This window comes from Saccopteryx leptura, chromosome 3, assembly GCF_036850995.1.
Source record: "Saccopteryx leptura isolate mSacLep1 chromosome 3, mSacLep1_pri_phased_curated, whole genome shotgun sequence".
In the NCBI taxonomy this organism is placed as follows: Eukaryota; Metazoa; Chordata; class Mammalia; order Chiroptera; family Emballonuridae; genus Saccopteryx; species Saccopteryx leptura.
Window position 1 is genome coordinate 174,762,183 of NC_089505.1, and position 68,443 is coordinate 174,830,625.

At 42.2% G+C, this 68,443-nt stretch overlaps 1 protein-coding gene across 4 annotated transcripts; it reads left to right on the plus strand.

Moving 5' to 3' along the window:
- Window positions 1–5,268: 5,268 nt before the first annotated feature.
- On the plus strand, window positions 5,269–26,096 carry IRF4 (interferon regulatory factor 4). Of its 4 annotated transcripts, none has more exons than XM_066376903.1 (9): window positions 5,269–5,334; window positions 6,688–6,967; window positions 8,361–8,547; window positions 9,558–9,646; window positions 10,286–10,430; window positions 12,208–12,315; window positions 15,089–15,442; window positions 19,038–19,150; window positions 21,018–26,096. In XM_066376903.1, the coding sequence occupies exons 2-9, from the start codon at window positions 6,749–6,751 to the stop codon at window positions 21,159–21,161; spliced, it is 1,359 nt and encodes a 452-aa protein (XP_066233000.1). In that variant the 5' UTR covers window positions 5,269–5,334; window positions 6,688–6,748; the 3' UTR covers window positions 21,162–26,096. The 4 variants fall into 4 exon arrangements, with proteins under 4 accessions (XP_066233000.1, XP_066233003.1, XP_066233004.1 ...); XM_066376906.1 differs by having other exon boundaries at window positions 10,289–10,430; XM_066376904.1 differs by having other exon boundaries at window positions 5,280–5,334; window positions 6,685–6,967.
- Window positions 26,097–68,443: the final 42,347 nt, after the last annotated feature.

A 68,443-nucleotide genomic window follows, 5' to 3' on the forward strand; every position in this document is an offset into this window, starting at 1 on the left:
TCCTCAGAGTGGTGACAAACAGCAGTGAATAACTCATGCGAACAAGAAGCTCTATGTCTACGTGGTTATAAACCACTGCAATTAGGGGACTTGTTACCACAGCATAATCTCACCTTTTCTGAAGCTATACTCCACCACCCAGAGCGCCCTGAGTTTCAGAAGTAATATCTCACAGTATCAAGTGATGCTGTGGTGTTTTACAATGTTCAACTAAAAGGACTGCTGATAAACTTCAAAATAACCCAATATTATGAACTAGTACCAATGGGAGGAAGTAGAAAAAGCTATCTGCTTTTTACCTATCGCTTCAATTTTCAGAAAATTGCCCAAAGTGATTGCAAACCGTTTCCATTTTTCTTGGCTTGCCAAAGGGAATTGAAAGTATTAAATGGTCCTTTGTTAAAAAAAAAAAAAAAAAAAAAAAGTCACTCCTATGTAGAGAGAAAGAAAATGTTACAAAGAGACTTCTTAGAATACTGGCAAGAAGAGGAGGCAAAAACAGGAACAGTTGTTTGTAAACAAGGGGAAAGGATAGGACTGTGCTGCCATGGCGTATTTAACTTTGTGACCTTTTATTATGCAATTGACTAAAATGACAAGTCCAATTTCCTATAAGCCTGGAAATGGGTTATACTCTGTGCCTAGGAAAAAGCCATGCATATTAGCTCTGTGCAGTAGAAGGAGTTCACAAACTAGTCCTGAACTGGGAAAGCTTAATGCTTAATGCTTAACTCCGCAAAGTTATTTCATTAAAAAAAACTCAGAGCACTGTGAAAATTAAATTAGGAAATGTAGGCAGCAACATAAGAAAAAAAAAATCCAGGTTTCTGTGCCTTATTACTAGTAGCAAATAATTTATCACTTTACAAAGAAATCTTAACTCCATTTCTTTAAACTGGGTTGTGGTGCAAGCATTTAACATATAATTTCATTTCCACAGTATTCCATATTAACTCCTCTCCTGTATAAGTAATTTACAAGGTTAGATATTTTTCCCCAGAAGGTTAAATATTTGAGCATTGTGGTTGAGAAATAGCATCCATTTCCTCCAATTTCCTTGAAGGGAATATAGCTTCATGACGAAGAATGAAGATAAGCCGTTAGTTCGGTGGCTTTGAAAAAACATGCAGCTTTTCTGATTCTGAATTTACCATAACCAAAAAGGGCCACTGAGCTGAAATTAACAGTTCTGTTAGAGCAGAAAAAATCCCCAATTATTTAGGGTTGAAAGAAGGTTCGGTGGCTACCCGCTGCCAACCTCCACTTCACAGATGAGAAGAATGAGGTCAGGAAGACAGCATCTTACACACACTGACCTAACCAATGAGAACCAGAGTGGAATGCCAGTGCACCTCCAGACTCACATGCCCACACTCAGAAGTTGATTCTGAAATATAAATTCAACAGGCAGTCAAGTGCCTGCCGTCTAAGAGAAAAAACTGTTGGTCAGAATATATCCGTGGGCAAGATATTTGGACCTCAGTGACCCTTTGATCTCTTTCCTTATCTGTAAAATCAGGCTAAATATCATCTGCCCTGCCCACCAAGCAGCATTGGTGAGGAAACCAGATAGATAAAGTTTATGAAACTTCCCTAAATGCTGAACCACAGTGTAATGATAATAATCCTGATTTGTTGAATACTGAAAATATGCCAGGCACTGGGCTAAGCATCCTCCCATCCTCACAGCCCACTAGGAGATAAGGTAGCCATTAACTTCATTATGCACGGGAAGCCAAGACTTCAGTTGAACAGTTCATCCACGATCTCACAGATATGAACTAGGTTCAGTGGACCCCCTCATACCTGAACATTTAGTTATCAATAATATAGCAATATCATAGTAATAATTCATTATAATATTATATAATAATTTAGCACCATATAGTATAAATTACTATAGTATACTAGTACTATATTACTATGTTAGTATATAGTACATAGTATAGGAATATATTGTATATTATATAATACATATTACTATTTATATAATAATAATATAATAATACAAGAGTCATATACTACTACTACCATATGAGATGCCACTGTCAATGGTAATAATTAACATTGCATACATATATACATATATAGCCAAAGAACATTAGAGGAGATATTTATCCTATATGAACTACATCATACCAACAAAATATTTTTTAGTATTTTCCTAATTTTTTTACAAGTAATTAAAAAAGAATTGCCCTTTAAAGTTTTTCAAGGACATTGTTGCATTGGTTTTAACAAATTGTAGGCCTCCTCCTAACTTTTTTTTTTTTTTTTGACAGAGAGAGTCAGAGAGAGAGACAGATAGGGATAGACAGACAGGAAGAGAGAGAGATGAGAAGCATCAAGTCTTTGTTGCAGCACCTTAGTTATTCATTGATTGCTTTCTCATATGTGATTTGACCATATGAGACCATATGAGGGGGCTCCAGCAGAGTAAGTGACCCTTTGCTCAAGCCAGTGACCTTTGGTTTCAAGCCAGTGACCATGGGGTCATGTCTGTGATCCCACGCTCAAGCCAGCAACCCTGCGCTCAAGCTGGTGAGCCCGCACTCAAGCCGGATGAGCCCACCCTCAAGCCAGTGACCTAGGGGTTTCAACCTTGGGATTTTGAACCTGGGTCCTCTGTGTCCCAGTCCAATGCTCTATCCACTGCACCACCACCTGGTCAGGCTAGACCTCCCCCTTTTATTTTTTTTTATTTTTATTTTTTGGCCTCCCCCTTTTAAAGAATAAATTAGTGAGAAAATAGTTTCATCTCAAACAAGGTTTTATAATTTATATTTTGTGTCTAGCATGGGGTTTTCTAAAATATTTTTCTTACATGCAAATGTATAATTTTAAAAATTACATTTTAAAATATTAAAATAAGTAAATTCAGCTTACAGTCTCTATAATAACTGTGATTTGAAAATTGAAATACTCTTCAGATTGCCCTCCACTTGCAATGGCACTTCAAAATCTTGACAGTTCACTAAAATACATCATCTCCTCACAATATGATCAGCCTTTGTTTTGGCTAGACATTCAGTTAGTCAACTCCCTATTTATGTTCACTTTGTATCAAGTTGTGACATTTGAAGATAAATATCTAGTTCTTTACTGAAGAAAACTTTGATTTTCTCATGTGTGTGGAGGCAGGGTCAACTTTAAAAACTTTAATCATTAAAAAAAATAATAAAATAAAAACTTTCATCATTTTTGTTTTCACTATGAATAGATATAAAGGTTTTTGGTGATAACACTGTGGCGATTACTTGGGGGGGGTAGGTAGAAGAGGGGGTAGCGGGGATAAATAGTGATAGGCAAAGACTTGACTGGGGGGGGGGGAATGCACAATGCAGGGTACAGAGATGTGTCAGGGAATTGTGCTCCTGAAACCTGTATAATTATGTTAGCCAGTGTCATCCTAATAGATTCAATTTAAAAGTTTTTGGTGAGCAACTAGCAGTGTGTACCTTATTCACTCATTCTTCTTCCCCAGGGATAATGAAGACATCAGGAGTTTTAGAGATTAGAATATATTATTATCTGTGCTCACCTCATCATAAAAAAAAAAATCACCTATAGTGACAAATGGGTAAACCAGAAGATGGCGTTGAAGATTAGCAATCATACACTGTAGCCTGGTAAAGCCTCAGAAAGTTTCACACAATGACTTTGAACTTCTAAAAGACAAGTGAGAAAAAATGTTGATGCAGAGGACACATGGATGAAAGTGTGAAAAGCTCTGGTTTGCTGTTTTTGTTCTTAGCAATCTCTTTCTGTCTGTCTGTGAATACTTTAGGAAAAAATAATTCACTGAATAAAATGGCAGTGTACTTAGCTATGTTTACTGAAATAGTCTAAGTTCCTAGAACAGTTCCTGATAAGTAGTAGATGCTCAAACCTATTTGTTGAATGGATGAACTCGTGAAAAGGCAAAAAAGAAGAGGTTATGACCAGAATTTTCGTTGAACAAAACCCTGTTGTTTATCACATAGACTCTGATAATGGAAAATTTACTTGGGTGAATAAAAATATGTCATCCTGTCAATTTCTGAGAAAGTCCATTCGTTTTAGGAAAAGTGTACTTAATCTATGTCTCACTGCCTATTTTGTTCTATACTAAACTTAAGTGTTCTCTTTGGGTAGATGACATTGACCCAAAATACAAGATTAAAAGAAAAACTGAGAAGTGAAATCAAAAGCTTTTCAAAAGTTGCCAGTTGACATGGGGTGATGATGATGGTCTAAAATCATATAGAAACTGGTGATCTGATGGTTTACCTGAAATTGCTGATAAATAAACATGCTTGGTGTATCTAAAATGCTGTGGTGAAATTTGGTAGGTAGGTGTTCTCGGAATTAATTTTTATATTAAGGACAAGTTGGAAAATTAAGTAAAATATCTGGTCCACTTAAATATTATTCTTATTCTGAACATTTATACTCCACTAGTAAGCTGCCTCCTACCAAGTTAAAGTGTAAGCTATGTCATTTTAAGGCGAACTGAAGTCTAGAAGCAAATGTGCACTTGGATACTTCAGTATCCCTCCCTCCACTCTTTCACGTAGCTGTAACAGAAAATTTGGGGGCTATGCATTGTCTGAGTCATCTGAACTCACCAGTTTAATAGATGCAAAAGTAGGAGCATTTCAAACAGGCAGACAGCATTTGAACCACAGTCTATAGCTCAAGGGATCTGGGCCATTTCCTTTTTTCTTTTTAATGAGTACACTGTTCTCTAAACACCGCAGAGGGGCAGCAGGGCCAAGGATGCCCCCCACCCACTGATCTTCTATATGGACAATTCCTCTGTCTTTTGTTTGATGCTCTACAAGAGAACTTCGCTTGCACCAGATTCCCGCCCCCCCCTCCCCCGCCCTCCACTTCCCGCCCTAACCGCATAGCTGTAGTTTAGTTGTTAATAGTTATCGCCCGGCCTCCCGCAGGTCCTGGAGCAGAGGCCAGATCCCCTGTTTCATGCCTTGCCCTCCGCAGGAAACCACCGCAAGCGAGGGTCGTCGAGGCCGCCTGCTCCGGACTGGAGGAGCGCTCACCGCGAGCTGAGCAAGGCGGGTGGTCAAGGGCGCCAGAGTCCCCGGCCCAGCCACCAGCGACCCTCGCACGTGGGCTTCTTAGACGCCTCGGCCCAGGACTGCCCGCCCCGCTCTCTTCTCTACTGGCACCCCCTCCCAGCTCCTCTTGGGCGCAATTGGCCCCGCCCCGGGCCCCGCCCCCCACCAGCGCGGCTTTTAAGCTCATAAAGTTCCTCTTTCGCACCTCGGAGTCTTAGTTTCACCACTCGAACTTGGGACCCACCGCTGCCTTCAGTTCCAAGTCCGGGACGAGGTAAGACCTGGGCAGGGCAGGAGCGTCGATGTGAGGTTGGCACCGCAGAGCACCCGGAGCGATAGGCTAGAGAGGTTCCAGGGACCACCTCGAGGGCAGCGCAGGGCACCCCAGCTTCGGAGCTGGGAGAAAGCACGCTCCGCTGGAGGGGGTCGCGACTCCCACCCCGTGTGCTCAGGGCCCAGGGCCTCTGTACGGGCTTTGTGGAAGGCCGCCGTGGCACTGCCGAGCATCTCTGCAGGCTCTCCTCTGGCCTGTGTCCCCAGCACTCTGCAGGGCTGCCCAGCGCGGGCCGGGGCGGGATGGTGGCACGCGTTGGACCAGGCTGGGAATGAGAAAGTCAGGGCCTCGGAAATGGCCAAGACAGGGCCGTCGAAGGCAGCCACACAGGGCGGCAGGCTTTCCCGGAGACAGCCTTTAATTCTGAGGCTCCTTCTTCTGCTCGTTAGTGAGGGTCCCAAACGCACCGCGGTCCCCGGCGCGTCTTTCCCGGTCTGGTGGTGAAGGAGAAAGAGGAGCTCCAAATTTGGTCCACTCGGGGCCTTCGCTCTGCTGCCTCAACCCCAGGCCCCGGGGTCCCTCGCTCTCCCCCGCGCCCTCTTCGCCTCGGCTCTACTTTGCGGGCCTCCAGGGCGGGGCTGACACTCACTCCACGCACACGTATCTCCCGCTATTTGACTGCGTCCCTCGCGAAGGGCCGACCTGTTGCCGTTTGTTGCCCCTAGGGCCCAATTGATCCTTGCTACCTGGTCAGGGCTCAGGGATGTTCTTGGGACAAGGAGTGCTGGTAGGGAGGAGGCCTGGAGACGAGTTGCTGGGTGCTGAGCACATGAAACGCCCCGACCGCAGGCGAGCCCGCGTGTAAGATTGGCGCGCAGGGGCCACCAAGGGAATGTGAAATGGGGAGTGAGCGAATTGTAAACTGACAGCGAGGAAAAAATGGACTTACAATAAACAGCTCCGGGATGGACAAAGAGGAGCGAAAACTACTAGTGTGCCAGTGGAGCGCCAAGAAAGGTGTAGAGTGTATTTGAGGGTGCGCGCGAAGTTGAGAGCTGTGTGTCCGGGCGGTGGGGTGAGGGAAGAGAACCGAGCCCAGAAAGCGGGGTAGGAAGACAGGCTCTGCTGAGGGCGCTCTCGGGAGGAGGCAGGACTGTGCGCCTCAAGGGGACAAGTTCTAGCCAGCTGAGAAGATGTCTTCGCTCGGGGACCTCTGATGACACCAACTCCGTAGCGTGCGCCTCGCTGCCTTGGAGACTCCGCGGCCTCGTGGGCATCGCCAGGGTAGTTTGGGACATGGTACCCTGAGCGCTCTGCCGCGGTACCTAAGGGCGGTTCTCCTCTCCCCAGCAGCGCAGAGCGAGTGCAGGAGGCGGAGACTAGGCGCGAGAGGGCGGCAGTCGGTGCGCTGGGCATGAACCTGGAGGGCGGTGGCGGCCGAGGTGGCGAGTTCGGCATGAGCTCTGTGAGCTGCGGCAACGGGAAGCTCCGCCAGTGGCTGATAGACCAGATCGACAGCGGCAAGTACCCGGGGTTGGTGTGGGAGAACGAAGAGAAGAGCATCTTCCGCATCCCTTGGAAGCACGCGGGCAAGCAGGACTACAACCGCGAGGAGGACGCCGCTCTCTTCAAGGTTACACGCACGTGGGGAGTCCGCGATCGGGAGAGGGGGATGGTCCCGGGCATGGACTCAGCGGGGAGCCCAATCCGTGTCCAGTGCACCCCGCGATTCTCAGAGGGGAGGTTATCCGCACGGGACCGGCAAGGTTGGGCAGTCCCCGCAGGGGAGGTGGCCCACCCAGGAGCACCAAGGCTCGATGAGCCGAAGCCCCGGGAGGAGAGAAGTTTCAACTTCTCTAGAGATTTCACAAATGGGAGTGATCCTGATTGGTCCCGTTCCCCAACGTGAGGCATGAGCAGTGCCCAGAGAACCAGAGGGCTCCAGAGGCAGGGAAGTCCCTGGAAGGAGGTTCTGTCAGGGTCGGTGGCGGTGCCAGGACATTAGCAAAGCGTCCTTGATTGCATTTTTGCCGGTTTCTTTGTTTCTATCAGAACCTCTTTCTGTGCCCTGGACCCTTCCTTGCCTCCTCTAACCAACTCGTGTCACTTTTTGTCCTTCTGAGTGCCGTGGATGGGCTGGATTCTGTCTGTTTTTCTGTCTCACTCACTGTCTCTATGTTTCACTATGTTATTGCTATTTGTCTCTCTTCGAATAGTTTTTTTCCCCTTTGGTTCAGTCTCCCTGTGGCTGTCATCCCAGCCCTCTTTGGGTTCCTCCGTCCATGTGTCCTACTGTCTGTCTCTCAGCCCTGTTTGTCTGTCTCCGTCTTTCCAAGGCTCTCTGTCTGGAAATTTTTCTCTAAGTTTCTGTCTCTCTTTCTCTCTCTTCACTTCCCCCTCCCCCCACTCACACACACACCCACCTTTTTGGGTTTTTATTTTTCTCTTTCTCCTCCTCCTCCTCTCTCTCTCCCTCCTTGAGCTCTGCTTTGGGCCTCTCTCTGTGTCTTTCTCTCTCACTCTGTGTATGGGTTCCTATCACGATTGTTTTCCCCTGAGCAGCTTGTCCAGTGAACTGTGCCTTAGGGTCCAGCCTCACCACCTGTAGGCAGGACAAGCAGGGGACTTCCTCAGGGAATTTGCTCTCAGATAACCTCAGATTTTCAGGCAGCCTAGATATGCATGGCAGCTCACCCCACAGCTCTGTCTCACAGTTTCAGTCAGACCTGCTTCAGAGACTGGGTGAGCAAGTCCTTTTCCAGGGTCCTCCACATTTGCCCACCATTCTACAAATATTTAAAGAATGTCCAAACTACTTGTCTTCAGCTCAGCAATGACAGAGACCAAGGTGACCGTATTGCACATAGAAGACACACCTGGTATGTTTCTATCCTACATTTTGAGCAACAGTGTAAATTTGAAGCACTGAAGCATCATTCTTTTCTTTGGAAATACAATTCCCAGATTTATTTTTTTTTAAAGACCTGTATTTTAATTTTTTTTTTTTTCTCTTTTCTTTCCCCCAGGCTTGGGCACTATTTAAAGGAAAATTCCGAGAAGGCATTGACAAGCCAGACCCTCCTACCTGGAAGACACGTTTACGATGTGCTTTGAACAAGAGCAATGACTTTGAGGAACTGGTTGAGAGGAGTCAGCTGGACATCTCAGACCCCTACAAAGTATACAGGATCGTCCCTGAGGGAGCCAAGAAAGGTGGGACTTCCTGGACTTGGGTCACAGAATATTGGCAATCTGACACTCTAAATTTCATTCCGAAATTCATTTTTCTATTTCTGTTTGTTTGTTTTATAGCTTGCCTGCCTTCTGCCTCATGTTCAAGCCCAGCAGACTCATTGTCAAAGTTCTCTGGATCACTAATTGAAATTTTTGTGGTGTTAGTGTAGGATACTTTCTCAAACTCCAAGTCTCTCTCTGCATGTGTGCACATGTGTGCACACGTGTGTTTTCTAGCTCATTCGATAGGCTAAATTTCCAAACAGAAAAATGAAAAACTTGTTCAGAGCTTTACTTTTCTCTTAGTCTTTCACAAATAACCTTTTGTAGAAGGAAAACATCCATCCATCCATATACTTCTACTATTTATAGTAATAATAATGTCAATTTTTGGAATGTACAGTGGTCAGCTGGACTTCTTGTTAAAATTCAAATTCCCTCTTTCTAAGATTCTGACCCGTATGTCGAAGTAGAGTTCAAGAATCTGCACATTTTAATTTTTCCATTGACTTGAGAGAGAGGGGGAGGGGAAAGAGAGAGAGATAGAGAAGCATCAACTCATTGTTTCACTTAGTTTTTCCATCTGGTGTGTACTTCTTGATTGCTTCTTCTATGTGCCCTGACTGGGTTTCGAATATATGACCTCTCGCACCTGCCAAGTTGATACTTTATCCACTGAGCCACCCAGCCAGGGTCAGAAATCTGCATTTTAAACAAACCATATGGGTGATCTCACTTGCAGAACATTTTTCTGGTAGAACCCTTTCTGTTACAAAGTGCATTCACATACAGCAGGACCTTATAGAAATCAGTTTAATGAAATGAATAAATAATTATCCAAGGGAATTTCTGGAAAATGTCTTATTTGTTAACACTGTTATGCATTCAAGGAATTAACTCCTCAAATATTTTTTCTGAGATTTGATGTTTAGATATGTCAGTTCATTTTTTCACACTGGGCCATTTCCCTTTTGCAAAACCATATATAGGAGCAAAGCAGCTCACCCTAGAGGACCCGCAGATGACCATGAGCCATCCCTACACAATGACGACTCCTTACACCTCACTCCCAGCTCAGGTATGGTGGAGGGTGCAAGGTTTCTAGAAGGAAATGCTAGGAAAAATACACAAACAAAAACAGCTTAACTTTGTTTTTGCTCTTAGTCCAATGGCCAAACCAAACCCCTGGTCATTGAATGAATGTCTTGCTTTCAACCTCATGTGGATATCTGTGTTGGCTTTAAGTAGGGGAGTGATGGGGATATCTGCCTGTTGATGTAGACTTTTACCACCCATTCTGAAATCTTCTGGGAAACAGACCTGTTGTGGAAGCTGAAGATTTTGGAAGTGGTACTTTATATCATGTGAAACCACAGGGCAGCTGATCTCTTTAGAGTTTTCTTATGTGAATTACAGCTCTGTTGCATTCACTTTGGTGGGGAAAAGAAGGCAAACTTCCTTCCAGAACTTTTGGTGCCAGATTTAACCATATGATGAAGCTTTACATAAATCACTACTTTACAACACTGTCTCCATTGTGCTTTTTTTAATTCTTTATGGCTAGTTAATGCCAAAATCTTTCAGATGATAAAATGATTTGGCTGCCAGCCAAATAAGAGAGTGCCCGAGGAGTTTGAGAGGATGTATAAGAATCCGCTTCCTTTTCCCAAAGCCAACACACTATTCTTTGCTCATCTGACTGCTTTCATCTCTTTAGCAGGTTCATAACTACATGATGCCACCCCACGACCGCAGCTGGAGGGAGTATGTCCCCGACCAGCCCCACCCTGAAATCCCATATCAGTGTCCTGTGACATTTGGACCCCGCAGCCACCACTGGCAAGGGCCGGCTTGTGAAAATGGTAAGGACTGTGCTGGGGCTGGTTCCTCTGGCTGCTACTGACCCAGTGGAGCAAACCTGGCTGGAAGGCCCTTGGTTTCCCCTTATCTGTCCTTCTGGGCAGGACCACAACTCTTTCCCCTTATCAGAACTGCTGGGAAAGCCTTTACATGCAGTGAATGAGAGTTTTCTCTCTCCTGTTGGATGGAAATGTCCTCAGAAGAAGGATGCCAAGGTCTACCCACCCCTGGCCGATGGTGTGCCGGGGCCTATGCTTAAAACTGTCAATAATCTTAAACCTTATTTTTAATCTTCAGCAAAAATAAAAAATGAAAAATGGGTATATTTTAGCATACATTACAATCCCTCCTGGGTTGTCCCTTAATGTTGACTGAAGGTCACAAAATTTTGCTGATCTATTTCTATCTACAATCTGTAAAATGGGACACAAAGAGATTACTGAGCTAGTATATTTTTCTTAAACAATGGTGTGCCCATTGTAGTTCTTTGGATTACAGGTGATAATAAGTAGGGAATGAATAAAAAAACAACAACTCTGAAAAAAAAAACATTAAAAGTTTCCATAGGGTGTGCAGTGTTGGTTTTGGATCCAAAATTCCTATACTCTGGATCATATGTGATTCCATGTAGGGGTTTCCCAGACACCAGGAGGAAAGCTCTCAGCAGCAGAAGCACTAATTAAAGTGAAAAGAAAATTTCACTTGTATATTCAACACAGCAAAACAAAAGTTTTTTAGTACTTTTGAGTAAGTTATTTAAATAAAAATCCTGAGAAGGGGCAACATAGATTTTTTTTTTTTTTTTGGATGTTCTAGGAATACTTGGTCAGTTTTCCTTTTTCTAACCATGTTCACGTCACTGTTAGGGTTATGGTACTGAAGTACATCCTTCTTTATGATTTGTATTGAGTAACATGTTTACTAAAAAACAAAACAAAACACCCAGAATAATTCAGTTTTATTAGCTTTTCAAGATGATTTGCAGTAGAGTTTTTTTTTATATCATAGTGAAGGAATTAGCTAACATTAAAGTGGTTTCTGAAATTCAGACCCATGTCCAAGCCAATCAGGCTCTGTTGAACTAATAATTTTAATAAAGAGACAATGCTTAGAATTGCAAAATGATAGAATAGGCAGACTTATTTTAAAGCATTGGATGACATTAAATAAAAGTGCAAGGTTTGAATTGTGCTCTTGGGCATGAGAACTCACGTACTCCTGAGCTCACAGTTCTGCTGGGAGCTTGCTGAGTGAACGGGGTAAATCGTTTCATCTCACTGAGTCTCAGTTTTCCTGTTTGTCAGTTATGGAGAGATGTTGGTCAAAGGGCACAAACTCCCAATTATAAGGTGAATAATTCTGGACATCTAATGTGCAGAGTGGTAATGAAGGTAGATTTTAAATGTTCTCAACACACATACACACACCCACACACACACAAAATGATAATCATGTGGTGATGAAGGAGTTAGCTAACAGGAAGGAAAGGAAGGAAGGAAAGGAGGGAAGGAAGGAGGAAGGGAGGGAGGGAGGGAGGAAATTACAGAGGGAGAGTTCCAAGTTTCCTTCCAAAGCTGTATGGAGACTACTAACTCCTCCCACTTTGGTTTTTCCCATGGGACTTCAGCTTGTCTCTGTTAGGAGAGCCAGGGGTCAGCTCTAGGGGGCTAGTCTGAGACCCCTCCCCCCACCCTGCAGGAGCTGAGTGGCCACCCTCAGGGAGAGGAGAGGAGGCCTCTCTGTGTGTGGGCAAACTTTGACTTTTATTTGCAAATGCAGGTTGCCAGGTGACCGGAACCTTTTATGCTTGTGCCCCGCCTGAGTCCCAGGCCCCTGGAATCCCCATAGAGCCAAGCATAAGGTCTGCCGAAGCCTTGGCCCTCTCAGGTGAGTGTGGCGTAGGGTTCCAGAGGCACCCACAGGAGGCCTGCATCTCTGGAGGCGCTCATCCTCTCTGTTGGGCAGATTTTATGGAGGGCAGTTGGTGAGCATAGCCTGTGGGCACTCGCTTTCTGCCAGCTGGTGCCTATATGTGTGTGGACACGTTTGACCCTCCACCTGTGTGAATGAGGAACACCCTTAGAAGAGTTAGCACTGAGAAACCAGCTTACAATTTTGATGCAATTTTATGTGCTGGGTGAGTCATGTTAACTTCTCCATTGACATCTTTCTGAATTTCCAAGAATAGGCAAACACTCTAGTTTCTTTCACCTAGGGCTCCTCCTCAACTAACATCCTCACAGTGTAGTATAAATTCTTAGAAAAAATATATTTTTTTTTTCACCAAGGTTTCTCATTTGAGAAGCTGATCATCCTTCCAGAGTTAGTCACAAACAGGTCTTCCTCATCAACTTCTTGGGGACATTGTTTTGGCTGCTTTGCCTTTATCACATTTGACTGAGTATTGTGGTCTTTCTCTGAACTTTGCTATGTGCTGCAAAAAAGAAAATATGGATTAGATCTGATTTTTAAAGTTTCATTTCTAAAAGGTCCCTGGCACCTCAAGAGATCTTACCTGTTTTAAGGAAGGCATCTCAGTGTGTATTAAGCATGTGTGGTATATGCATATTTATTTTTTTAGATGTTGGATTGTTTAAAAATGGGATTTGTATTTATATTAAAAATGAAACCCTTAAGCTTCAGATTCTCTTGTGCCTCATCCCACTTCTTAAAAATCAGTGACAGAAGCCTTGACAGGTGGTGTCATTGGACTGGGATGTGGAGGACCCAGGTTTGAAACCCTGAGGTCGCCAGCTTGAGCACGGGCTCTTCTGGTTGGAGCAAAAGCTCACCAGCTTGAACCCAAGGTCGCTGGCTTGAGCAAGGGGTTACTCGGTCTGCTGAAGCCCCCCTAGTCAAGGCACATATGAGAAAGCAATCAATGAACAACTAAGGTGCTGCAACGAAGAATTGATGCTTCTCATCTCTCTTCCTTCCTGTCTGTCTGTCCCTGTCTGTCCCGCTCTCTGTCTCTGCCATACACACACACACACACAAAAATCAGTGACAGAAAATATAAACTAAATTCTCAAGGTTTCAAGGAACCAAGAGTTGTGGGCACCTGTCTTGCTTTGAGAGGAGCTGGAGTCTTCATGGTTTCATTCCTTTTGGTTCCAGAGTTCTGAATAAGGGCTGCTTCCTTTTTTCTTAGATGCTCCTGAGTGATGGAGGGGAGGAGATTTTCCAAGCAGAAAGTCTTCTGTTTGTCTTTAGGAACTCTCAACCCTTTCTTAAGCACCCAAAACTTGTGTGGGAGCCTGAAGAGTAGGAAATCAACAGCTATTTTTATCACTGTGACCTTGTGATTTCTGATGAGGTGAAATGAAATGAAACCTGCCTGCAAATCATTTTTAATGGCCAGTGCCCACTCTCATTAGGGTATGCCATCCAAGGCACCCTCTCAGCCAGTGTTTACAACAGTTGAAAGTGCAGTAGAGAATTGAGACAGTATTGGGCTCAGTTTCAATACCTGCCATTGAAGAATAAGAGGCTATTGTGGGTTTCTGTTTTGGCATGCATAATACAGATTAACTAATTGAGTGCATTTATTGGAGAACTGCAATTTTTATTCCTTTTTAAAATCCCATGCAGTTACCAAAGGGTAGCTGTTTCCTACCTACAAAGCTCTTTTGCATTTCAGTTAAGGGGCCCTTTGTAAACCTAGTTAGGTCCTTTCAGTTTGTGGGTCATAATTTAAAGTAGGTTCTGAAATCAGCCAAATTTCATAAATGAATTTATTTCGTTAAATCTTTTGGACAGCTCTGTTTTTAGAGTTATTTTCAAACTTAAACACATAGCCTGATGGGATTTCAGCAGACTTTACTCTCAAAACATTTCTCTCATTGATTCCTCTCTTTCCATGAAAATTATATATTATATAATTATATTAAACAATTAGTACTTACACAGTATAAAAACTAATTTAAAAATCAAAATAGCAAAAATAATAAATATCACATTCGCCCAACCCAGAGATCATCACTATTAAGGCCTTAATGCTTAGCCTTCTTGAAACTTCAATACATATATATTTTAACCTAATGACATCATATTGATATTTTAGGGAAGTTCAGATGTGTAGACATACTTGCTTTTTTCCCCTGAAACATCCTTATACTCTTTTTGCTAGTAAAAATTAAACTTAGGGTTTAATTTCTCCAAAATCAAAACTTATTGTCATACTTAAAGATGATTTTTTTGTTCAGTGATACATGACTTAGTATTTTAGACATAACCACTACCATCATCACCAAAAAGAAAAGATATAGATAGTTCTTGACAGTTCTTATATTACTCTCTAATATAAGTCAAACCTGTTTTGCAGAAAACTAATGAAATATATGCTCCCTTCCCCTTAAGCCCCCCCCCCAAAAAAAAAACATGGTCACGTAAATTTGGAAAATGCTGAGTTAGACATCATCAAATTGATTTCTTGTGGGACTTCTCTAACACCTCTCATGGTTTGTGAATCTCCAGGAGGGAGATAAAAGCATGCAGTGTTTCCTAGACTTTTTGATCCTGGAAGAGTTTGCTTTCTACAGAGCATCTTGGCACCAGTGCCCCAACAAGTACTTTGTTCTGGCTGGTAATTTGGCATCCTGATGGGTCTGCAATACTTCTTGTTCCTTTAGCACTGACTCCAGATGTTCTGTGTTTGCAGACTGCCGGCTCCACATCTGCCTGTATTACCGGGAGATCCTGGTGAAAGAGTTGACCACAGTCAGCCCCGAAGGCTGTCGTATCTCCCATGGACACACTTTTGATGCCAGCAGCCTGGACCAGGTCCTCTTCCCCTACCCTGAGGACAATGGTCAGAGGAAAAACATTGAGAAACTGCTGAGCCACCTAGAAAGGGGTGTGGTCCTCTGGATGGCCCCTGATGGCCTTTATGCCAAAAGACTGTGCCAGAGCAGGATCTACTGGGATGGACCCTTGGCACTGTGCAGTGACCGGCCCAACAAACTGGAGAGAGACCAGACCTGCAAGCTCTTTGACACACAGCAGTTTTTATCAGGTAATGCACCTAATTATCAGTTAGAATGGAGAGTTTCATACCTGTGAGTCTTAGGGAATACAAAGGTGGTGATGGCCTGTTTGCCACAACTGTCAAAAACAGCTGGTCACTCTGGTCCTGACAGAGGTCTTTCTTCTGTTAACCCCTGAGCTTGCTGAGCCTGATTCCAACATAGGTTTCTTGTTTGGTTCACATTTCACCTCTCCTTTTACCACCTGCTGCTCTCCAGCAGCAGAAGGTGTGAAGAGGGGAGAGATTGCTCCTGGCTAATGGTGCAGGCTCATGACTTGAAATTATGGAATTCAACAAATAATCACCTAGTAATAAGGTTCACATTTTATTGGCAGTATGATCTCAGCAAGCGTACCTGTTGATGTTTCAGCTCTTTTAAGGTTCTTAGGGAAAGTGTAACCATTAGAATTATATTGTTAACACTCTTGGTTATGAGATGTGTCATCCTTAAGTGGATAGATGCCCTTCAGCAGGTGGGACCACAGATGGAGTGTGTTGAACTGATTTTGCAAAGGGGCAGTTATGAGAAGTCTTTGAGCTATCTCTATGACATGCGTGTTTCAAATCATATTTTCCAGAACCAGTAAGGTTTGTTTCCTAGCTTTGATTTTATGATAATTAAATTAGCCCTGGGCTGGCTCTTGTGAAACTCCTGCTACATTATTGATGAAGCTTCATCCAGAGAGCTCGTTTAGCAATCTGTATTAATGCTGCCTCTTGTGGAGGCAGAAAGCCGTTCCAATGTGCCAGCTAACTGCCAGTTCTGTCTTGACCTTATCCTTAACCCATTCGTTTAAAAGCATCCCCTTCAGAAACACCCTATGTCTTTGGGTTTCCCTGTGCTTCTACTTTCCCTAAATGTGCATCTTAAATTCAATTTATTTGAAATAAAAATGTGAAGCATCTCTGTCTTCTGGCACCATGACATTTGCTCAGCCTTTTGGGTTCAAGTGGCTCAAATTCGCTTAGGCTCATTAAAATTCTCTTTTGGTGCCCCCAAGCAAATATATCTGTAGATGATTAACCCTCCCACAGAGGTGTGACGAGAGGAAGAGGGAAAACTGAGTCACTGGTCCCCTGGGTCCGCGCGATGGGTGAGAAAGTCACATGTATCTGAAAGCCCCTCCTTAACGGAGCTGTAGAATTGCCTCCAAGCCAGTGTTATGACTGTTTTGTCAGTCCTGGGGCCCAGTGTGGTGGTCATAAGCCACTGAGGGGGGTTCTGTCTGTACCTTCTGTTCTGTGGTGGGTTCTGAAAGAGCCCACTGGGTTTGCATTTTCTCAAAGATTGTGTAACTTGGTATCTTTGGATCCAGAATCCACCACTGATGGGGGCTGTAGTTAAGGCACCCCAGACAAAAGGCACTTGTTTCTCTGAGTTTCTCTCACCATGCATGTTTTAAGGAAGGTAGATTCTTATTATTCTAATGAGGCTATAAGTTTCTCTTTGAGCCACAACGAACTGTGTGTGATACAGGCAAGAAGCAAGCCAGCATGATATGCCAGCTGTTAGTGCACTCAGACTGCAAAGTCACTTGCCTCGAATTTAGTGTTTATCTGTGAGCAGTCATTGTTTTATTTTTCTTTTCCATTTCTTCTGTTACCAAGAGCCATACTTTTTGTTCATAGCAAACTGTTTTCTTGAAGTGTTCACTGAGGTGCCAGAAGGCATCTGTAAACCTAAAAACAAGTTGTGTAGATGAGCTTCTGCATAATCACAGAGCATTCTCATGTTACCAAGCACTTGAAGCATGACTTTTTCAGAGAATTGTACCAACTCACCATTCTGATTAGCTTCTGTAAGTGTAGCCTCCAACCTCCATAGTGTAAATGCTTCTTACACATTCTGACTAAATTGGTTAGGTTTGATTTGAATTCTGGGGAAAAAAAAGGAAGTCAAATAGTCCAGTGAGTTAGCTAGAAACTTCTCTTTAGTTGAAGAGAACAGTAGAAATATTTGATATCTACCCATTCAAGATTTGCAGACTACTAGGGACAGCCCCCAAAGACAAAGCCCAAGGATCTGACAAAGATGCAACCAGATGCTGTTCTACAGAAGTTGTAACAGAGACTGTGTAAGCATGTTTCTTTTGCGGACATGACATTTACGTCTAGTGGAAAGAATAGGAGCAGCTAGAGGCATAAGATTATCTTTAGGTCCTGGCTGGGTAGTGGATAGAGCATCATCCCGGAGCACCAAGGTTGTGGGTTTGATCCCTGGTCAGAGTGCATATGAGAAGGAACCAATGAGAGTACAACTAAAAAGTGGAACAAGTTGATGCTTCTCTCTCTCTCTCTCTCTCCCTTACTCTCTCTCTCTCTCTCTTCCTTCCTTCTCTCTTTCTTCTCCCCACCTTTCTCTTTCTTTCTCAAGTCAATGGAGAAAATTTTTTAAGAAAAAGTTATCCTGAATATGGGTGAGGATATGCATCAACGTCAGGGGTTGAACACATCTTTCCAACAGTGTTCCATTCTCTGTTTTTCATGCTTAGCGTAAGGGTTGTGGCTTCAGGATCTACAAATCCACAAAAGTGAGATTCATCACTACACTTCTCATCTCAAATCATCATCTGTCCCAGAAGACAGACGAAAAGTTCATTCAAAGTCACCCAGTTTAGGCCTAGTGCCACATGGGATGCAGCTGCTCAGAACTGGCACTCAGTCTCCAAGATAACGTCAAGCATTTTCTGTGGTGCCTAAGTTCCAGAGAGGGCCTGGGTAACAAATATTAGGTTAAAAGGGCTGAGATGTGGTTTTTAAGTAAATCCAGGGACAAGTCAGAAAATTCTGATTTTTTAAAAAGAAAATTTCTTTTTTGTGTATAGTATTCTTTTGCTTCAACACGAGTACATTTCTTTTCCTTTTTCTTTCTCCTTCACTCCTTTCTGCTATCTTTTGCATCCTCGTGGTTCAAATACTGCAAAGTATGGTTCTTAATCTGCAAAGCATATTCCCCTTGAAAAATCAAGTGAGGCCCTGGCCTGTGGCTCAGTGGATAGAGCGTTGGCCCAGTGTACGAATGTCCTGGGTTCAATTCCCAGTCAGGGCACACAGGAGAAACAACCATCTGCTTCTCCACCCTTCCTTCCTGTCCCTCTTCCCACAGTCAGTGGCTCAATTGGTTTGAGAGTGACTCTAGGCAGTGAAGATAGCTCCAGTTGGAGCATATCAGCCTCAGGTGCTAAAAATAACTCAGTACTCAAGCACTGGTCTCAGATCGGGTTGCCAGGTAGGTCCCAGTTGCGGTGCATGCAGGAGTCTGCCTCACTATCTCCCCTCCTCTCACCTGAAAAAAAAAAAGATCAGGTGAAACCTGGAGCCCTTTCAAGAAAAGCACACATAACAGCATGTACATGCAATTTTACATTTGGGGTCTAAAGGGTAAGGACCCCACTTAGAGAAATAAAGAGTACTCATTCCTACTGCAGTCTTCAGAATCAACATAGAGCTTTTGTTTCCTGCTTTAACCTGTTGTGCTCAGTGATGAGGGTTTCTGAGCATATATATATATATATATGTATATATATATTGTTTTGTTTTGTTTTGTTTTTCCTTTTTCTTCTTCTATGTGTGGTGTCTCCAGAGTTGCAAGCATTTGCTCACCATGGCCGTCCCCTGCCAAGATTCCAGGTAACTCTGTGCTTTGGAGAAGAGTTTCCAGATCCCCAGAGGCAAAGAAAACTCATTACTGCTCACGTGAGTATTTCCTCACATTCAAATGATTGTTTCCCTGTTCTTCTTCAGGGCAGGGTTCCATTCAGAGGAGTCTCAAATCAAAAGTAAAAGTCAAGTGACCTGGGAAAACGATGAGGGAGGAATTGTGACCGAGTGAGCCCAGAGAGCCTCACCCTGCTCTCAGCCCTAGAATTAGTCTCATCAGAAATGGGAGGTGACCTCCAACCACGGACTTCATCTGTCCCATCTTTTTTATTTTCCAAAGAAATGGTCATATTAGTATTTTATAAGGATATAAAAAGACTGATGTGAAAAGTTGCTCTTTAAAATTTTCCATATTTAATATTGCTTTTAAAATGTCTGATTTTTACTTGATGGAGAAGCTTTTCCCAAAATGGGAAACTTGACTTGCATATTTTGTAAGTCATTCAGATATTTTCCAAAACATTTTTTATTTCTGGTTTTAAAGAATTCTAGTATTGGAAACCAAAAGCCATTTATTATTTGGAGGAGGTTAAATCTTTAAAAGAACTCAAGTAGATCAGATCACTGTAATATTCTGTAGCAGAATTTAAGATAGGTTCAACTGTGGCAAGTAGACTTTTTTTTTTCATAAAAAGGAAAGAAGAAAAGGTTTATATAGAAAGCATTTAGCATTAATTTGCCACACACAAAAAAAGAGTTCTGGATACTTATGACTTTTGAATTTGAAAACTACATATCTTCAAGAGTTATTAATGAGCCCAGATAATGAGCAGCAAAGGTAAAAAATTATACCCAGCAATATAAAATTTCAGGTCATATTACAGTTATGATAATGTTTCTTATTGAAAACTGAAATAAAACGCTATCTGATTTTGAACATTTGGTCCCCCTTATTGATTATAAAATCAAAAACTAGCCAACCAATAAACAAAACATAATCCAGTAGACTTCAGACTTTTCTCACGAAGCCTCTCCAATGATTGATATAATTATTGATATAATTTTGTTAACAAATGGGATTATTAAATGGCTAAGTAAACTTAGCATTGATAATTAACATGCAAGAAGTTGATGATACACTCTACCAGTATTCTGATTTTAAAGGTTTTGGATGCGCTAGCTTTCCTGTAACCTAGGCGGGGATGGGCACCCCAGGCAAGGCATGGAAAGGGAAAATAAGTGTGTGCATACACACTGGTTCGGATTCCTTTTATTATGGATTTAATTTATTTCAGGTATTTTGTGAGTTATGCTTAAATTGCTGTATATCAAAGGACACCAGGGCTCAATTTAATACACATTTGATTGAAAGCATTTTGTTTTCTTAAATGCAAATTCAGGAAAAGCTGGAATTTGACTATTTTTGTGATGAAAAATATCAACCAAAGTAGATGAATTTGGGATCAATTAAATTTTATTTTCCCATAATAGCAGTTTTGTTGTTGATTTTGCTTCTTTTTCTTTTCTCTCTTGTTTGGAAACATACAGATTACCTAGGTCATCCTGGAATCATAAATTGTTTAAAAAAATAAATTTATTGGCCTAAAGTACACTAACTACTACCTCAAATTCCCTTTCATTTTGGTCATTTTACCTGATCTGTTTCAGTCTCAATTAAATGTAAATTTCTAGTGACAGATGATTTAAAAGTAGTACCATGTTTAACTTCAGTTGAAACCCAGAATTAAGTAGATTCTGTTTAGAAATTGATGTATGGAAGAACTATAGAAATTAGTTCTTTAGAAGTCTCCAAGTATAAAATATTTGATGTGTGATAGTACCTAACTTTATACTTAACTTTACTATACCTGTCCATATATCCAATTATTTAATGATAAGCAAATTACAGGGTGCTAAAAAAATATGTATCTTAGTAACGTCTTCTTAAAATCTCTTATTAAAGGTCGAACCACTACTAGCCAGACAACTATATTATTTTGCTCAACAAAACAGTGGACATGTCCTAAGGGGCTATGATTTACCTGAACACATTAGCAGCCCAGAGGAGTATCACAGATCTATTCGCCATTCCTCCATTCAAGAATGAAAAACGTCAAATGATTTTCTTTCATTGTACATACCTGACTTTCACAAGAACTACTGATTGAACCTCCTCTTTTCCTTTTGAGAAAGCTGGGAATTGGAGTTTCCGTTCAACACTTGAGAAGAATCTTAGCAAGAATCTCTGTACAAACTATCAGCTCCATCTTCTTGACAGATGAGCTTATTTCAAAAGGAAGCATGGTCTTCAGGGTCTTCTAGATTAGCCATCATTGATACAAGCTGTGAAAAGTAACCAAAGAGTGTGTTTACATTTACCGAAATGCTTTTTTATTTGATGTGGATTATTTCTTGCTTGAAAACTGAGAACAATTTATAATTCAGGATTGACAACTAACTCGAGTGATGAAAGCACTGAAGTATTGTACTATTTCTCAGGGAAGTAAAATCTAAATTTGAGGCTACTCTGCCCACAAAAGAAATGGGTTATTAACGCATGTAGGAGATGTTGCTGTGGTTGAAAATGTTTGTTTATAGAAGGAAACAGAATCTTTGGCTGAGGTTGGGCCATGGTGCCTCCAGGTTTGGGTGGCTTATCTCCCCACTTGGCCTGGGTCTCACCCCAGGGTGTAACTCCCAAGCCCTGCCTTTCACTGAAATGATTGCCATTTTTTTTTTTTTTTTTTTTTTTTGCATGCCTCTGGGAGCCAGTTGGTAGACTCTGTTGCTATTTTCTTGAGCAAAAAAGCATTAGGGCTACCCTTGAATATCACTTTTTTTTTAATCCATATAAAACTGGATACATAATATTATGTTAGTTTTAGGTGTACAACATTTTAGTTCAGCATCTTTAATGCACTACGCAGTGATTGGTCACCCCCCAAAATTTAGCTGCCATGTTTTACCCCTTCACCCATTCTGTGCTCTCCCTCCATCCCTTTCCTTTCTGCTAATCACCAACGTGTTCTCTGATCTATGAGTTTGTTTTATGTTTGTTTTTGCTTGTTTGGTTGTTTCTTTTGTTTTTAGAGCCTACATATGGATGAAGTGATAGTTTTCTTTGACTTATTTCATTTAACGTATACCCTCAAGGTTCATTGTATTGTCATGAATGACAAGATCTCATCTTTTTTTTTAAAATGGCTGATAATATTCTCTTGTTACATGTACCACATCTTCTTTATCCATTCACCCTCTGATGGACACTTAGGTTGTTTCCTTTTCTTTGCTGTTGTAAATAATGCTTCAGGGAACATAAAGATGCATGTGTCTTTCCAAATCAATGTTTTTGTATTCTTCAGATAAATATCCAGAAGTGAAATTGCTAGATTGTATGGTAGTTCTATTCTTTTTGTTTACTTGTTTGTTTTTGTTTTCTTGAGGGAAAGAAAGGAAACAGGAGAGAAAAAGAGAGAAAAAGGAGCATCAACTTTCTGTTCCATTTAGTTGTGTCATTGATTGCTTCTCATATATCCCTGGCCAGAGCTCCAACCAGTGCCCTTGGGATCAAGTGAGCAGCCCCCCAGATCGGCAACCCCTGATCGAGATGGTGACCTTGGCACTTTGGGGTGTCACTCTATCCATTGAGCCACTGCCCAGGACTGGTAGTGCTATTCTTAATTTTTTTGAGGAATCTTCATACTGTTTTCCTTAGTGGCTGCACCAATTTATATTCCCACCAATGGTTGTACGAAGCTTCCCTTTTGTCCACATCCTCTCCAACACATATTGTCTTCTTGATGATAGCCATACTAATAGATGTGAAGTGATATCTCATTGTGGTATTGATTTATATTTCTCTAATAATTATTAACAAACATTTTTTCATGTGCCTATTGGTTATCTGTATGTCTCCTTTAGAAAAACACCTATTTAGATAATCTGCCCATTTTAAAAATCAGGTTGCTTATTTTTATATTGATGTGTTGTATGAATTCTTTATCTATTTTGGCTATTAACCCCTTGTCAGATATATGATTTTCAAATATCTTCTCCTATTTAGTACGCTGCCTTTTTGTTTTCATCGTGGTTTTCTTCACTGTGCAGAAGCTTTTTAGTTTGACGTAGTCCCATGTGTTTATTTTTGCTTTTGTTTTCCTTGCAAAGCTTTAGAGTCAGATCCAACTTGTGTACTCTGTTTTCATCTGTTTTACAGTGTAGTAAGGATTAAGATTTTTTTTTGTTTGTTTCTCTTTTTGCCTTACGTTATAGAAATTATTGCTTAAAGACAGATCAACAATCCAAGGACTAAAAATACATTTTTGAAACTCGGTGACATTTCCCTTCTTATCCTATTTGTTTTGTTTGGTGATCAGTGAGCTATCCATGACAACACTAAAGAGAAGGAGCCAGTGCTTTTCAAACTCTGTTTGATGAACTCTGTTAGGAAGAATGATGACAGGATTTCACAGATTGCATAACTGCAGATTCAGTAGACTGTATTTTGCTTATTTTGTATATTACATGCTTCCTCATGCCAACAGTGGTTTGACAGGGCCTTAACATTACTGGGCATTTTCAAATACATTTTTGTTTTGTTTTCTTATAAAATCACTAAGATCTACACTTGCTTAAATTAAACCTAATCATTTAATTGTTTGTTTGGAAAAATACAGATAAAAGCCAGCATCTGATATTTTTTGTCATTCTATAAAATAATTGTTACTGTTTTCCGGCTCAGCAGAAGACTCGATAGTTCTCAAACAGATGCCACTCTTATTCTAACCTTTACTTCATAGTTTACCCAACAAACTGTATGTAGCCCTTGCATCAGAGAAGTGATAGCATTTATCCAATTTAGTAAACTGCAAATCATTGGAATGTCATTTGTTTTGTTTTCTTTTTTAAGATAAGTTTTTAATGATGAATTAATTTATGTTAACTACAGAAGATGTAAACAGTATAACAGGACAAATACGCCTCCCTAGATGTATCTGAAGGAAGAGTTTGATGTACTCTTTCCACACATTTCACTTTTATATATGTGTGTGTGTGTGTGTGTGTGTGTGTACACACATACATGTAAACTTAAAACAACTCATGGAGTCCTCTTGCACCCACTTTTAGGCAGTGCTTTTAACCTGACAGTACAGGTTTACCTCATTCTTCTCTGAGGCATTGTTGTAGAATTCCACCACGGTGTAGTCAGTACAGTGTAAGGTATTTTATCAGCCAGTCAGAATAAATATGTCTGGACAGCAGATTGTACTTCTTGTGAACTGTGGTAATTTTATACATCTTATAGATGCAAAGTATTTGGGGTATATTATCCTAAAGGCTAAATGAAGATTTCTTAATTCTCCAACTAGATGCTTGATTCCAATTGCTGTTGGGAATTCTTTTCTTTCTCTTTCTAAATATTAACATACTTTAACATGGGAGTTACATTTTCTGGAAAATTCTGTTGGCTCAGGCCATTTACCCCCTTTCTCATTGTTATACTCAACTACCTTTTTTTTTTTTCTTTTTTTTTAATTTCAAGGGAACCAAAGTGTGGCTAATGAATGAATCAGTCACACAGTATGCAGGGGGAAGCATCCTGACAGTTGTCTGAGGACTACAGAGGGGAAGGCCTGCCTCGTTCCTTGATGTGATAAAATAAGATTAGCAAACTAGAACAAGCTGTTTGTTCTCAATGAAAGATTCTATAAAAGTTTAAGTGATTGTTTTTGCTAAAAAGCTTTGGATTACAGGGAAAAATATCTGTCTCACAGGTGCATTTTCTTGGCCCATTTCTTGTTCTTAGTATGTAGTAAAACTGTGGGTAGTAACTGATGTCTTCTGGAAACTAGAGAGAACCAGTGTGACCAACTCAATTTAAACCAAAACCATGAGATCCCCCCAACCCAGTCTCAGACAAAAAAGGATAGTTAAATCAATCATCCTATAGACAACCCAGCAAGACTATTGTGTTTGAGCTAGGAAGAGACCACTGTATCTTAGGAGAGAAAATTTAACATCCTACAATGGAATGGGCAGCATGACACTGTGGTTATCACCTAAGCAGAGGCATGTCCAGGTTTGTGTTTATAAAAAGGTATACATTGAACTAAGGCATGAACAAGATTTTCTTCCTGTGTCACTGCATGGAAACCCTGGAGTAGAACCAACTCTGGGAATCTTGGTGTGGGTTCTGACAAGGGCTTCTGCTGAGAAGCTGATCGCTGGGTTGGTGAGCATCTCTAGAGAAGGCTCACTCCTGCACCAGTGAAGGTCAATAATTATTTTGGGGTGCATTGATTGTTTTTTCAATAGAAATCCAGTCCCAGTTCAGACCCCCTTTTCATTCCTCTTTGCTCATACATCTTCCCTTTCTCCACAGATGAACATTTTTCTGAAAGCTGTGAGCTCCTTAAAGGGCTACATTTTTATTATAGATCTCCCTAAATAATTTGTAGCTGACAGATGGTATGACCAGCCCTAATGCCACCTTCACATATGTCACATTCGAACCACCCTCCCAACTGTACAGCTCCGCTACTTGCTTTCTTCGCACCCCTGTCTTTGCGATTGATCCATGTCAATGTGTAGCCTCTTCATGTCTTGTTAACTGTCGTTGAGCAGCTTGACCATATGAATGCAGCAAAGCTCAATTTTCCTGGCATTTGTTTTCACTGCTTTAAGGATAGCATATATATGAAGTGTAGCTAAGTAGAGGAGATAGGAAAGAGAGAGGGTGGGTCAACAGGCCAATCCTCCTCCACTAAATTCAGATTTTGCTGTAGACTCTTTGGGATGAAGGGGACCCCACAGGGAGTGAGGCTTACTCTTGTGCATCCCTGCTTTATAGGTGGACAGGACCAGGCAGCTTCCTTGACTCGGTCCAGTGCTGTACTGGTTCTCCCTGTTGCCAAATCCCCAGACATGGCATGTTGAGAACTAGGTTGAGCATTTCATGGCAATGGTTGTACATAATCATGGCATAAATTTTGTCATGTATTGCTTTTTAATTCAAATTGATATTTGTAGTAATTTTGTGTTTTAGGTCAATAAATACTTTTTAAAAAATAATATTATGGACTGTGTGCATGTTATTAAACACTCTGATCTTGATAGCTTTTTATATACTTCCTCCTTCTGTTGCATTTTTTTTTTTTAAGCAAGGCTGCTTTGGCAGCCTGCTTCCTTCCTGGTTGTCATATGCGTCCTTAAACTCAGATTTCAAAGTGTTTAGCTTGTGTAAAAAAATATATATAACACTTATCCTCGTATTGGCAGCTCCTCTAGCCCACAGAAACACATCTAAGTAGAGCAGTGAACATCCTTTCCTTCTTTTTTCTCCTCTCCCTTAACAGCTCTAGTGGACCCAAGGGAATCATTGTAAATGTTCTTTTTATATCACCGCTTCTTTGATTTAGTCCTTGTTGTTAAAGGGGAGAGGATGCAGGTTAACCAGTATCCTGACTCTAAAATATAACATGAAGCTGCGTGTGGAAAGGAGCACACACAGGAATGGAATCCGTGTGGTCTCTGGTGTCCTTCTGTTTGCAAACTCATGTCTGTGCAGCCAGCTAATGTGGACAAGTCCTGCTGGGGGTGAAGACGGCGGAGACGCAAAGACCCGACTCCAGGGACCAGGTTCAGTGATGCAGATCCACTTTATTCAGGAAGTAAACTAGCTTATATACATGGGTTCAGCCAATAGGATGTTATAGCATGTCCTTCATGGTCAATGGCTGAAAAGATCAGGGAGCTGCGTGGTTGGCGCTAAGTCACTTCTTTATAGCAGGCGAGCTTCCTTCCTGGGATGCCCAGGAGGGTTCTGGGAGCTGGAGTATTCTCACAGCATTGCATCAGCCACAGCTGCTAGGAATGCACTCTGCTCTCCACCCACATCTCCCCCTTCTCTTTTAATTAAGGCCAATTGGACTTGATGAATGACAGCTTGCTGTTGTTGTAGCTTCTAAATGCTACGCATTATGCAACGGAACCCTAGTAGAACTAAAACAACTATAATTCCTATTATACTATATGCTAATAGATTAGCTGGATTAAACAACAAGGCAAGCTTCTGTAATGTTTGACTAGTTAGGAAATAGAACGGGGGTCTTAAACAGGGGATTGCTCCTAGGGGTCAGGATGTCATTTCCCTCCCATTGTGTTACAGAGACTTTCTAGGTGCTGTTAAACACAGTTCCATTTTGATTATAAAAAATGGACATAGGTCCATGCACACCCCCTTCCCACAAAGGTCCCAGCATCCAAACATGAAACGGATGGCTTGCCATGGGCTGCGTACTGCATATGGTTGCAAGGCACATTACACAAATTATAACAACATAGCAAATCATACAATTTCAACAGTTACTAAGGTACATTTCACCAGTCTCTGAGCACTTTGCCAAAAGTGCAAAATGTCTTCAGCCTTCTTTCTAGCCATGGGAAAATCTTCACAGGGCAGGGGAAGGGCCTCCAGCAAAGCCAGCCCCACCCCCATCAGGATATCTCACATTGTCCAAAATCTGTAAGTCCACCCAACAAAGGAGCCAATGCTCACTCGGGTCGTAGTCCAGGAAATCAGTCCATGCACATAAGGCCTCAGCCCCCCCTCATTCCTGCTGTCCTGGCAGGTCTTACACTGTCCCAAAGAGGAGCACGTGGCAATGGCAGTCAGAATTTTCATCTCTGCTCTGAAGAGCATGATGGCATGCACCCCTATGTCCCAAAATGTCAGCGAACCCACCAGCAGCTTAGCAGGCACTCCCTGCCATTCCAGTGGCCACTCTGTGATGCAAGACTGGCTTCCATTCATCCTCCTGCCATAGCTGCCACCATTTACCTTCTGGAGTCTGCAAATCGCAACTCCGGCCCAATTCTCCTCATTCTCCAAAGATGAACTGAAAACACCAGCTCGCACTGCCAGGCTTGAGCCCCGGGCTGCCACCGCCTCATCTGGGAGTCAGTGGTCAATATAGCACACACAAGCAAGATCAGAGCACCAGGGCCTGGTGGCCTGTCAGGGCCATTCTCTGGGCCCACCCCGCCAAAGCCTCCACATCTCCCCAGGTGATGGGGCGCACACGCTGGCTGCGAGGTCTTCTTCTGGAGCACTGACTACCTCCTCCCCACAGGCATAGTTGGTGTGGAGAAGGCCAGGGCTGTGGCTTTGGACAGGTGAAGACTGAACCATTTAGTGGGTGCCCAAGAAACCCTGTCAAGCAGGTTGGGGGGATCCTGGGATCCAAATTGGCTGAAAAACATAAGCATAACCTCTCCCTTATGTTAGAAAAGGGTGTGATCCCTGCCACTGTGCCATGGCTGGGTCCTTCCAGCATCATTTCAGAGAGAGGGGCGGAGGAGAGAGAGAGCAAGAGATACAGAACAGACAGACAGAAAGAAAAAAGACACATGGGGGTGTACAGGCTGGCCCATGGGCCTGCAGCAGGAACACGTGTTGGAGTTAAAGATGGGGTAGAAAATGGCATCTGAGAGGCTGGGGTGGGGCATTGAGCCCCAACAGGGAATGTGGACGTAGAAACTTCTGCTTTTTCTGGCGGCAAAGCTGATGGCGCAGTTAGCAATTCGGTTGGTTTTGTTTCTCGTGCTCAGTCACGATTTTGTCAAACTCAAAGGCTAAACTACTTTCCTCCTCAGTGGAGGGGGGCGAATAGGGAGGTAGGGGCTCCTCTAAAAGAGGAGTAGCCTGTAGGACCTTAGGGACTGGCAGAGGGTCCCCAGCAGGAGCACCAGTCAAGCAGGCGTGTATTGCCAATAAGGCAGGAGTGAGGCCCAGAGGGAAGGTTTGCTCCTTTTGTACTTCAGCCAAATGGATGCACCAGAAAGCTCGGGCCCAAATATGGGGTCCCAAAGAGGCATGTCCCGGAACCAAGGATTGAAACCAGAGAGGATCTCCCAGTAAGTACAAAGATCCTTTTAACTAACTTTAACTCACCTACTCTGCAATAGGGTGTGCAGGGCTCGAGCCTGCGGGTCTTGAGAGTGAGAGAGGTTTCCCATTGCAGAGGGTCACACACCCATCCCTTGGATGCCGATTAGGTCTCTGCCCGATGTTAGGCACCAGTTGTGGACAAGTCCTGCCAGGGGTGAGGACAATGGAGACGCAAAGACACGACTCTGGGGACCAGATTCAGTGACGCAGATCCATTTTATTCAGAAAGTAAGCTAGCTTATGTGCATGGGTTCAGCCAATAGGATGTTACAGTGTGTCTTTCAAAGCCAATGGCTGAAAAGACCAGGGATCTGCGTGGTTGGCACTAAGTTACTTCCTTATAGCGGGTGAGCTCCCTTCCTGGGTGTGCCCAGGAGGGTTTTTGGAGCTGGAGTATTCTCATAACATTGCATCAGCCACAGCTGCTAGGAATTTGCTCTGCGCTCCACCCACAAGCTAAGGATTCACCTTTCTCAGTCTATGTACTGCTCTGTCTCTTATGTGGCCCAGCCCTTCAGCCCTATTAACTACTTAATAGTCTGGCAGAAACACTAGAAAGAGCTGGCTGCAGCTTGTAGTGTTAAATTCTTGCAGCTAAATATTTCTTGAAGGTGTCAGAAATGTTTGTGGTTTGCAGCTAGGAGCCCCAGAATATTAGATTAGAACAGTGTTTCTCAAAGTGTGTAGCAGGGCACACTGGTGCACCCTAGAAGATTTCCAGGTGTGCCCTATGGTATTCCAGAGAGATATGAACCTGTTGGAGACCAAAAAACCAGTAGGGGTTTTGGAGTTTAGATTTTTGAGGCACAGAGGTGTGGGGAATTGGCTGTAAGCTGACAGTCTACCCATACCCCCACCTCACTTGCCTGATTAAGTTGCAAAAGGCTGTTAAACTGTGATGCTGGATTGTTTACACTACCCCCCATGTTCCCCGGAAAGACTGGAGGCAAGTTTCTTCTATCCTTTGTTTGGTGTAAAGTTAAGATGATATGTGTGGTGAGGGTTTTCTGCACTCAACACAATTAAGAATAAAAAGAGAGGAATTCTTCAACGTATTGATAAGGAAATGAGAGTTTACCTTTCAAATATATGCCCAAACATTGAAGAAATCATTAGAACACATCAGGCTTATGTTTCTCATAAACACAAGAATGAAAAAACTTAACACATTTGCACTGGGACCTGCCGAATTTACTAAATCTTACTAAGAATGTATCTATATGTATAAAAAGATAACTATTTTGTCATTTTTTAATTTTTTAACCCCTCTTTTTTATGAATTCTAAAAAGCATAGCTCAAAAAATGTAACATAAAAATGTTTTCTAATGTCAGAATAAATTTAATTTTGTCATATTTATTTCATTTAATTACCATAAAAGTACGCTTGGACTTTATATATTTTTTTTAATATTTGACTTAATTATTATAACATATTTCTCAGAAATTTGCATATAGTGTGCCTACAATTATTTATAGGATTTTAAATGTGCCCTGACTTCAAAAAGTTTGAGAACCACTGAATTAGAATAATGTGAGTTTGCTAAGTGATAACCAAATGGAAAAAAAAAGAATGAAAATAAAGTACTATCCTGCTTTTTGCAGCTCTAGCTGCTTAGCAAGTATGGACGGACTTGAGTCAGCATACGTAAGCCAGTATTTATAAAGCAATGTATTAGCTCTTTATATCTCAAATTTTCAAAGAAATTTTTAGCCCTGGAACATGTTCTTAAGTAATTTTATACCTCTCTCAGGTACCAATGTTTATAAACCTTTTTATATACAGAGTGGAAATTTGACTGCTTTTGAGTCAGTGTCCTTAAAGCAAGTATTACATCGACAAAAAAATACTTTTGTATAAAGAACACTAGTAATACCTGTCTATGCCAGAAAAACATTATCAATTCTCCAATATCTCTCTGGAAAGAAATTCCAGGGATCATGATATCTCACTTTTTTCTAAATGAAGCTATACCCTAAATTAACCCAGATAGATACCTTCTGAATTAGTGGAAAATTACACATAATAGGGTGTTACAGGTACCTGGAAAACCAGGTACATTTTTGAGTGAACCCTACCCCTGCCAGGCTGACACCATGTTAACACATGGCTGTCCTTAGAGAATTCGTTGAATGCCAGAGGAGCCTTGGTCTACTGTCATCAGCAGCATGGCCTCCACCATCTTTGCTTAGACCATCTGTCTGACAAAGTCTATGGTAAAGTTCATTTTATCCCAGAACTTCAGTGAAGGGTCAAACATTTGGAGTCTGTGGACTTCAAATTATGGACATTTTATTATTATTAAAAGCTGTTGCTTCTCTTCTTTAGGTAAATTATAATTCTCATTTTTTTCCCTCCTTTTCCCACAGGCTTGGGCATAATGGTGGCTTTAAAGGGAATCACCTCAGTAAAGTTAACATCTTTTGCCTCTAATGTCCTCTCTTCTTAGGTCAGGTTTTCCATAATAATCTTTTCTGGAGAAAAATCAGCTTATGCATGGGAAACCTTGCCGTTTATTACTCACCATTCCCCTCACTGACTTCACTCTCCTGCTCTGCTGAACTACTACAGTGCTCAAAGACACCTCTCTGCTGGAAGACTTCTGCTAACTCTTTTTCCCTTCTAGGTCTTTAGTTGTGGCATCCTCTCTTTCTGGAAGCATTTCTTCACTTCCCATGCTAGATCAGGAAGTTTTCTCACTTGTAACCTCTGTTTGGATCAATGAAGGATAATGTTGAAATATTGAAAAAGATGCCCCCACTGTGGACATTCTCCCTTTTGCTTACATCCAAGCTGTCAGGCCATTCCTTCTGCAAGGCATAAAGAATGTAACCTAGCTGTCTGTGTCTGTCTGTTGTATTCCAAAGATATTGGTTCTCAGGGGAGAAATAGAGGAATTTAAGTAAGATAAACCTTTTCACTTCTTCTGGCCTATCACCCCCAACTAGAGAAAGATGCTCAGAGCTGAGGAAAGAGAATGAGAAGAAATGAGTACATAGACTTCAGCAGCTCCCTGATAAAGGAGAACTGTCTTCTGTCTCCTGGAAAGAGCCTTTGAATTGCAGGGGGTGCAGAAAACCTGAGGAAAGTGTGTGGGAAGAGCAGTAAGGAAGCACAGGTCACAGAGGAGTGAATAGGTAGATGTGAAGAATAACTGCCTGGTAACTTGTATTACCTGTGGACCTCGTGAGTTGTATCTGAGTGGAGACCACATTAAGGACCAGACTCTCCCTCCTCACTTTTTCCTTCCATCACATTTCTGGGCACTACAGAAGCAGGGTCATATTTAGTGCCAACTCAAGGAGAAGGGAGAGATCTAAAGTTAATTGAGCTTGAGTTTCTATCACCTAATGTAATAAGAGCTAATGTGAAAATTATGTTTTTAAATTATATTTTCTGAAAACTTTAACTATGGATTTATGTTTGTACTTGCTGTGTCTGCAATACAACATTGGCCATTCTTTATTGTAATTGCTATATATTAGTTTTCTTCCTTAATATGAACTCCTAGAACATAAGATCTGGATGCCACTGGATATCAGTACCTAGAACAACACCCAGCCCCTAGTAGGCACAACCTGCATGAGCTCAGGTGGACCTAATATCCAGCAGTATCTAGTGGGGTTTAGTCAACTGATGGCCATCTAGACAATGAAATGTTACATAACCACTTAAAATTTGTATAGTGTATAAGTCTACACTCAATGCCAGTGGTATATAAGTATTTTATGACATGGAGAAATTCTTGTTACTGTAAGCCAAAAGAAAGCAAGTTTCAAAATAATGTTATTAATTTTTTGAAATTTTATGAAATCATGTATAAGTTTTGAAAAGAACTAGTCAAAAGTGCAAATTTTATCTCCAGTACTGCAGTGATGGAGTTTTTAATTTCTTTATGTGTTCTTTTGTATTTTCCAAATTTTTTCTAATAACCACATATCTTGTTACCAGAAGAAAAAAAAAGCACAAAATGTAATCCTACATTGGTATGCCCCCAAAATGTAATCCTACATTGGTATTCCCCTTTAAGTGTGTGTGTGTGTGTGTGTGTGTGTGTGTGTGTGTGCGTGTGTGCACATGTACACGTGTGCGATTTTTTTTTTTCTTAGGTCACTGTGTGGGGTCCCTATTGCCTAGTCGCATTTGCAAGAAGCATGTGCGTGCATACACAGAGACACACAGGGCGACCTTTGTCCCACACTGGAAGTGCAGGATTTCTAGCTCAGCACTCAACCCTGGCCACAGGAAAAGTCCTTTTTGGTCCTCAGCTGTCTCTTTGGTTGAGTTCTTTTCCCTGCTATTTCTGCTCGGATGCTCTTCTCTGACTCATCTTTCCTCCAAGATATATTCTCTGTGCTCTGAGCTATATTGTGGTTGAATCCTCTCTTGGCTTCCTGACTGTGGCCATCACTCTCTCTGTCATCCCTCACTCACCCTGAGGGGCCCTCCTTCCCTCACCTTCCATCCCCTTTACTCCTCCAGGCTCACTCTTTGTCTTTGGCCCCACTGTTCAACCTCATGTGAATGGTAACATTTGGGGTTTCTTGAAAACAGGAAAGAAAAGCACATTGATATATATTTTTAATTATGGTAAAAATGCATGAAAACCAAATGAACATTTTAAAGTTCAGGGACATGTAGATTCACTAATGCTGTGCCACCATCACCAGATACATCTCCATAAGTGTTTTTATCTTGCAAAATTGGAACTCCGCTGTCATTGAATGATTCCTCCTCCCCCTCCCCAGACCCTGTCAACCGTCATTCTCCCCTCTGTCTCTCTGAATTTAACTACTCTAGGGAGGGACCTCATATAAGTGGATTTAATACAATATTGGTTCTTTTGTGACTGGCTTAGTTCATTAAGCATAATGTTAAAGTTCATCTGTGTTGTAGCATGTATCAAAATTTTCTTCCTTTTTAAGGCTAAATAATATTCCATTGTATGTATATATCACATTATATTTATCCATTCATTCTTCTATGAATAGACACTTGGGTTGATTCTACCTTTTGGCTACTGTGAATAATGTTTTTATAAACATGGGGAAGCAAATACCTCTTTGAGACCCTTTCAATTCTTTGGGGTATATGTGGAATTGCTAGACCATATGTAACTCTACATTTAAGTTTTTGAGAATCCTCCATGCTCTTTTTCGTAGCAGTTGTACTATTTTACCTTCCTACCAATAGTGCACAAGGGTTGAAATTTCTCCCCTTTTTCTCCCACACTTGTTATTTTCTGAAGAACATTTTTTAAAAGATTTTATTTATTCATTTTAGAGAGGAGAGAGAAGAGAAAGACAGAGAGAGAGAGAAAGGGGAGGAGCAGGAAGCATCAACTGTCACATGTGCCTTGATCAAATAAGCCCAGAGTTTCAAACCAGCGACCTCAGCATTCCAGGTTGATGCTTTATCCACTGTGCCACCACTGGTCAAGCTGAAGAACATTTATTTTTTTTAAACTTATTTATTCAGCCCTGGTCAGTGGTAGAATGTCAGCCTGGCATGTGGATGTCCAGTGTTTAATTCCTCGTCAGGGCACACAGGAGAAGTGACCATCTGTTTCTCCACTCCTCCCCCTTCTGTTTTGCTCTCTCTCTTCTTTTCCCGCAGCCATGGCTCAATTGTTTCGAGTTCATCAGCCTCTGACACTGAGGATGGCTCTGTGGAGCCTCTGCCTCAGGTGCTAAAAGTAGTTCCATTGAAATTATGGCCCCAGATGGCCAGAGCATTGACCCCAGACAGGGCTTGCTGGGTGGATCTCAGTCAGGACGCATGTAGTAGTCTGTCTCTCTATCTCCCCTCCACTCAGGTGGAAAAAGAAGAAGAGTCTGATTTATTCAACATCTCCTGAGATACACCATGTTCCAACCCTCTGCTGGTTTCCAGAAATACACAGTTTCAACAGGAAAGGCTCTACTATTCCTTGAAGAGCTCATGGGATAGTATAGGACACTGGTCGGCAAACTCATTAGTCAGCAGAGCCAAATATCAACAATACAACAATTAAAATTTCTTTTGAGAGCCAAATTTTTTAAACTTAAACTATATAGGTAGGTACATTCATTATCGAGGTAGCGCCCGCATGTGGTATTTTGTGGAAGAGCCATATCCAAAGGGGCCAAAGAGCCATATGTGGCTCATGAACCACGGTTTGCCAACCAGGGTCTAGGAGAGTGCACACACTAAATAGGGGTTTTGGGCTGGGCATCTCCTGCAACCAGGAAGGATGGTCAGTGAGAGCTTTCAGAAAGAAGTTATTTTCATCCCCCATTTTTAAGATGAAGAAACAGGCTCAGAAACCAAAAGTTACTGGCTTAATGTTGAATACCCAAGATTCTAATTCAGACGTGTTAGATTCCAAAGCCTCCTCCCTCAGTTCTGATGCCAAGCTGTAGTTGAGGGATGAGTCAGAGAGGTGAGACACAGTGAATGTGCCTGGTTTACAAGGCTGCTGAGCCGCCCACTGGCATTGAGTGCAGACTTTGTAGAATGTTTGGCTTTTTTTTTTTTTACCAAGAGGAGCCACACAAATGGGGGTCCATCACTTCAGATGGAGAAAGAGACTAGAAGCAGAGACAACAGCAAACCTTCTAGAAAAAAGAAAAACGAAGACTTTGGAATTGCGCATTAAGATCTGGCTGATTCTCATTTAGAATTTCATTAAATTACCATTTGTGAGGGGTTGAGTGCTTTAACATGTCTCAGTTCCTGTGATCCTTGAAGTAACCCTAAGGGACAGGCATTGTGTTTCTCACCTTACAGATGGGGAAACTGAGTATCAGGGAGGCAAGTACATTGTTAAGTTTGCATGGCTAGCAAGTGTCAGGGCAAAGGCATAGCCTGGTTCATTCTGCACCAGGTGCTCCAGTTTCCTGCTACAAAACTCTGTCCCTTAGTTTCTCTGCAAAATGAGACAGGTACCTTATTTCAGTGTTTCTTAAATTGTAGTCATGTATATACTGCCTTCAACATTTTATATATTATTTAAATAGCTAATCAAAATCTATAATGACAAATATTTTTACTCCAATGTTATTCTCTGTTTAAAATGTGACTTCTCAATATAGTTAAAAAGTACTAATAATTTTCTTGAAATCGATAGGTGGACTCACATTTCAAATTATATGTCATTGTAAGCAATAAAAATTTGTACAAAACACAAAGTTGGCGTGATATCTCTTTTTCAATACCCACTTGAAATACAAAATATTGAAATAAAAATGCCCATCACTGCACCATCTAGAACACCCCTCATCACAGGTCCTAAAAAAATTCACTCTTTCCTGTTGTCTTGCCCTCTGATCACTGGACTCTAGCGAGTGCTCACCCCCTCCATGTCCCGCCTGCTGGTGGTCTCTAAGTGGTCTCTAGACTGAAAGGTGGCATTTACTCTTTAGAAAACTTTTTCTCTGATTGTGCATAACTCTCAAGCAAATAAGTAAATTCCTTTTTGACACATAGTGACTAATCCCGTTCTGAAATTTCACAGTCTTATTTGGAAATATGCAGATGTGAGTCAGGCAGGACTTTTCCCACACTGCCCTCCATCTGGATGAGGGACATGAAGTAAAAGTCATTGGACAGTCTAACACACTGACTTATGGTTTTGTTTTTTATGTTGCTAAAACATTATTCTTCTCTAAATGATTATATGTTAGAGCCTTTTCCTGGCCAAAAAAAAAAAAAAAAGAGCCAGAAATGCAAACACTAAAGCTGACACAGTAAGTTAAGAGACGCTCACACATCCAGTCATTCCTGTCACTGTGCACTGGGCTTACTCACCACTGTGAGATTTGTTATCACACTGCTCTGGCCTGCGCCTTTGAGATTCCTGTAACAGCTGAGTGGGTCTCTTTCTATTATATTAATAAGTAACCACAAGGCAAAATGCAAAGTTTTCTGACATTTAGGACCCCAGCAACCATACACAACATTAAAACTTTAAAAATGTTTAGCTGTAGATAGAAACACATATTTTTTTTATGTTCTACTGTTGAAGGAAGACAACGGGAGGAAGCAGAATGGGTGTGCAGCACCGTTGGCTGGGGTGGTCACTGACCTGGGGCCTCTTGTCATGTTTCTCCCCAGTCTCAGCTGAGCTGAAGACATTAATTTATATCCCCTTCCCAGCTACAACATGGCTCTAGAATGATCATGGCTCCCATCCCCACAATGACCAAAATCATTTAAAGGGAAAAAAGATTTCTTAGGACAGCTCTTTGCACTTTAGGACTATAGAGGAGTGGAGGGAAGAGCTGGTACGGGGGGGGGGGGGGGGCTGGAGCTGTCCTGAGGGACCTCTCCATGCCTCTTGCTGCACTGCGCAGAAGCAGGCCTGTGCTCTTGCAGGATAACAATTGAGGGGGAGTGTCTTCATGCCCTCTATACCCCCTAATTCCAGACCCTTTCCTCAGACCTGTGAGACTTTGGGGCCTCAGGTTGCCATCCACTCTTCAGGGGTGGGTGAGCCCTCCAGAAGTCCCTTTGGAAATGCAAGAGAAAAATCTAGCTATTAAGCATAGCTACTTAGAAAATGGGAAGAGATTTGTGGAATTGGAAAGGTTGAATTAGCACTGGGGTAGATCCCAAGCATTCTGGACACAAATTCCCATCCAGGAGACATTGGGGGAGAAATAACACCTCTTGAAGGATGAGGGCAACCAAAGGGGGAAAAGGGGGAAGAACAAACTGGAGGGGTCTTCGTGGGTAAGCTTTGGGGTGAAAAACTTGGTCCCTCTCACAATTTTGCATATTAAGTTCTAAGGAACTTTTGGCACTTTCTGTTGACACAAGGTTAGAGAGATTTGGCAACTGTCAGATGACTGTTGAGATCTTGGAGGGTACTAAGCCTTACATCAGCCCATCTGTGTGATGCAAAGGTCCAGGAGGATTCATGAAAGTGTTTAATCATGTTTGTAGAGGGCATAATACACAGTAGGGATGAAATAATATGTAGTTTGCATCCCTTTCCTGGATATGGGCTGAAGCAAGCTCTCTTAGGGCCCGACCTCACTGCAGGCATGGGTGAAGGCAAGAACCTGACCAGCCTATTCCTGGTAAGCTCAACAAAAGTCCCCACCCATCCAGAATGATGAATAACTGCTTCACAATTAGAACGCAACACCAGCAACAAAAACAAAACCTCTGGTCAGGGGAAAAACAACACTTTAGTCATCTGACAATCAAGTTCTTGGGGTTCTCCTGAGGCCAGCCGTGTGGGCTTCCACGGGCTCCCCATCCCTGAGGTCTCTGCCTCACAGGTGGCAAGAGACCAGTTGCAAGGACTGGTGAGCCCTGACGCACAAGCTACCCCTTGCCTTGCCAGATGACTGAGTGTCCTCCAGTTCAAGGGACTCTGGAGTTCACCTCCCACCATTGTCACTCTCTGGCTCTGGGTCTCTGCTGGGTGTCTGGGCATCAGAACTCCTTCTCTGAGGGACAGAGCTATGAGAGACCAGGAGAATTCTACAGGCTTTTTCAAGCTGTGTGGCTTCTTGTTGTCATGATTCTGGTTATGTTACCTGGACATAAAGCCCCACAACTGTAAGGCTGTGAGTTCGTGTGGCAGTAGGGAAGAGGGGAGCCAAGCCTGTGGGGACATTTACAGGGCCTGTGGAGAGGGCAAAAGCAGCAACCGAGACAGATAGGGTCTCAAGGCAGAATATAAGGGAGGAGCTAGAACTGAGAGGTGGGATTGTTGGGTGACTGCTGGGAGGCTGTCTGTCCTAGGGTCACTGGGAAGAGCTGGGCATTTGGAACCAAGGTGTGAGGAAGCCTTATCTAGAACCTAATATGTGAAAGCTCTTGCAGCATGTTAGGCTGAACAGAAACCAGAAAACTCTTCAATCTGCTTCCTCAGGTGCACCACTGTGTGTCTCCTGGTGTCACTGGAGGAGAGAGACAACTGCAGAGCTGGGCTTCCTGTGAGTCAGAAGCCTGTATTCTCTCTGCCACGAGAAGGAACCCCTGAGGCATGCACTTTGTGTGGGGGGGGGGCACAGGAGGAGAAAAGTAGAAGTCCTTATGTTGGCATGCTGAACCCCATTGAGACCTTGCCCCTGTCCCGTGAACCAGGGGTGTTGCTTTGTTGAAGCTAGTTCATGCTGGCTTTCAATAGCCAGTCTCTACCTTTCAGTGGCCATTAAACAAAGCCAATATTGAAAATTAAATTATATAAATGTATATTAAGTCACATTAAAAGGAAAGGTAACTTATCCTCAAAATAGTCATTACTTCCAAAATATTTGACTACAATTCTGCCTGACCTGTGGTGGTGCAGTGGTAAGCATAAACCTGGAATGCTGAGGTCACCAGTTTGAACCCCTGGGCTTGCCTGGTCAAGGCACATATGAGAAGCAACTACTACTAGTTGATTCTTCCCGTTGCTCCCTCCTCTACCCCTTTCTCTCTCTCTGCTCTTTTAAAAAAAAAAAAAAAGGGCAAGGGGGGGAAAGAATCACTCCTCTTTTGCCTGACCAGGCGGTGGCGCAGTGGATAGAGGGTTGACCTGGGATGCTGAGACCCAGATTGGAAAACCCAAGGTTGCTGGCTTGAGCATGGGATTATAGACATGACTTCATGGTCGCTGGCTTAAAGCCCAAGGTTGTTGGTTTGAGCCCAAGGTCACTGGTTTGAGCAAGGGGTCACTGGCTCAGCTAGAGCCCAAGTAATCAATGAACAACTAAGGTGCCACACTGAAGAATTTATGCTTCTCCTCTCTCTCTCTTTTCCTCTCCCTTCCTCTCCGTCTCTCTTTCACACTCTTAAAAAAAATTGACTACAATTTTCTTTTATTTTTGCTTTGAGGATTACTTGACACATTGCATCTTTATGGTGGAATTACCACATAATAGTTGGCTACTGCACACATTTTCTCAACTTTGCCTTCAGTGTCAGTAGCTTGAAACTGACCATGGTGGGAATACTTACACCGCAGGAATCAGTAAACACTACAAATCAGGGCCTCCCTTAACCCTTCTTCCCTGACAATTGTAAGACACTTATCTGCTCACACTGAGTAGAGTTCAATTTACTCTTTCACTCCCTGTTCCTCCTGAGGAGAATCACCAAGAACCTTGCAGGCGTCCCCAAACTAAGGCCCGCGGGCCACATGCGGCCCCCAGAGGCCATTTATCCGGCCCCCTGCCTCACTTCCGGAAGGGGCACCTCTTTCATTGGTGGTCAGTGAGAGGAGCACTGAATGTGGCGGCCCTCCAACGGTCTGAGGAACAGTAAACTGGCCCCCTGTGTAAAAAGTTTGGGGACCCCTGAATTCTACAGGGACTAATGGGGAACTCTTAGAACTACCAAACTTCAGGGCTGGCCCAAACTCTTGTCCTAGGCTGGCCTTCCTCAACCAAGCCTGGCTACATTTATTGATTGTATCCACTCTGCTTTGCATCCAGATGTCCCCAGCCCTCTCTCCAGTCTTCTTCCACACTTCTCAATGACCAGGAAAGTAAGCGATGTAGCTCTCCCTCATGTCGACATCTGTAGTCCCTGTGTGCTTCTTGGGGCATCTCTCATTTGGCTATGATGCAGGAGGATCAACTCACCCTCACACTGTTCATGGACCATTTCCTGCTGTAAGGATATCCAGGCCTCTCCTTTCCACAGTCCTCTGCCTCTACGAACCAGGACAGTTGGTACAGACCCTGGAGCAGAAGAGCCACTTGGTCTGAGAAGGACTCTAACCCTAGATTGTCTTTAGATTTCTTTCAGATGTGGGCTTATGCTTGTCTCTTTCTTTTTCCAGGTCATAGCAGAACAACAACCATGTGTGCTTCACCATCACAAGACTCCACAAATGAAAAGCAAGCTCAGAAGAAGATTAGAATGGAGTACGCCTTCACAGGGGGTTGGTGTGCTGGCCCTATGTTTCCTGAAGGAGAGCAGTGCAAACTGAACTCACCTGTAGAATACATGATGGGTCCAGGATCCCATGTGAGGTCAGCCATCATGATGACCCAGACTCAACCACTCCACATGCTGAGACACCTGTTTACTTGGTTAAAGGTGATCCATTGGGGACCTAACAGAGCAGGTCAAGTCCCTTCTCTTCAAAACAGCCTTCAAATAGTTGGCCCCTATACTCTAATCCCAAATGAATGTTCTCTTCTCCAAATCTAATATTGTAATCTCATCAGAAGTGGGGCAGAGAAAATAATTTTTTTTAATTCAAGAGAAAGTGGCCCAGATAGTAGACTGTACCCCACTTTCCTTTGTCCATCACCATTATACCATGGTCTCAGTACATTTTTATCTAGTTTGAGATGTCATCAACTACGCACATCACCCAAGCTTGAGAAAAACCCCTTTAATATCATAGAAGGCACACAACAATAAGATGTCCAGTTGAGTGGCATGACTTTCCAGGATAACAGTTGCCTCAGATCCCAGTTCTTTTTTTTTTTTTTTTTACAGGGATTGAGAGAGTCAGAGAGAGTGATAGACAGGGACAGACAGAGGGACAGAGAAAGATGAGAAGCATCAATCATCAGTTTTTCGTTGAGAGACCTTAGTTGTCCATTGATTGTTTTCTCATATGTGCCTTGACCATGGGACTACAGCAGACCGAGTAACCCCTTGCTCAAGCCAGTGACCTTGGGTCCAAGCTGGTGAGCTTTTGCTCAAACCAGATGAGCCCCTGCTCAAGTTGGCGACCTCGGGGTCTCGAACCTGGATCCTCTGCATCCCAGTCCGATGCTCTATCCCCTGCGCCACCGCCTGGTCAGGCAGACCCCAGTTCTTAACCTCAAGAGAAGCATTACCTTCAAGTAGGTTGTGTGGACTGCATGGATGAACTAAGTTCTACCATTCCTTCCATATCCTGTTCCTGAAATGTTGAACATTAAACACGATTCCCCAGGTGTTAATCAAGCCTCGTAGGAAAAGAAAAAACAATGGCTCTTTTGATTCTAAATAGCATATTTCTTCTAAGGTGGCTAAAATAATGTGCAAAGTGCTGTATAAATGGACGGTGCCCATTTCAGAAGATATACATCTGGAATTAAGTGGAAAGTGTTACAAGGAGTATAATTTGTTTTTCTACATTTTTATTCCAATGATGTTATTTTCCTAACTTAGACATTTTAACTTCAACTTCATAGCTGCACCACTTTTATGACATTAGTAATTCCAATTTCTTGTTTAATTTCCATCCAAGATAGGGGTTGCCTGTAAAATACATTGACAGAGGCAGTATTCTATATTTAGTGAAAGAGATGTTATCTATAAATTACAGAGAAATGATCACATCAAGGTCCTCTGTTGATGAAATAAACCACAAAAAAGAAAGAAATATATGAGAACAACAACATCCTAAAAGTCATTAAAAACCCAAGCTAGTTGACTATCTTGCCTTTAAAACTTCCTTTTGCCCACATGTGCCCTCCACGTGAATGGGCAGCAGGGCCTTCATGCCCGTTGGGGATTGTAGGAACAGCAATAGTGTTATCACAATTTCTTCTGTAGCCTGAGACAATAGTCTTCTCTGTTCAATAGTTTTGTATCTAAACCACAAAACCTCTTTGCATTTTTAGGAATGACAAGAAGCGTGGCACAATTGTCCCTTTGGCTTGCCTGACACTTGGAGTTGGGGGAAAGCTTCCTGCCACCTAGTCTAGTCAGTCCTTTCACTTTCCTAAATAAGGAAACTGAGGCGCAGGCAGGGGAAATGGCCTGCCCGGGGTCAGACGGCTGACTGAGCTGGGACCACACCACATCTCCAGCCTTCTTGTGCTATTCTTCTCACCAGATAAAATGAAACCTCTCAGCTTCTCCTAGCAATCAAAGCTGCACAATGGAAACTGTATTGTGTTGCCCATTAAAACATATTTTACCCCACAAATGTGAATCACTTCTGTAATTTTAAATTTCCTAGTAGCCACATTAAGAAAGAGTAAAAAAGAAATGGGAAGAATTAGCTTTAATATCTTCTATATAAAATCCAATGTATCTAGCATTATTTTTTCAACGTGTACTCACTCTGAAACAATTATTGAGATACTTTACACTCTTGTACTAATTCAGGTGTGGATGCCATATGTGTTATATTGCTCCATGCAGATGAGCTACATCTCCAGATATGGACAGAGTCACAGATCAGGCATTACTGCCATTTCTTACAGATATGACTTCAGCTAGTCTCCTACTCTCCTGGAGTTCAGGTCTCCTCCAATGTAGAAGAGAACATGAATGTTGATTACACTGGGTTGTGAGGCCTGCATGGCCCCACCAAGTCCAAGGTGTCTGGGAGACACCCTTTGTGGTGCCTGGCACCTAGGAGCTATCTGTCACTCTCACTAGAGCTAGTGTTCTCATTAGCTGAAGTTCTTTCTAGGGATTCTGGGAAATCAACACATCTGCTCTTCAGCATATAGGCCAGGTCATTCCGAACCACACTCTGGTAGAGACTCACCAAATGAGTAACTTGATTCAATTTTTAAAAAATGTATTGAAAACTTCCTATGTTTCAGACCCTGGGTTTGGATGCAGGACCTGTTGTTTAAAAAGACACAGTTCCCTTGTGTGATAGAGAGTGGGGGGAGGGAAGGACAACATTTGGGAATGCTCTGTACTCTCTGGGTGATTTTTCTGTAAACCCAAAATTTCTCTAAAACAGTGGTCCCCAAACTTTTTTGGGCCACGGACCAGTTTAATGTCAGAAAATATTTTCACGGACTGGCCTTTAGGGTGGGATGGATAAATGTATCATGTGACCGAGACAAGCATCAAGAGTGAGTCTTAGATGGATGTAACAGAGGGAATCTGGTCATTTTTAAAAAATAAAACATCGTTCAGACTTAAATATAAATAAAACAAAAATAATATAAGTTATTTATTCTTTCTCTGTGGACCGGTACCAAATGGCCCACAGACTGGTACCGATCCACGGCCCGGGGGTTGGGGACCACTGCTTTAAAACATAAAGCCTATATATTTTTTTTTTTAAATAAATTTTTATTAATGGTAATGGGATGACATTAATAAATCAGGGTACATATATTCAAAGAAAACATGTCTAGGTTATTTTGTCATTAAATTATGTTGCATACCCCTCGCCCAAAGTCAGATTGTCCTTCGCCACCCTCTATCTAGTTCTCTGTGCCCCTCCCCCTCCCCCTAACTCTCCCCTTGTCCTCCCTCCCCCCACCCCTGGTACCCACCACACTCTTGTCCATGTCTCTTAGTCTCATTTTTATGTTCCACCAATGTATGGAATCATGTAGTTCTTGTTTTTTCTGATTTACTTATTTCACTCCTTATAATGTTATCAAGATCCCACCATTTTGCTGTAAATGATCTGATGTCATCGTTTCTTATGGCTGAGTAGTATTCCATAGTGTATATGTGCCACATCTTCTTTATCCAGTCATAAAGCCTATATATTAAAAAGAAGACAGGGACATTGTTTGCCTAATTGATTGCACTCAGCATCATTATTAGTTGGACTGGGACTTTGTATATATTAGACAGAGGCACCTCTTTTTAAAGGAACTTTATCACCAACAATCAGAAAGTTGTACTAATAAATATATCTAAATTATGTATGTACATATTTATAAATATAAACTGAGTGACTCTGGGGCGACAGTGCACTGTGAAACCTGCCCCATAGTGCACAGAGTCCTGCTTTCATGATCAGCCCACTGGGGGAAGCCAACACACAAATTAGTAACTAGATGAAAAGGCAGAATGAAACCAGTTCAATAATGGAGTGGGGTGGAGGAGTAAAACAGTGGGAAGGCAGAGAATAAAGGAGGAAATTGTCCTGGGAAGACAGGTCAGTGGAAAAGGCAAGGAGAGAAATTGGAGAAATTGATGGATGAAGTAGAAAGGCTCAGACACCAGCTCCATCTTGCCCTACCCCCCCCCCCCCCCGATGATTCGTCCACAGTTCTGTTATCACTGTTTTGTATGAGGCAAGCACACATTGATAGGTTCCGGGGCTTGTCCCTAAGAACTGAGAATGTCCCACTCCTACCACAAGGCCGTGTGAACATAAGCCACTGAATTAAACCTCAGAACTCTCCTGGGGCAATGCTTATACTAAGAAATGATTTTTCTCTCTGCTGTGTGTGCTGCCACCACATACAACACCCTAAAACACGCCCTGCTCCCACAGAGGCTGAAGCCTTGACTGCCAGCACCAGGGCGTGAGCAGAGCTGCTTTGCAGTGCTGACCATCTTTGGACTCCTTCATCCATGAGTTTTTCCCAGATGCTTACGAAAGCTAATACTTTGGAGATGGCTGACTCCTGGTTGGTACCCACTGGTTTCAATGTCATACTATTAGCCTCCTTCCTCTTGTTCACTATATGAATAAGCGACAACAGCCTTAGCTCCATGGAGAGCTGCTATCATAGCCAATTTCCAAATAAGTCTTCCTTAGTGAGTTACAAAACCCGTGCTTGAAGCACAGGACTGATGCCTGTGGCAGAAATGAGCATGTCAGTGTGGAACCCATGGATATCCTACTGCAGTGTGGTGGGCATTGGAGAGTTCCAGAGAACTGCTCGTCCTCCAGCCCTCATGCAGTTAGGGTTAAATCCCATAGTTAACCAAACCACACCCTCACAGGAACAGTCACGGCTTTGTAAAGAACTGAGGAGAGACAGTTTGGTGTGACCACATCCACCAGAGGTTACTCTCACATCCTAGCCACTTTATATAGAGAAAGATGACAGGTCAAAGGTCAGAGTTGCCAAACAACAGAACAGACACAATCTTGGCAATTTAGAAAACAGGCTTGAAGAGATTGCCCTTTAAAATTGATCATCTTAGCCCTGGCCAGTTGGCTCAGTGGTAGAGTGTCAGCCTGGTGTGTGGATGTCTTGGGTTCAATTCCTGGTCAAGGCACACAGGAAAAGCGCCCATTGCTTCTCTATTTCTCCCACTCCCCTTTTTTTTCTCTCTCTTGCTTCCCCTCCTGTAGCCATGGCTCGACTGGTTCAAGTGCACTGTTCCCAGGTTCTGAAGATAGCTCCTTGGAGCCTCCACCTCAGGTGCTAAAAATAGCTCAGTTGTGAGCATTGGTCCCAGATGGGGGTTGCCAGGTGGATCCCTGCAGGGCACAGGTGGGGGTTTCTCTCTCAGTATCTCCTCTCCTCTCACTTGGAAAAGAAGAAAAAAAATTGATCATTTCCATTTCCAGAAGTGTATTTTTCTACAAATACTCCATTTCATTTTACTTCTCCAGCTATATTGTTTGTGTATACCTACATATGTAGTAAATGAACAAAACATTCATGAAAATTATGCAGTTAACTTCAGGATACTGGCTAAATCTTTTAGATGTTCATGAAAATAAGTGTATGAGTATGTTATATTACTATCTATCTGTTTGAACTGTTTTTTGTTTGTTTGTTTGTTTGTTTTTTATTTTTCTGAAGCTGGAAACGGGGAGGCAGTCAGACAGATTGCCACATGCACCCGACCGGGATCCACCCGGCAAACCCACCAGGGGGCAACGCTCTGCCCATCCGGGGTGTCGCTCTTTTGCAACTAGAGCCAGTCTAGCCCCTGAGGCAGAGGCCATGGAGCCATCCCCAGCGCCCGGGTCATCTTTGCTCCAATGGAGCCTTGGCTATGGGAGGGGAAGAGAGAGACAGAAAGGAAGGAGAGGAGGAGGGGTGGAGAAGCAGATGGGCGCTTCTCCTGTGTGCCCTGGCTGGGAATCGAACCCGGGACTTCACATGCCAGGCCAACGCTCTACCACTGAGCCAACTGGCCAGGGCCTGAACTGTTTTATCAACAGATAAAACCCAACAAAGAAGATATATGGATGACTAATGAGCACATGAAAGAATGTTCAATATCATTAGTCATTAGGGAAACTCAGATTCAAACTATTGAATACAACAAGTTCTATACACCTATTAGAATGGCTAAAATAAGAAAGCTAAAATGCAACAATAACAAGTTTTAGCAAAGACACAAAGCAACCAAAACTCTCATATGCTGTCGATAAGAAGGCAAAATACTACAATCAGTTTGGAAAACAGTTTGGTGGTTTCCTATAAAGTTACTCATACACTTACCATATGACCATAATATCTGATTCTTAAGTATTGAACCAAGAAAAATAAAAACTTACCTTCACATAAACATCAATTCATCTTAAATGTGTTTTTAAATTTTTATTGAGAGAAGGGGAGGCAGAGAGACAGACTCCTGCATTCACCCTGCTTGGGATCCACCTGGGAAGCCTACTAGGGGGCAATGTTCTGCCCATCTGGGGCGTTGCTCCATCCCTCAGCAACCAAGCTCTTCTTAGCACTTGAGGCGAGGCCATAGAGCCATCCTCAGCACCCAGAGCCAACTCGCTCTAGTTGAGTCATGGCTGCAGGAGGCGAAGAGAGAGAGAAAGAAGCAAGAGAGGAAGGGGTGGAGAAACAGATGGGCACTTCTCCTATGTGCCCTAGCCAGGAATTGAACCCAGGACTTCTACATGCTGGGCCAACACTCTATCACTGAGCAAATGAACTAGGGCCATAATTGAATTTTTTAAATTAAAAGAAGCCAGACTCAAAAGCTACTTACAATAAGATTTCACTTATATGACATTCTGGAAAAGGCAAAAAGCTATTGGGACAGATAGTAGGTGCTGGGGGTGAAGATGGGAGAATTTTGGAGAAGGATGGGAATCCTAACTCTGGTGGTGGTAACCCAACTCTATATGATTGTGAAAATGTGTAGAACTAACTGTGTACCAAAAAGAGTCAATTTTACTCATGTAGATTTTTATTCATCTCTGTCAAAAGTAAGCATTTTATAGCCTCTTCAGATCTAAAGAAAATCAATTCCCTTTTGAAGAATGTCACAGAATTCTATTTTTCTAATAGATAGTATTTCTAGAGAAGTCAAGCCTAAATTTAAAAAGAAAAGGAAAAGGAAAAGAAGCCAACATAGTTGACAATTTCTGCAGAGTACTAATATTTTAGGTTTAAGAAATGATTAGAAAAAAGAAGCAAGTTTCTAGGTAGGCCATGGCAGAGGACTCCCAAAATCTCAGCAGTTTAGCCTGAATTGTGGTGGCACAGTGGACGGAGGGTCAACCTGGGACTCTGAGGTCACCCGTTCGTGGCCCTGGGCCTGCCTGGTCAAGGCACATACGAGAAGTAACTACTATGAGTTGATGCTTTCTGCTCTTCTCCCCTTTCTCTCTCTCTCTCTCTCTCTCTCTCTCTCTCTCTCTCTCTCTCTCCCTCTCCTTTCTGCAAAATAAATAAATAAATAAATAAAATTTTTAAAAAGAAATAAAATGAAAAATCTCAGAAGTTTAAGTTGGAAGGTACCTCTAAGATCAAACCTTTTGTTTTGCTTGTTTCTTCATAAGGGTCAAATTCAGTCACATTTGATTAGTGACAGAGTTGGGCCTGTGCATCAGTCTTCTGGATCCAGGTAGCATGCTGTGTGTGGTATGCTGTAGAGCAGAGGAAGCAGGGACAGGAGTGAGTGGCAGGCACACCAAGTGATGCATCTCATGCTGTCTCTACATCGTCATCAAACTACTATGCCTCTTTCTCTTTCCTTGACATTTCTGTCTTGCTGGACATTTCTGTCTTGCAAGAACCCAGGAAATCTGCAGCAGCTCCAGTGAGGTAGCCTCAGTGCAGAAAAGTCAACATTTCATAACTATTCTTGCCTTTGGCTTGCCTGACCACTAGCTTGTGAGAACCCAGGGTTCATGGTTTGAAGAGGCAGTGTTGTCCTGGGCATTCGGCACCCTCTCTCGACTCTCTCGCTTAAAGATGCTAGTGGTGTAAGCTGTGTCTTACTTGTTCTGTATATCCAGAGAGCAATACACAGCTTGAGATATCATTGATGATTCACAAATATGTGCTTAAAAGAAAGCAGAGCAGGGTAATTGAGCTCTGGGGGCTATCTCTGGCTCTGCCACTCAAAAGAAGGGGAGAAAATTCCAGATACATAAAATATGACATCATTTTGGAAAGAAGCAACTAATATTAGATGGAATTATTTGCACAGCAACTCAAACCACACACACACACATCAGAATGAATATTTCACATTGAAACGAGAATTGCCTTAGCTGCAGAAGGAGCAAAATGATTTCTAAAGGGAGTGAGTTCAGTTCACTTTGGCCCAGTGAGAATACACAGGACCCTCTGAGTGCTGTGCTCGGTCTTTACACCAGTGAGTTGCCCGTGAGACTCTGCTGTGCAGAACAGCAAGGGCAGACCAGTGAAGAAATAACCATCACATGGCCAAGATGAGTGGTCAGAGAATAGTGACTCATTTCTCCACTGATCTTCATTTTTCATTCTCTGCAGGCTTTATCAACTGTCAGCTTTCATGGGGAAAACGCCCAGGTCAAATTCAGTTCTTCAGTTATTAGAAACGCTGGTGGTTTCCCCCAAATCCTTGGCCTTAGTCACTGGCGTACACTGAAATACAATAGGCAATCTACCCTCAAGCTGGCCTCATTTGTTTTTGATTAAGATTAATTTTGTGTTACAGAGGAAAGAAACAAGTCTCTATCATTACGGGGTATCACAGTCCAATGTTTAGGCTTGCAAAGCTGCAGAACCCCTGGGTGGCCTCAGGTCATCAAGCATCACATGCAGTCATCACATATGCTATGCTGTCCCTCAGAGCCATCACCTGAAGAGACATGAACCTTAACTTCACCCTCCAGGGAAAAGCCATGCCTTCTGACCCCTGTGACTTGGTCATGGCTTGGTTAGGCTCCCAGCCTAGGTGAGCCCTATTTCATGAATGATGCTGCAAACACTATGGTGGTCACATATGTGAGCACATGCTTCTGGGCCTCACAGTGCCATCAAGTCATTGCCACGTGTGACTTCTGAACTAAAGATGATCTGTTGATTTGACTATGAGTAGTAATATTTGGCTGTTCCCCCAAATCAATTTCACTGGCATCTACTGTGACTACTTAAAGAATGTGTTACGTTCTGCTCTGGCAAGGATTCCAGAAGAGGATTCCAGGCTATGAGCTAGGTGCAGGGAATAGAAAGATAAAGAACACTCAAGCTTTAATTCCTTTTATACACAGAACATAAAACTCACCATCTCAATCTTGTGTAAGAGCAGCAGCATTAGGTACACTCCCATCATCATGCAACGATCACCACAGGACTCTGATTCTGCAAAACTGAAACTCTGTAGGCATTCAACACTACCTCTCCATTCTTCTCCCTCACCCCCAGCCCCCCATCCTCTGGAAACCAACAGTCTACCTTCTGTGTCAATGAATCTGACTACTTTAGGAACCTCATACAAAGAGAATCATGGTTCATCCATGTGGTAGCAGGTGTCAGAATTTCCTTCTTTTTAACGCTGGATCACATTCCATTGTATGTATATACTACCTTTTGTTTATCTGTTTTTCCTTCCATGGATGGACACTTGGGCTGTTTACACCTTTTAGCTATTGCAAATTATGTTGCTATAATAAACATGAAGAACAAATATTTCTTTGAGACCGTCCTTTTGCGTCATCTGAATACATCCTTAGAAATGATATTGCTAGATCATATGGTAATTCTGTTTAACATTTTGGGGAAACTGTGCTGTTGTCCAAAGCAGCTACACCATTTTCCCTCACCACCTGGTCTTAGTTTGGGTGAGCTGTTGTAGCAGAATGCCATTGCCTGGGTGGCTTACAGGCAACAAACATTTACCTCTCACAGCCCTGGGAGCTGGGAGGCTCATGATCATGACACTGGTAGATTCGGTGTCTAGCGAGGACTTCCTGGTTCAGAGACAATTGTCTTCTCACTATGTCTTCACAAGGTGGGTGCTTCCTGGGAAGCCCTCTGCAGTCTCTTTTTTAAGATACTAACCCCCTGTTCATGGAGCTCTAATGACCTGATAACCTTCCAAAGGCCCTACCTCTTCATGCCATCATATTGGGGTGATACAAACTCAGACAATAGCACAGCCTTAGACTTGATTTTCTTTATGTTAGAGACCGGTAAGTATAGACACTATTTTAACCAAATAGAGTTTGTGACAAGTTGAAGTGTGAGGTGTGTCCAGTGGCAGGAGCCCAGGGTAAGAGCACTAGCTCTTGGCATGTTCAAGTTTGGCTTCATCAAAGAAATGTGTCCTTAGTCAGGTTCTGATGGAGAGCACTTTGGCAGAGGGAGTTGTGAAAATGGGCACATTGCATCTATATTCCCTAGCTGTGCCCAGTGAGGGCCCTGCTTTTGTGTCCCAGAGCACTTGAAAGGCCAGCAGTCACAAAGTGCTCTACAGGGACAGGTAGTCTGTTAGATGAAAGCTGCACGTTTAACCTGGCAAGCACTGGTGACCTTAGTGTGCCTTTAGAACAGATTGGATTTTCTGTTGTCGTTAAGGAATCAGCTAAAGCATAGACTTACATAGACACAAATCAAAAGGCATGCTGTTGACATGGATACAGACTGTTTTAAGGTTGAGTATCAGAGCAACATATAAATAGCTGCTACTCCCAAGTACTAACTTATTAATTCATTAAAACAACTTTCATGAGGGAGGCATGGTAATCACTCCATTTTACAGATGTGGCACAGAGAGTTCAAACAAATTCCCCAAGGGTACACAGCTTGTAAGGAGCAACTTGGATTCAACTAACTCTAGGCAGTCTAGCTCCCAAGTCCATGGCCATGCACTTTTCTGTTCTCCTTGCAGAAAAGAGTGTTAAACAACCAGGCGCTTGCTCTCAGGATGCTTACAGCCTAGTTGGGGATACAAATAAGAAATAAATAAATACTAGAGATCCTAATATATAATACATACATATATGATGTGTAGCATGGTGGGTGGCAGCAAGCGTTCTCTGCAGAGCTCCAGATAGTAAATATTTTAGGCCTTGCAGGCCAAAATGAAAAACTGAGGGTCTTATGTAGGTCACCGTTGCAACTGCTGGACTGCATCACTGGAGTGTGAAAGCACCCACAGGTAGTGGAGCTGGCACAAAGCCAGCCAAGCTTTATTGGTGGCCATTGAAATTTCACATGTCTGTGGAGACTGGGCCACCAGAGTGGGTCTGCTCTGCTCACTGGGGGTGACTCGTGTCTTCATTTTTGCCTTAGCTTCATCTCTATCTGATATTAGATCAGGGGTCTGAAAACAACAGTCCATGGGTCAAATCCAGCTCATTGGAATTTTTTTTTTAACCATTAAAAATATGTGAAAACTGTTCTTAGTTTCATGGTATTGACCTCATTAAATGTTGTCATTATCAGCAGCAGCACCAGGCATTCTTGGCTCTGATAACCTTAAATGACTTTGTCTGCTCAAAGTGTAAATAAAGTGACTTTTGAATCATTTATTATATATACATTCCAAGCACAGAGAAGATAGCATGATGACCATGCATTCATCCCTAGTTCCAATAATTCTCAACTCCTGGCCAGTCTTGTTTCAACTGTGACCCTCTAACACCCCACACCCCCAAGATTATTTGAAAATAAATTCCAGGCATTGCATCAAGAAATAAATTTTTTTAAGTGCATATGCCTTAGAAAACTTTTTACTTAACAAAATATATAATGCAATTCAATTAAAGGTTGCATTAAATAGCTATCAATTTGTGTTGTTGAGGTTTATCAAGTTTACCAGAAAAAAAATCTCAGCATTTCCTACTATAAATACACTTAGTACATTTTACTCATCTTGTTGCATTGAAAATCAGATTTTAGTGGATATTCTTTTTCAAAATAAATAGGCAAAGAGCATCACGCAATATTAGAACACAAAAGAAACTTTAATTTCCCAAGAGGGCTCTATTGATCTGCTGATAATGGCGTAACAAAATCATTTTCTGCCCAAGTTGCTTGTGGAAACTGAAGGAGACTCAGGGAAAGGGCGCTTCAGCTGCTCTTCCAAAAAGATAGTGCTGAGATGGGCTCAACATCGCTGACAGACCATAGAGCTGGGATCAAACTCTTCCCTAATGACTGGCATGTTGCAACTTGTAACATAATTTGGGTCATAATGAAATATATAACATTTGTCAAGCACATTTCAGCCAGCAAAACTCTGTCCCTTGAGTATCAACAATAGGAGTCTTGGACCAAAACATAAATGCAGTTAAAATAACTTTTTTTTTTTCAAACTTCCCTGAGTACATCCCATTCTCTCTACTGAAAATGTTTTTTTCTTATCACATCTTCTTGGTGAGTTATATTTATCTTAAACAGCCTGGCTAGCCAGAAAGAGGCCTTTCTCTTTGGGGGCAGGATGCTGGGGCAGGGCTGCTGCTTGGGTCTTGGAGAGGAGCAGACAGGCTCAGCCCAGCAGTGTCGCTCCTGGGTAGGAGCTTGGTGGGGCTGTCCACCGCCCGGAGTGAGGGAGGCAAGCTTCCAGTATGCAGCTGATGTGAGAATCTGGGTCACCTGTCAAGGCTACAGACACCTTGTCGTTTATGATTTAGAGGCCCTCTCTTTACTCTTTGGCAAGCCCTTCCCATTGCTGGAGACAAAACCCATTTCCCTTAATGGGACTTATGCAGGCTGTTTACAAATATTGTCTCTTCACTTTGCCAGCAGAAGGTGAGATGTACTCCCTTGCCTTCTTTCCAGGTAAACACAGATGCATGTCTTACTCTGAGAGATTAAATGTGAGAAGGGACGCATGTCACCTGCAGGTGGACACTGTAAAAGCTAGTATGTATTGAATAGTTTGCCACATTCTCTTTTCCCTAGCCACGGGAAAGAATCCTGGAAGCTTGTGTGTGGATGGAGATTTTGCCACCTGGTACCCAAGTGACCATGATATCTGATCCTTGCTGCCAGCTTCCTGAAATTTCTGCCTCTATCCTACATCCCTCCAGCCAGCCAGCTCTGTGGCCTGCTCCTGTCCTCTCACATGGCACAGTGCTCTCTGGCTTAACTACAAACATGATTTTCTAGCTCACACACACTTAGGGTCAAGATCAAATGAGAACATTGGCAGGGTGTTGTTAGAAAGGAAGACAGGCTTAAATGGACGTGGAAGCAGAGATGTTCCTGGTGCCTACCCTTTGTGCTCCACTGTGGGATGCATCGCAATCCTTCCCCTGCAATTTTCACCATGATCTCTTGGTTGGTCTGCCTTCCCTGTCTGTGCCTATATCTCAATGTGTAGGATGACCAACCATCCCCACTTGCCCAAGGCTGAGGGTGTCCCCAGGACTTACTTTGGCCCTTCACAAATCCTTTCTGCAACCACAATATCAAGAATGGGCTCTTCATTGTCTGGCATCTGTTGTTTGGTGGTGGAGTTGGCTTCTCTAAATGGGTTCGCCCATTAGTCAATCTTGTTTTTGGATGCTTGAGGTGCAGGTGGGATGCAGGTTCCAAATAGACTAGTGAGTTGCAGGTTGTGTGTATCTGTCTGCCTTCTGGGAGAGGCTGAGGTCTATGTATTTAGTTGGCAAGAGCAGATGGGTTTTTTTGTTTTGTTTTGTTTGTTGTTGTTGTTTTAGTTTTATTGGGGCAACAGTGGTTAACATAATTATATAGATTTCAGATGCCCAAATCTACAGCATATCTCTGTACACCACATTGGGTATTCCCCCTATCCCAAGTCAAGTTTTGATCCATTACCATTCCTTGATTCTCCCTGTAGTGACTCATTTGAAGCAGGTTATTTCAGCTCTTTCCAGATGCCTACAAAGAGACAACATGGTGAGGTCAATGCATGGAGAGGAATATAAGTTGCATCAGGAAAACTAACTTCTGCTGCCACCACCAGGTGGATAGCACTGGAGACCAGTGATTTTGCCTGTGGACCCAGGTTCTGTCTGCCTCAGCTCAGGACTCTGCAGGAAAAGGTAAAAAGAAATCCCCAAAGATACAGGACTATCCTCTGTGCTGTCACCTCCCAAGCCCTCTGAGAGACATGTCCACCTGTGTCACCTCTTCCTGTGGCTGACGCTGTGGGGCTCTGCCCATATCCTACTACTGCTTTTCAGGGGTTTCTGACCCCAGGTCAGCGTGACAGAGAGGGGACTCCCAGGTATCACCTTCAGGCCACAGCAGGTAGAAGTGGAGGGCAAATGCCTTAACTTTCTTGTCTTCATGGTGTGGTGGATTCAGAGACCATCAACTCTTTCCAGAGTCCCAGGTACTTCACAATGACCTCCACCCTCCCTTGCATCATTCTCTACTCCCCATCCTGTGTTACCTCCCAGATGTTTGCTCATAATTCCTGTCTCAGGGTCAGTTAGCACCTGGGGACAGTCATAGACTTCCAAAACCATGATTGATGAATCTATTATCAGTCAAGGAAGTTAAAACTTTGGAATCCTATTTGTATATTTATATTTTAAAATTCTTGGGGCAAATAAGGTTCATGACTTCACAGCATAGTTTGTGAAACACTCCTTACTAAATTAGCTCTTAGTAATTAGCTCTTAGTAAGTCACTCTTCCAGACTTCATCTTTACAACTACCTCCATGGCTTTCTCTCACAGGGGTGGCCATTTTTTGTCTTCATGTTTCCTGATCAAAGAGTTAGTCAATTGGGTTGCTATAATAAATGACTACAGACTGAGTGGCTTAAACAAAAAACATTATTTCTTACAGTTCTGGAGGCTTGAAGTCCAAGATGGGGGTGCTGACAGATGTGGTGTGTGGGTTTTTTTTCTGGTTTTGTCGACAGCTACCGTATCACTGTGTCCTTACATGTGTTCTTGTACTAACTTCCTATAAGGGCACTAATTCCATTTATGAGAGCTCCACCCTTATAACTTGATCACCCTTGAAAAGGCTCACATCCTAATACTATCACATTTGGAGTTTAGTTTCAACATACAAATTTGGAAAGAGGATACATTCACTCCATAAGAGAGAATATTTATCTTTTTAAAAAGTTATTTAGGGCCTGACCAGGTGGTGGTGCAGTGGATAGAGTGTCAAACTGGGACATGGAGGACCCAGGTTCGAAATCCCGAGGTTGCTGGCTTGAGCACAAGCTCATCTGGTTTGAGCAAGGCCCACCAGCTTGAGCCCAAGGTTGTTGGCTGGAGCAAGGGGTCACTTGGTCTGCTGTAGCCCCCCGGTTAAGGCACATATGAGAAAGCAGTCAATGAATAACTAAGGTGCTGCAATGAAGAATTGATGCATCTCATTTCTCTCCCTTCCTGTCTGTCTGTCCCTATCTGTCCCTCTGTCTCTGTCAAAAAAAAAAAAAAAGGTATTGTGGGTAGAGGGTTCAATAAAGCAGAGTAAATGGGACCAGCCTTCACCAACTTTTATGGCCACATAAAAATTACCAGTAAATTACAGAAAAATTAACCTGGAGAACCATCTGTAGACTAGCTGAATAGAAGTCCCATAACTAAGGATTTACAGAAGGAAACACTCCTTATTAAATTAGCCTCTTCCAGACTTTATCTTTACAACTACCCCCATGGCTTTCTCTCACATAGAGACTGGTAAAAAGGGTAGAGAGGCAAAAAGTTCTGGCTCCATACTCACATGCCGTGATTGAGAATTGAGAAGGCTAGCTCAGCTTCAATGGTCTATCTGAGGAGAAAGGGGCTTCAACTTCATGCCAGGCTCCCCAGACTGGAACACCAGAGCCAGGAAAAGGAACCCATATACCATCTGGCAGTGAAAATCAGGAGATATTCCATCTATCTGGACAAGACAGAAGGCTGCTGGAACCCTAAACATCCCCTTAAAGGGCCAACACATAAGCTCTTCCTCACAAGCACTCATTGAGGGCTCTGACAGAGGGACAGTGACTTGGGGTGCCAGAGTTATTTAGGGAGAGACTGAGTTGTGTGGTTTCAAGGTAATAGCTATATGGATAGCCTCCATTACCCTGTGTTGGGTCCTCCTACTGCAGGGCCCATGGGTGCTATCTTTCTTAGGTTAAGAGCTACCCCACAGGGCATTAGCTTAATGAGCTACACTGGCTTTACCCTGATGTCTCCCTGAGGCTCTTTCTTAGCCAACTGATGTATGACCCAAGGCTCTGGCAGAGACAGCTAGCTTAGGCATGTGCTGTAGTCTTTCTTGAGCAACTCTTGAGAAATTCCAGTGGGGCTCATGGAAGGGGGGTTACAGAGACACACAAGGAGACACTGAATTGTATGGCTTTAGGACAAAGGTTATCTTCTCACAGGGTCAACATGAGCTACCTCTCCTCCCTTCACATAGCCAAATCTTAATCTGCTTTAGCCTGGTGAACTCTACTAACCCTATGCCCATGACTCCTTGAGACCTTGCCCCACCAAAGAGGTCTGCAGGCCCCAAGTGGTGGCAGCTGGCCTCTGGTATAACCTGAGACTTTTGTTGATTGGCCTCAGATCTAGCACAGGTAATGAGTTTAAAACTATATCAACGTGGTGAACATCATGCACTGCAGGTCGTGACTTCCTGAGAAAATGCCTCATGCAACTCCTGTACCGCTCAAGGCTCTTCAGTGGCTGAGTGTTGTGGTGACCAGCAGGTAACAATGGATTTCAGGGTGCCTCAGGCCTTTTGCTAACTTACCATACGTCCAATGCTGGTGGCAGGTGTTCTTGATTCCAATATGCCTCTTCCCATCTGCACCCAAGCCCAGCAGAGGCAGCTACCAATTTAGATCACTTTGTAGCTCCTAAGAGGTAGCTCAAGGCTGGTCACAGAGAGTGTCTGATATTGACTTGCACCAGAGTCCATAACAAAAGGCCTCAGAACTATACCACACCAGGTGGCTGGCTTCAGACTACAGTAGAGTACAGCCTGATTAGTCCTCATACATGACACCCAAAGGGGGGTCTTAACAGTCACCAGACCCTACTCAAGCAAATCTCACTTCATGGAATCAGGCCACTCTGCACAACAGTTTATATTCTGTGGACAGGGTCAATCCTAGCAGACAATCGTATGAGGTTCAATCCCACCTGCAAATGTACCAAACAGCAATCAAGGTTCAAATAAATAAATAAAGTGACATATAACCCATAAAAGAAGCTCTCTTGGAGCACTAAGTTCAGATGATAAGGGAGACTGTGCCCAAGAGCCAAGAGCCCCACAAGACACATAATACACCAAACCACTCTGCTAAGAATGGGAGATACAGCTGATCTACCTAATACACAGAAACAAAGAGAACAGCCAAAATAGGAAAATAACAAAATATGCCCAAAATTAAAGAACAGAAGAAATCGGCAAAAAACAGAATTAAATAATATAAAGACAAGAAATCCACCTCATACAGAGTTCAAAACAATAGTTAATAAGAATGTTCAAGGAACTTAGTGAGAACTTCAATAGCATAAAAAAGGACATAGAAACCATGACAAAGAAAAACAAGTTAGAAATAAAAAATATAATAACTGAAATAAAAACTACACTAGAAGAAGCAAGAATAGATTAAATGAAGCAGATTATCAAACCAGCAATTGGGAAGACAAGGTAGCAGAAGACACTCTATCAGAGCAGAAAGTTTTTTTGAAATAATGAGAATAGTTTAGGGACCTCTGGAACAACATCAGGCATAACAACATCTGCATCACAGTAGCATCAGAAAAAGAAGGGAGAGCAAGGTATTGAAAACTTATTTGAAGAAATAATAACTGAAAACTTCTCCAATCTTGTGAAGGAAAAAGACATACAAACCCAGAAAGTGCAGAGTTCCAAACAAGATGAACCCAAAGAGGCCCATACCAAAACACATCAGAATTGAATGTCAAAGTTAAGGGCAAAGAGAGAATCTTAAAAGCAGCAAGAGGAAAGCGTTAGTTACCTATAAAGGGGCTCCCACAAAACTGTTTTTTCAACAGAAATTTGTAGGCCAGAAGGGACTAGCAAGAAATATTCAAAGTGATGAAAATCAAAGACCTTCAACCAAAATTACTCTACCCAGCAAAGCAATCATTTACAATCAAAGAACAGATCAAGAACTTCCCAGACAAGAAACAAAGAAATGAGTTCAGCACTAGCAAACCAGTGTTATATGAAATATTAAAGGGTCTTCTTGAAAAAGAAGGAGAAAGAGGAGGAGAAGGAGGAAGAGGAGGAAGAGGAGAAGGAGGAAGAGAAGAAGAAGAAGAAGAAGCAATAAATATATATTTATCAATGGTTTAATCTAAAATAAATAAAAAAACAAACAAACAAGCAGAACAAAAATAAACTCATAGATACAAAGAACATTTTGACAGTTGCCAGATGGGAGGGAGTTTGGAGGTTTGGGTGGAAAAGGTGAAGGAATTAAGAAGTATAAATTGGTAGCTACAGAATAGTCATGGGGATGTAAAGTACAGTATAAGGAGTATAATCAATAATAGTCTAATAACTAGATATGTTGTCAATGGGTGCAGGATTAATCAGGATGAGCATTTATTAAGTTAATGTCTAATCACTAGGGTGTACACTTGAAACTAATATAATAATGTATGCCCACTGTAATTGAAAAATTTAAAAATAAGATAGTAAAAACAGAAATACACACAAGTTCATACTGATAAATGATTGAATAATAAATGAGAAGAAAGAAAAAAATTTTCTCATAGAAAAATTCCAAATAATATTTATAGGTAGTCCCCTTCCAGGAGACAGACTTTATTTTTTGTCCTCAATACAATAGGGGCTATATGCATGACTCACTTCCACAGAACAGAGTAGAGAAAGGGGAAAATAACTTTCAGTGGAAAAACCTGGCAGACACCACATCACTTAAGTGCTAAAGGTTAACATTACCAGTAATACATTCTATGGGTACAAAGTGCTACCTGATGTGAACCTATGTAATGAGGACACTTCACCTCTCATGATCTCAAAACCTATCACCCCAGTATAATCATGAGAAAATCATCAGATAAACCCAAATTGAGGGACAGTCCAGAAAATACCTGACCAGTACTCTTTAAAACCCTAAAGGCCATGAAAAGCAAAGAAGACAGATACTGTCAAAGAAGAGTCCAAAGAGATATGACTGTTTGCAATGTGAAATCCTGAATTGGATTCTGGAACAGAAAAAAGATTTTAGTGGAAAAACTGTTGAAATCCAAATAAAGTCTACAATTTCATTTAATAGGAAAATGTCAATGTTAATTTCGTAATATTGACAAATGTACCATAGTTATGTGAAATGTTGACAATTATGGGAAACTGGGTGAAGGTATATAAAAACTCTGTACAATCTTTACAATGTTTTTATAAATCTAAAATAATTTCAAAAAAGGAGTTTTAAAAAATGTTTATATTAACCAAAACAATCTGTAGGATCAAGACAAAATACCAATGGTTTTTTTCACAGGACTAGAACAAATAATGAAAAAAAATGTATATGGAACCACAAAACTCTGATAGCCAAAGCAATCTTGCAAAAGAAGAACGAGGTTGGAGATGTCATGCTGCCTGATATCAAACTATACTATAAGGCCATAGTAATCAAAACAGCATGATATTGGCATTAAAAGGCACATGGACCAAAGGAACAGAATAGAATCCAGAAACAACCCATACCTATATGGTTAATTCATATGTGACTAGGGATGCAAGAATATATAATGGAATAAAGACAGTTTATTCAATAAATAGTGTTGAGAGAACTGGACAGATAAATAAATAAATCCAACTCATCTCCTTACAGAAAAAAACCATAATGCACTCAAAATGGTCTAAAGAATTAAATTAAATATAAAAACCAAAATCATAAAACTCCTAGAAGAAAATATTGGCAGTAAACTCTCTGACATTGCTTTTAGTAATATTCTTTCTGCTATATCTCCTCGGGCAAGGGAAAAAATAAAAAATAATAAGCAAATGGAACTATATCAAAGTAAAAAAAAAATTTTACAGCAAACTATCAACAAAACCAAAAGAACCTACTGAATGGAAGAAGACATTCACCAATGGTACATCTGATAACAGGTTAATATCCAATGTTTATAAAGAATTCATACAACTTAACACCAAAAAATCCAATCTAAAATGGGCAGAGGACCTGAATAGAGATTTCTCCAAAGAGGACATACAAATGATCAATAAACACATGAAAAAATGCTTACCACCATTATCAGAAAAATGCAAATTAAAATCACAATGAGATATCACCTCACACCTGTCAAAATGGCTATCATCAATAAATCAACAAATAACAAGTGTTGGCAAAGATGTGGAGAAAACGGGACCCTCCTGCACTGTTGGTAGGAATGCAGATTGGTGCAGCCACTGTGGAAAGCAGTATGGAGCTGTCTCAAAATACTAAAAATAAAACTACCTTATGACCGAGCAATTCCTCTACTGGATATATATCTGAAGAAACCCAAATCACTACTTCAAAAAGATATATGACTCCTGTCCCTATATTTATTGTAGTGTTATTTACAATAGCCAAGATATGGAGCCACCCAAGTGCCCAGCAGTATATAAGTACTATAGACAAAAAGTTGTAGTACATAAATGCAATGAAATATTACTGGGCCAAAAATCTTACCATTTGCAACATCATGGATGAGCTTAGAGGGTATTGTACTAAGTGAAATAAATCAGACAGAAAGACAAATACTATATAATTCTATTTATATGTGGACTCTAAAGAACAAATTGAATGAACAAATGAAACAAAAACAGACTCATAAAGAACTGATGGTTGCCAGAAAGGAAGGGTGTAGGGGCACTGGGTGGAAAGGTGAAGGGATTAAGAAGAACAAATTAATAGTTACAAAATAGTAACAAAGATGTAAAGTACAGCATAAAAGATATAGTCAATAATATTGTAATAACTATGTATTGTGCCGGGTAGATATTAGACTTATCTAGGAAATTATTTCTTAAGTAATATGAATGTTTAACCTGAAACTAACATAAAATAACATTGATTGTCAACTTTAATAGAAAAATAATATTCTTAAAAAGTAATTATGAAGAAAATGCCATAGCACCATTAATCTCTCTCTTGCAGTTCTTAGCACAATTACAATAGCATAATAGCTATATTCCTGAACCCTATACTCCAGGAGGGCAAGATAATTTGTTTGGCTCACAATAGTGTCTGGAGCATCATGGGAAATCTTTGTTAAAGGGAGAAATGAAAATCTAAAACATAATTTCCATTATACATTTCCTAACACAACAAATATTTTTACTTTTCTCATTTATTTTCAATTCTTGTTCATATTTATGTATTTCATATGATTATAATAGTATAATTCATATTAAAAGTACAGTTTTATTGTGTACCTATAAAACACATTTTTCATGTTGCTACGGAGTATGCATAACAAATGTTACAGCAGGATTAGGTATCATGTTTCATTTGTTAGTTTTCTATTACTAATCTTTAAGTTGGCTCCATTAGATATATTTCTATATACTAATAATTATTTTCAAAATATATTTGCATGAATGGAATGGATGGGTCAAAGGTATGGTTGTTAGAATAATTGTATAGACAAGATGGCGGCAGAGGTAAATGTGGTATTTGGAACCTCCAACAACCACATCAAAATTACAACTAGCCCGACCTGTGGTGGTGCAGTGGATAAAGTGTCAACCTGGAACACTGAGGTCACCAGTTCAAAACCCTGGGCTTACCAGGTCAAGGCACATATGGGAGTTGATACTTCCTGCTTCTCTCTCTGTCTCTGTCTGTCTGTCTGTCTCTCTCTCTTTCTGTGTCTCTTCTCTCTAAAATGAATTTAAAAAATTATAAAAAAAACAACCCTGTAGTTATATAAAAAAAATTACAACTAAACTACAGAACAACCATCATTCAGAATGCTTGAAATCTAGCTGAACAGAAATCCTATAGGATAAAGAAAAAGCCGTGGGTAGGAGGGGTAGAGATTCAGAATGGGCTGGTCCTACATCCACAGTTTAAAATTGGGAAGAATATCTTGGCTGCAGAAGTTCCCCCCAAAGAATGAGAGGTCCTAATCCCACATTAGAACCCCCAGCCTAGGGTTCCAATGACCAGAAGAGAAGTCCCTATAACTTCTGGCTGTGAAAACCAGAGGAATTGTGGTCGAGTGAGACAAAGGACTCTTAGAGTCCCAGGCAGCTCCTCTTAAAGTGTTCAAACACAAACTTACATGGATTCAATCATGCTGAATTCGAGTACTGGGGCAGTAGCTTGAAAGGAAATGGTCAGACTTCAGGGTGAGGGCTGGAGGGGCAGCTTTCTCCCAGAAGGAAGTGCTGGCAGAAGCTATGGTTTCTTTGCTGAACCCTTCCCAAGAGTCAGCAGTCAGATGCCATATCTGAGTCTCCATCAACCTGGTTAACACTGTTCACCCTGCCCTGGTGACTCCCTGAGGTCCCCCCAAGCCATTTCCAGTGGCTTTTCTATACAAACAGATTCTCTTGGCTCATGTTTCAGACTTTCCTAAACTCGAACAAGCAGCATTTGGCCTCTGTATACCCTGTATCTCTTGTTAAGAGGCTCCAGCCTGATACTAGGGGGGCCTGCCTGGGTTTGCAGTTTAGCCTCTCCCAGACACTTCCAAGCCCAGACACCTGCAGATTGCTCTGTAGTTCATGCCTGGTCACCCTAGTCAGAACTCAGGTGATGGTGGCTGACATTGCATCCACTAGGAGGCCCAAGAGCAAAGTGTACCTAGTAAATATCTTCAGATGACACCACATTACTGCCCTACCACCTCCATAAACAACACACTCAAGGGGCAGATTCAGTGAGCACCAAAGCCTCACTGAAGCAAGTCTTGCTCCAAGGGGTTGGTCCCTACACAGCAGCTCCTCTGCTTAGTTACAGCCAACCTTGCAGCTAATCTATCTGGGGGTCAATCCTTATCAGAGACACCAACAGGGATCAAGGCTCAACTACAATAAGACATTGTACATAGCCCACACAGGAGGCACACCTGGAGTACCCAGCTCAGGTGACTGGGGAGACCATGTCACTGGGCCTTATAGGACTTCTACTACGTAAGTTCTATCTACAAGTCCAGGAGACATAGCAACTCTACCTAATACATAGAAACAAACATGAGAAGCATCCAAAATGAGGAGACAAAAAACCAACCAAACAAACAAACAAAAAAAACAGGTCTCAAGCAAAAAGTCAGGAGAAATTTCCAAAAAAAGAACTAAATAAAATGTGGCAAGAAATCTACCTGATACAGAGTTCAAAACACTGGTTATAAGGGTGCTCAAGGAACTTAGTGAAAACTTCAACTTTATACAAAAGGACATAAAAATCATAAAAAAGAACTAGTCAGAAATGAAGACTACACTAACTGAAATGAAGAATAAATTACAAAGAATCAACAGTAAAGTAGATAAAGCCAAGAATCAACCCAGTGATTTGGAATATAAGAAAGCAGAAGAGCCCTGGCCAGTTGGCTCAGTGGTAGAGTGTTGACCCGGCGTGTGGAAGTCCCAGGTTTGATTCCCAGCCAGGGCACACAGGAGAAGCACCCATCTGCTTCTACAGGTTCAATTCCCAGCCAGGGCACACAGGAGAAGCGCCCATCTGCTTTTACAGGTTCAATTCCTAGCCAGAGCAGACAGGAGAAGCGCCCATCTGCTTTTACAGGTTCAATTCCTAGCCAGAGCAGACAGGAGAAGCACCCATCTGCTTCTCCACCCTCCCCCCTCTCCTTCCTCTCTGTCTCTCTCTTCCCCTCCTGCAGCCGAGGCTCCATTGGAGCAAAGTTGGCTTGGGCACTGAGGATGGCTCCATGGCCTCTGCCTCAGATGCTAAAATGGCTTCGGTTGCAACAGAATAATGGCCCCAGATGGGCAAAGCATCACCCCCTGGTGGGCATGCCAGGTGGATCCCAGTCAGGCACATGTGGGAGTCTGTCTGCCTCCCCGCTTCTCAGTTCAGAAAAATACAAAACAAAACAAAACAAAAAAAGCAGAAAACAATCACAAACAGTAAAAAAAAAAAAAAAAGAATCCAAAAAATTGAGGATAGTGTAAGGATCCCCTGGGACAACGTTAAGTGTACCAACATTTGTATAGTGGGGATGTCTGAGAGAGCAAGAAATTGAAAACGTATTTAAAAAAAGGACAGAAAGCCCTGGCCGGTTGGCTCAGCGGTAGAGCGTTGACCTGGTGTGCGGGGGACCCGGGTTTGATTCCCGGCCAGGGCACATAGAAGAGGCGCCCATTTGCTTCTCCACACCCCCCCCCCTCCTTCCTCTCTGTCTCTCTCTTCCCCTCCCGCAGCCGGGGCTCTATTGGAGCAAGGATGGCCTGGGCGCTGGGGATGGCTCCTTGGCCTCTGCCCCAGGCGCTAGAGTGGCTCTGGTCGCGGCAGAGCGACGCCCCGGAGGGGCAGAGCATCGCCCCCTGGTGGGCAGAGCGTCGCCCCTGGTGGGCGTGCCGGGTGGATCCCGGTCAGGCGCATGCGGGAGTCTATCTGACTGTCTCTCCTCGTTTCCAGCTTCAGAAAAAATACAAAAAAAAAAAAAAGGACAGAAAATTTCCCTACTTTGGTAAAAAAAATAAACATATAAGCTCAGGAAATTCAGAGTCCCAAACAAGATGAACACAAAAAGGCCCACATCAAGACACATTATAATTACAATACCAAAGGTTAAAAATAAAGAGAGAATCTTAAAAGCAGCAAGAGAAAAGCAGTTAGTTACCTACGAGGGAGCTTCCATAAAACTGTTAGCTGATTTCTCAACAGAAACTCTATGGGCCAGAAGAGATTGGCAAGAAATATTTAAAGTGATGAAAAGCAAGGACCTACAACCAAGACTACTCCACCCAACAAAGCTATCATTTATAATCAAAAGACAAATAAAGAGCTTCCTAGACAAGACAGACTTCATCACCACCAAACCAGTATTATATGAAATGTTATAGGGCCTTCTTTAAGAGGAACAAATATATGATGATAGAAAATGATTTGACTTTGGGTACACAGTATAATCAACAGTTCAAATGCTATAGAAATGTTCACTTGAAACTTGTGTACTCACTGATATTGTCACCCCACTAACTTAAGCTTTTTAAATAAAATTACAAAAAAATAATAATATATGAAAGATAAAAAATACAAATAAAAATTGGCAATAAATACATACCTGTCAACAATCACTCTAAATGCAAAGGGCTAAATGCTACAATCAAAGACAAAAGGTGACTGAGTGGATCACAAAACAAGACCCTTATATATGCTATCTATAGGAGACTCACTTCTGATTGAAAGACACACACAGACTGAAAGTAAAGGAGTAGAAAAAGATACTTTATGAAAATGGAAACAAAACAAAAAGCTAAGGTAGAAATACTTATAACAGACAGACTTTAAAACAAAAGGTTATAGGCCCCGTTTCTAGCTTCAGAAAAATACAAAAGACAAAAAAACAACAAAAAAAAGGTTATAGAGGCCCTGGCCGGTTGACTCAGCGGTAGAGTGTTGGCCTGGCGTGTGGAAGTTCTGGGTTCGATTTCCAGGCAGGGGTCAGAGCACACAGGAGAAGTGCCCATCTGCTTCTCTACCCTTCCCCCTCTCCTTCCTCTCTATCTCCCTCTTCCTCTCCGCAGCCAAGGCTCCATTGGAGCAAAGTTTGCCCAGGCGCTGAGGATGGCTCCATGGCCTCCACCTCAGGTGCTAGAATGGCTCCAGTGGCAGACAGAGAAAGACAAATGGCAAGTGATTTTACTTGTATGTGGAATCTAGAAAATAAAATAAACAAGCAGAAAAGATTCACAGATACAAGGAGTATTTTGAGGGTTGTCAGGTGGGAGAGGCATTGGGGGAGGATGGGTGAAAGAGGTGAAGGGATTTATTTATTTATTTATTAATTTATTTTTAGTTTATTCATTTTAGAGAAAGGAGACAGAGACGGGGGGGGGGAGAAGTGGGGGAGGAACAGGAAGTATCAACTCACATATGTGCCTTGACCAGGCAAGCCCAGGGTTTCGAACTGGCAACCTCAGCATTCCAAGTCGATGGTTTACCCACTGCGCCACCACAGGTCAGGCAAAGGGATTTAGAAGTGCAAATTGGTGGTGGCAGAACAGTCACAGGGATGTAGTGTGATGCATATTGTAATGACTATGCATGGTGTCAAATGGTTGCTGCATTTACCTGAGTGATCACTTAGAAAGTGATATAAATGTCTAATCACAAAGTTGTATATCTGAAACTAATATAATAATGGACATCAACTGTAATTTAAAAATAAACATATAAAATTAAAAAGAAAAAGAATTATTTATACATAACATGGGCTTGCTTTCCCTAAGTGTAGTGTAGTCCTCACTGAGGTGACAACTCTCTTTACCTTTGGGAGCCTCAGATTTTCCGTTGAAAACCTTTTCCCTCCATTTAAATGGTGTTGCAGAGCTCCCACTCGTGTCTTAATTTACTCATTTATATTTTTGGATGATGTTTCACGTGTTTGCCCTCCTTCTTCCCATAATGATAATAATGTGATAATAACTACCAATATTGATACTACTTGCAATACATAGTTTATAAAATACCTAAATGCACATTATCTACTTTGACCCTCACAGCAACTCTGAGAGTGGGGGGCAGGTACTTATTACCCATGGGGCAGCAAACTCTTGCCTAGATAATAACTGATTGATAGTGAATGATGAAACCAAGACAAGAATTCAGTTCCTCTGGCTCTGATTTCAGTGGTCTTTGAAACAATTATCAATGTGCTTGTAATGTGGTGAAGTATGAGAGAATAGAGCATGGCTTACAATGGAGAGAAGCCTGCCCAGCAGCACAGGGTCGCCAGAAGCTGGCCCTTGGCCTCGATTCACCATTTCTCCTGGCAGATTACTTCCTGGCTTTCCATACCCTCACGTGCTGCTATCTGGGCTATCAAGGATGTTCTGCTGACTTTTGCACCCTTGTGTTTCTCCTATTTCTCACTGAGTGTAGCAAGGATGCCTTTACTCACTCCTTCAGAGAGTGCACATGACATCTTCACTTTCCTGCCACAGTCCCCCTCCCATCCCTCCATAAACTGCACTGGTTACTTTTACTTGTTTACATTGAGTATTTGACATTTCCCTCCTGACCAAGTTACAGCTGATAACACTGACTTCCTGCTTGGCCACCTTAACTGAATCTTCCACACTTGGCCCCTTGGTTGATTCTAGAAGTTGACAAAGCAATGGAGAGCTTACATTCAGTGACTGCCCCTGCACCATCGGGGTGTGTGTGTGTGTGTGTGTGTGTGTGTGTGTGTGTGTGTGTGTGTGAGAGAGAGAGAGAGAGTGAATGGTAGAGAGAAAAAAAAGACTTTTAAGACACCAGTCAGGTGTTTTATCCTCCTGCTGCCCCAGGGTCATCAACAGTGAACAATAACCTCCTCTGAGCACAGGACATATGAGGCTGGATGCAAGTGTGTGAGGCAGGCAGCCCGGCCCCCGGCATCCACTGGGGTCTCAGGACTTGAGAAGCGAGGCAAGCCATGTCTCAGATCCACATGTCCACATCCAAAGAAAGCAGAAAGTCACACGGATGAGAAGCTAGCCTTCTTTTAGTGCTCAGGGATCATGGAGAAAAGTATATGTTACTGAGAGAAACATCTATGGCAAA

Bases quoted from the DNA above. Each gene is read 5' to 3' on its own strand.
- IRF4 (XM_066376903.1), top strand. From the start codon at position 6,749: ATGAACCTGGAGGGCGGTGGCGGCCGAGGTGGCGAGTTCGGCATGAGC. The intron at 6,968-8,360 runs GTTACACGCACG...TCTTTCCCCCAG, and splicing joins AGGACGCCGCTCTCTTCAAG to GCTTGGGCACTATTTAAAGG. The intron at 8,548-9,557 runs GTGGGACTTCCT...AACCATATATAG, and splicing joins CCCTGAGGGAGCCAAGAAAG to GAGCAAAGCAGCTCACCCTA.